This window comes from Hevea brasiliensis, chromosome 15, assembly GCF_030052815.1.
Source record: "Hevea brasiliensis isolate MT/VB/25A 57/8 chromosome 15, ASM3005281v1, whole genome shotgun sequence".
Lineage (NCBI taxonomy): Eukaryota > Viridiplantae > Streptophyta > Magnoliopsida > Malpighiales > Euphorbiaceae > Hevea > Hevea brasiliensis.
The window spans coordinates 20470613-20542701 of NC_079507.1; the positions used below are offsets into that span (position 1 = coordinate 20470613).

Here is a 72089-nt window from a genome sequence, read left to right on the forward strand (position 1 = left end):
GACAGAGGAGATGGATGGAGCTTCTGAAAGACTATGATTGCACCATCCAGTACCACCCTGGGAAGGCCAATGTAGTAGCAGATGCTTTGAGCAGAAAATCTTCTGGCAGTTTGGTGCACATTTCAGCAGAGAAAAGACCGTTGATTCGGGAAGTACATGAGTTAATGGATCAAGGTTTAATCCTAGATCTTTCAGATGAGGGGGTATTGTTGGCTCATTTTTCAGTGAGGCCAGACTTGCGAGACAGAGTTAGAGTTTCCCAGCACAGAGACCAACAATTGATGAAGATCATAGAAAGAGTCCAGCAAGGTGAAGGTGGTGAGTTTGGGTTTGCCAACGATGGCGCCCTTATGCAAGGTTCTAGGATATGTGTGCCCGACGTGGACAATATCAGAAATGAAATCATGCAAGAGGCACACTATACACTGTACAATGTCCACCTAGGCTCCACCAAGATGTACCATGATGTGAAGGATAGCTATTGGTGGAATGGCATGAAGAGAGACATAGCAGACTTCGTGTCCAAGTGCTTGACTTGTCAGAAGGTGAATTTTGAACACCAGAGACCGTCAGGGAAGCTGCAAGAGCTCCCTATCCCAGAATGGAAGTGGGAAATGATCACTATGGATTTTGTGACTGGGTTGCCTCGTACCACGCGAGGATATGACTCGATATGGGTAATTGTAGACTGTCTAACCAAATCAGCTCACTTCTTACCTGTGAAGACTACATATTCTGTGGCACAGTACGCTCGACTCTACATTCGAGAAATAGTCAGATTGCATGGAGTTCCGGCTTCCATAATATCTGACAGAGGGCCCTAGTTCACTTCTCGGTTTTGGAGAAAGTTACAGGAGGCACTGGCACACAGTTGAACTTTAGTATGGCTTTCCACCCTCAAACAGATGGGCAGTCCGAAAGGACAATCCAAACACTGGAAGACATGCTTCGCATGAGTGTTTTGGATTTTGGAGGTCAATGGGATAATCAGCTAGCTTTGGTGGAGTTTGCCTACAACAACAGTTACCATTCCAGCATAGGGATGGCACCCTATGAGGCACTATATGGAAGAAAGTGTAGGTCTCCTCTGTGTTGGACGGAAATGGGAGAAACGAAGGTGCATGATGTAGACCTAGTGCAGTACACTTCAGAGATAGTTCCTTTAATCAGGGAACGATTGAAAACAGCTTTCAGTAGGCAGAAGAGTTATGCAGACCCCAGAGGGAGGGATGTGGACTTTGCAGTAGGCGACTATGTATTCCTGAAGGTTTCTCCGATGAAGGGAGTGATGAGATTTGGAAAGAAGGGCAAGTTGGCACCTCGGTACATTGGACCTTTTGAGGTTACTGATAGAGTTGGAGCAGTTGCCTACCGGTTGGAGCTACCACCCAACCTTTCTCATGTTCATCCTGTGTTTCACATCTCCATGCTCAGGAAATACATTCCAGATCCTTCTCATGTACTACAGTCGGATGTAATAGAGCTAAAAGAGAACTTGACTTTTGAGGAGCAACCTGTAGCCATAGTGCACTACCAAGTGAGACAACTAAGATCAAAATAGATCCCTATTGTTAAGTTTTTGTGGAGGAGTCAGTCAGTGGAAGAGTGCACCTGGGAGTCAGAACGGGACATGCGTAGCAAGTACCCTTATCTGTTCAATGTGTAATCTTGTACTTTATTCTGCCTTGTGTAAAATTCGAGGACGAATTTTCTGTAAGGGGGGAAGAATGTAACACCCCAAAATTTTAAACTTTATTATTTTATGAGTATTATTGATATTTTAATTTTATTAAATTTTAAGAAATTATTTGAGATTTTTCGGATTTTAAAAATCAGGTTCGATTTTTCGAAAATATAAACTTTGATGATTTTTAAAAATTTATTTAAAGACCATGTGGCAAAACTAAAAGCATATTTGGAGTCTACGAATTTTTCTGAGTTTTTTGGAATTTTTTCTGAATTTTTGGACCTCGTTTTTGGTAACGAGGCAGTGTAAAAATTCAAAATTTTGTATTCCGAATCGAACCAGACTGGATCGGACCGGTCGAATCGGACTGGCTCCCTCCCCTTCTTCTTTTTCTCCCGCGCGCGTCCCCTCCTCCTTCTCTCTTTCTCTCGTTTTCTCTCTCCTCCCGCCCCAGCCCGCCGGCCAGCCACCTCCCCCGCCACATCAGCTCACCGGCGCCTCGCCCCACCTCTTTCCCCCGGCCGGCCGCCACCCCAAAAAGCCGAAAAACACGCGCGAATGCCCCTCCCTTACGCGCGCGACTTTTCGACTTCCCGGCCAAAATCCGGCCGATCCGGCCACCAATCGGACCGAGTCTTGTGTCTAAACTCATCTACTCGTCGAGAGCTTTTCATAGACACCAAGAACACTGAAATCCATTGAGCGGTTTGTCCAATTTTTGCCCGGGAAAGTTTAGCCCATTTTGACTTTCGGGCTAGATTTCTCGCAAACCATGAATCCCACGAGAAACTGAGAGTACAAAGCGCTCCACTCGTCGAGAGCTTCGCGGCGACATAAATTTCGAATTTTTCCGACATCGTTTTTTGGTGGGTCTCACGGAACTTCGCAGTGTCTTTCCGAGTATTAAATGAGCTTAGAAAATTCTGAAAAATTTATGTACTAACCCCCGTGTTATGGGCTTCGTGTAGGTATCCTCAATTCGCGGAAATTCGACAGTTGACCGGGTTTGTGAATTTCCTAGCATGCACTGCATCTGAAAAAGTCTCCGAATTGGACCGAGGTTTTGGGTACCCCCCCATTGTCAGATGTCCCGAGCGCGTCCCCGAAGTCGGAATCGGCAAAGGTAAACCCGAACCTTGCTTTTTCGTAATTTTCTAGTGCTTAAATAGGATTAAAAATTCATAAAATATTCGTGGTAGCTCAGAAAATTATGATTCATTTTGCAATAGCCTAGTAATATTGTTAAGGACAGCGGGGCAAAGTTTTAGAATTTTTAGAGCTTATTTGAATAGTTTTTGCAAAAATGATCAATTATAAGGACTAAATTGAAATTTTAAATATTGTGATGGATGACTGATTTTGTGACACCCCTTACCCAACTACAGTGTAGCCGAGCAAGTTATGCCACTCAGTGTGCCGGAGCACTCTATTTTATCTTAATTCATTTTTATCATAGTTTTGAAAATAATTTGTGAAATATAATTCATTTATTGAAATTGTAATTTATTTGAGGTTCCGAAAATTTTTAAAGAAAATCCGGCAGAGTACCGCCTAAAAATGGAGAAAACTGCTTCTTCTAACTGTGAAAACACTTCCTATATTCTTATTCATTCATCTCAACTCCATTTATCAAAATCTCAATATTTTTCAGTTCACATTCATTTCTCAATCATTCATTTCATGTGATAATCATATATATATCACAGATAAACATTCACTTTTTCATTTACAAACACAATTCTCATTATTTACATGAGCATCAAATTACATTTCATAAGTTCATTTACACATGAGAAAATAAGATCAATTACAAAATACCAAAATGACACCTAGTGTCCTACCAATGCAATCAGAGCTGTGAGGTGACACGGACACTATGCAGAGCTGCAGGATGGACTTACCCAATCTGTGGTCTACTGGCTCTCGATCAGTATTTTCAGTACCTACGCGTTGCAAAAGCGACGCGCTAAGCATAAAGCTTAGTGGTGCAAATAATAAAGTAGAAAGAAGTAATAAGCAAATAAAAATCATAATTTCTTAGCCATTGTGTTCATAAGAACTGAATAATTACCAACTTAATGTTTAGTCGAGGGCTAATTACGTTTTATGATATTAACTTCTTCATGCATTTTGTTAATTATTTTCTTCATGATCTTGAGTTTCTTTGTATTCTATCGTAATCATTCATGATATTTAATTTTCGTATTTTCTTTAACAATTTGTTCATTTACAGTTATACTTTTCCATGCCCAAGTAACCTATACAAATTGACCGGACTGGATAAACGGGTAAACTAGCACTGGGTACGTGTACCTCGCCGTCACACCATCGGTCACAATGTGTCTCCGGTGTAAAAGCAGAATCGCTAATAAGCCATATAAGTAATAAGGCATAAAGCCAAGTAAAACATCATAATCTGTATAGCCATAGGCTATCACATCACAGAATGGCAATGAAGCCATACATCATACACAGTACTGCTATCAGAACCCTATTGGCATGCCAACCTATCCAAACCAATCACATTAGGCCTACTAGAGCATTTGATACTTTTGAATTCTTCAATTTTTGAATTTCAAGTTTTTATGTCACTATTCACTTCAATAGTCAACAAAAAGTTGACTTTTGCATAGAACATAGGTGCATTGGTTTTAACACTCCCAATGTACCACATTTTGCATTTAAAACTTGTTGGTTTTGGTCACTTTCTCAAAGCTTAGGTCATTTTGGCAAAATTGCCAATTTTTGGTTTTGGTGTCACTATTCACCTCATTGGTCAACAAAAATGTTGACTTTTGGATAGAAAATAGGTGTATTGGTCTTAACACCTCAAACATACCACATTTTTTATTTCAAACTTGTTGGTATTGGTTGCCAATACCATTTTTAAGCTTAATGCTAATTGAGCAAAATTTTCGGTTTTCATGCTTCATCTTTACTGTTCCATTTGTTATTTTTACAGTGGGAATTTGAGGAAATGGTAAACATGAAAGTTGTTCCTTATTTTGTCTAGTTGAATTTCCTTTTTTGAATCACTCCATTTGGAGTTTTTTAGCTCAAGTTATGGCCAAAATAAGTTTACTGTTCATGTGCACTGTTCATGCTGAGATTTTGGGTCTGGCAGATTTTTTGTCCAAATTTGGTCAGTAATTTGATCAAGTTGAGTTCATAATTTGGTCTAACTTTCTTCATATGAAATGTTCTACTATGCCTTATATTTCCATCGGTTCAAGAATCGCCTAAATCCGAGTTTTCTAGAGAGAGTTATAGCCATCCAAACATTACTGCTCAAATGAAAATCTACAGAGTTGCAGGTTTAAATAGTAACTGTGACTGCCATTTGGGTTAGGTTCTGGTCATATTTTGGGGTAGGCTTCTTCATGAAAGTTGTTTGTCTATGTCTTAACTTATTGCTGTAAAAATTTCAGGTCAATTGACCAAATCTACAGTGAGTTATGGCCAAATGAACAGTTACTGTTCATTTGGCAAATTCTGCAGAATCGCAGGTATCCGGATTTGGGGCCAAGTTTTGGTCCTCTTGCTTTGGTCTTTTGGGCATGGTTTCTTCAGCAAAAATGTGCCATTATAAGCCTAGTTTCATGTCCAATTGGCCAAACACCAATTGGACTAACACAACCCAAGTTATGAGTGCAAAGGGACTGAATTTTTCCTATCTTTCTTAATCTAGGCGACTGCAATCCTCACTTTGCAATCTCATTTTTCTGTCCATTTGTTGGTCAAATTACCTAAAATGGTCACTAATTGACCATTAAAATGCTCTCTAATAATTTCCTAAGCCAAGTCACATTTTCACCTTTCCAAACCCTAATTCAAATTCATGGTTTATGCCATGTATCTTAGTAGCTACCAATGCATTGCTCATATGTTTATCACTTCAACATGGTTTCTATTCCACTCTAAGCTCATCAAAACACTTCCCCCTATTCCATTGCTAGGGCAGCCAAAATTCAAGATGTTATACACATAAGTTTTTGTTAATTTAAATCACAATCCTTACTAGTTTCAAGTCCCAAACCATGAAAATAATGAGTTTTTAAGATATAAATGCACTAACCTCAACTTGAAGAATCTCCAAGCTTGCCAACTTTAATTTCTCTTCTCCCTTTTGCTCCCAAACACCTTAGCAAGCTTCTAGAATAAATTTTTGTGTTGAGAACTTGAGGAAATATGGTGGGAGTTTAGGGCTTCATGAGCTTGCCAAGCTCATCAATGGAGGGAGGAAAGGAGAGGGTTATGTTTTCATGAAGGAGAAGAAGGGCTGCCCACGTTTTTTCTTTTCCTTTGGTCTTTATTTACCTCTTTTATTAGTTATTTAAATAGTAGTTTAAAGGTGGCTTTTTAATGACATCACCTTATGTCATAATTAAGCCTTTTTCTTCATTTTCTTTTCTTTCCTCCACTACTCATTTTCAATTTAATTTCTAGTAATATTTATTCATATTTTATGTCATATTAATTATTTACTCAACTGGACAAGTCGGCCAAAAATCACCTCTGAAGGCGAAATGACCAAAATGCCCTCCGTTTGGCTTAACGGGTCAAAATTGTCTATACCGATTGAAATATTTTTCTAGGTATTTTCTTGGTATTCTAATGCTATGGGAACCTCAGTAACCCTTCTCTGGAGTCCCAAAAATTATTTTACAATTTTTCCCCCGGGTCTAGGGCTCCTCATTGCGAGAACCGCAACTTCCCTCCGGTTACCCATCGCTTAGGCACCGGCTCGTTTAACTTGGTTGTATTTTATTTCTAAAATTTTTATTAAATTTTTCTTATTAATATTTGAGTTAATTATGGTTCCTGACTTTAGTTTAAATATTTTTTCGGACGTTCTAGCCGTCCAATCGACACGGCCATGAATAAAGATCATGCGGAGTTGCTACGGGGAGGGTGTTACAGATTTGATGGGCCCAGGAGGGGCTGTGTGATGTGATTGAGTTGCGGATATATGGGTTGTGAATATAGAAGTGTGTTTTGAGCCCTTTTGCAGGTTGGGTAGGTCCTAGGTATAGGGGAGACTCTGCCGGATTTTCGGCACGACTTAGGACGTATTTGGTCTTTTCTTGATTTGTATTGAGTCATTTGTATTAAATAATTGTAATGTAATTGTCAGGTGAGCCGGGACAGCCTTCTTTCTCCGCCCAGCCTCTCTAGTGACTGTTGTCAAGTCTGTGAGTAAAATATTAATTTTAATTGTAATTTCACTATTATTATATGTTCAAGCATGCCCATGCATCACTTATATGCATATATCTATGTAGATAAACTTTAGGCACGATTTATGTTGCATTCATAACTGTGAAAGTGCCATGTATGTTGTTGTGGTAATTTGGAGCAGTGTGCGTGCGTTGGTGTGCGTGTGATGTGGTGTGGACTATGGATAGGACGGGTAGACACAGCTTGAGATCTTCGCTGGGACCCGGTCCTTCAGGGTAGTCACGGCTTGAGTTCTTCGCTGGGACCCCGATTTGGTTTATTAAGCGAAAGTCCGGCTTGAGTTCTTCGCTGGCACCAGGTTGGATTTAAGAGAGCTGTATAGGGGATCAGCTCCCATATATTATGATTGATATTACTGGGTGTGTGAGTGCTCCAAATTACCTTTTTGCTATTATGATGTGAATTTATTGCTGATGCTGCATTTCACTCTACAGGGTGCATTAGTTTTAGATAGTTATAGAGATTATGGTTAAAATTGATATTTTACTCTCTGAGTTGAATGCTTACTCCTGTTCAATATTTTTCCAGGCCACAGGAGGATATTTTTGAGGTTAACCTGCTTTCATCCCTCGCAGGTTGTTTATCAATGTTTGTGTAATTTTATTAACTCCTAGAATTTCCACATGTATTAGAAGTATTTATTTGATTTTAGTCTGTATTATTATTATCATGTTGGACCTGTAAACATATAATGATATATATGTTTGATAGACTGGATGAGGAAGCTGAGCTCCCATATGTTTTTATGATGATATGAGTATGTGGAGGGTGAGCTGAGCTCCCCAATTGAGTATTTACTGTGTTTACAGGTCGGGTAAGTCAAAAACTCCCCGTTGGTAGGTCCATTTTATGGCCAGACTCTGTCCGGTTGATTTCTTGATATTGGGCCCAAATGGGCCTTAGAGTTGGGTTAGTGAATAGTTAGGCTTACTACCGGCCTCGACGGCTTTAGGCTGGCCCAGGTCCTAGTGCCGGTCCGGCCCATAGGTTGGGTCGTGACAATGTTGTTGAATTTTCTTATGATGAATTAATTAATGCTCTTAGAGTTGTGAATGATGAATTAGAGTTAAGTCATAAGAAAAATCAACTTTTTACAAGTGAACTAGTTAGCTTAAGGAAGGAAGTGAGACCTCATCTAAGGATTCTATATCTTTAGATAGTAATTTGCAAAAATCCTTAAATAAGCTCTCACTAGAAAATGAGAAGTTGAAAAATGAAATTCTTGAACTAAAGACTTCTCTTCCTAAAGTTGCTAATGGGAAGGAGAAACTTGATGCCACTTTGGACTCCTAAAGGTCCCCTAATATCAAGTATGGCCTTGGCTATAACAAATTTGCTCAATCAGCTCCTTCCAAGACCATATTTGTGAAAGCAACTAGTTCTAGTGAGCATAGTCTCCAAGAGTCTAGTCAAAAGGTGTATAATCCTAAGAGGCAAGAGGCAAAGACACCTAATGGCAATGCACCTAGGAACACTCCACATTAACATCATGTTCCTAGACAAAATGTTCATAGGGCATCTAAACTTAGGAAATTTACATCTAGACAAAACTTCTATAGGGGACATGCCACTAGGCCTCATAATCATCACACTCACAATGCCTCATGCTCACATACTCATGATGGACACAAAAAGAATGGTTACATGAGACCATATGCACATTCGTATGTATATAGACCAAGAACAGGAAAGTTCAATGGTCATTGTCAATATTGTGGCAAATTTAGTCACACTAACTATACGTGTACTATTAAAAAAGATCATCTTGGGTGACGATGATGGAACTACTAACCCCCAAGGGCTCATGTGCATTTGGGTACCTAAAGTGGGTTGAATTATTTTGCATACGTGTGCTTGAAATCCTCAGAGCTTAAAAGTAAATGGTATTTGGATAGTGGATGTTCATGAAGGAGCGGAAGCATGAAAAATATAAGTTTAGATTATTGAATTCAAAAATTTTTCATCTAGGGTCACATGCATCATGCAAGATTCATTTTTATCTATTTGATCTCAATGATAAATAGCATATTAAAACTCTTTTAATATGTTTTTGGATCTACATTTTCCATTTAAGATTTTAGAATTAACAGATTAATTCATTAGAACCCTATATTAGATCAAGAACAAGTGCACTAACCTTTTTGAAGCACTGCAATGTGTTTGGCACCTTTGGAATGCACCTAGGACACCAAATGTTATCCCTCTAGCTTGTCCACACCAAGATCACCAATGGCAGCCTCTTGAACAACTTCTCAAGCCTTTCCAATCAATTAAAAATTCAGGATTTGCCTTTTGAGAGATTACAAATGTATATAGGACACTAGAAATAATTTATAGTATTTTTAATTTAAGAGAATGTTGGCTGTTCTCTTTGAATTGATGAGAGATGAAGAGGAAGAGAAGAAGAGGCTCCTTTGGGTGGCAGAACCAAAGAAGAACAGCAGCCTTGTTATTTTACTCTTTCATAACAACACATTATATAGCTAGGTCGCCACTTAAAACCCTTGCCACATGTCACCTTTTGATTGGCTCTTAGTTTAATTAACCTAATCACATTGTGCCAAGTGTCAAACTAAGATTTAATCTTGTTTTTGACCATCTTACATGATTAAAAGACAATTGGCAAGCTTATGTGTAGTGCCATATGTCACCATCTCATGGTGCTATGAAATGACCAAAATATCCTTTGTGTCCTAATTTTGAGTTCTCAATCCAAAATAATTATTTCTCTTCTTCTAATAATTTATATCAAATATAAATTAATTAATTAATCTCTATTAATTAATTTCTCATAATTAAATTCATATTTAAACACTTTAAATATAAATTTAACTTATACTATACATCCAATAACCTAGATTTGGTTTCAAGTCATGCTAGGGACTTTGCAATCTAATTGCAAACCAAACATATTTAATTAATCAATTAAACTCTTTAATTAATTAATTAAATTATATTTAATTTGGTGATTATTTGTGTATGTGTGTGACTTATTAGGCTCATCACTAATTGGCAATGAGACATGATATCAACTCTTAATATCATCAGAACTCTTTCTTACCATAAATGATTTCTCTAAATCATTTTATGCAGCTCATAGACTATGGTTAACACCTAGCATAGCATGCCATAGCCACCCAATTAGTAATAAGTTTTACCTTAAATGAACCTATAATCATATGTTACCATGCACTAGAATCTCTCTGTTACAAAATCCCAATTCGAGCTAGAGTCATTGTTTATGTCAAACCCCATTTGCTATGAATATTATATTCTCTTTTAATTCCAGTTCTTGATTAAAAAGATTTTCTCATTAGAAACTCTTTTCTGATTAAATCTATCTGTCCTGACCAGGAACTTGAAACATCAAGAACAATTAAATGAACATAGGATTTTATCCCTATTTACTTAGGGTAACAGATTCCATCTTGATCAACACCTACCTCCATATATAACTAGTAGGAGCCAACACATGCCCATATACCCATACACAGTACAAGTATGAAAGCAATATCAAACTCAAACCACCTATATATAAGATAACTATGCTATCTTAGGTCTAAAGATTATATGCACTAATATGATTTGTGACAATGCATTGACAAGAGTAAACTCCATGTGCTTGTCATAAGTGTCACTGATTCGGCCTACTTATCATGTATAAGTGCCTATCATGTTTGTTATATGGCATAAGACTCACCATTCCATCTTATTTATATCTCATATAAATACATTGGGAACAAACATGAATATAATCTTTCTAGCTAAGTCATGTCCTGTGTGAAATATCCTCGATTGTGAACCAATTTATGATATTTTATACTAGAAATACTGTCACTCATATTCTTAACAACTTAAGAATAGAATTTCTAATAAAATATCAATAGACCTTTTCTATTACACATAAATATATTATGTAAACGGAAAAGTGAAAATGCCTTTTATTAATTAAAACATGTACAAGATACATACTAAATGATATGCTCTAGGGCATACTGCTAACAATCTCCCACCAGCACTAAAGCCATTCATTACAATATCTTAGAGCCATCTTCTCAAGATGTCAGTTTAGCTGAGTTTGTGACATAGGCTTAGTGAATGGATCAGCTGGATTTTCAGCTGATGCTATTTTCTGCATGGCTACATCACCTTGCCCAACTATTTCTCTGATAATGTGATAGCGCCTTTCTATGTGTTTGGATTTCTGGTGAGACCGGGGTTCCTTAATATCCAAGCAGCCTCTTTTTGCAGCATCTAATGCAGTAATATACTCAGCCTCTGTATTGAAATCTATAGTCGTACTCTGTTTGGAACTCTTCCAACTGACTGCACCTCCATTACAAATGAACACGTACCCAGAGGTAGACTTTCTATCATCGATATCTGATTGAAAATCAGAATTAATATAACCATCCAATTGCAAGTCATCATCTCCATATATCAAGAATAAATCCTTAGTTCTTCTCAAGTACTCAAGGCTATTCAGTGTTCCAAACCTGGATTGGATTGATACTTGTTAGTCAAATTAACAACATATGCGATATCCGGCCTAGTACACAATATTGCATACATCAAACTTCCAATAGCTGAAATATATGGAATCCTGCCATTTTATTTCTTTTTTCAGGTGTCTTGGGAGACATCTCTTTAGAAAGGTGGATACCATGTCTCACTGGTAACAAACTTTGATTGAATTGTGGAATTGATTTGAGTTATGTTGAACTGAGTAATTTTGGTGGTTGGGAGTTGGGGAAACAATTATTGGAAGTGTTTTTACAGGTTTTTGAAGAACTGTTTTCTCAAAATACAGACAGTACTCTGCCGAAATTTTTATAAAATTTACGAAAAAATAAAATGGGCAAAAATTTTAACTAGTTTTAAAACTTCAATTAAATGATTTTAATTCCTACCAAAACACTCACCACTTCCAAAAAGGTAATAAAATGGTTTTAAAATCCCTTGTAGTATACTTAATGAATTATCGGTAGGTGAAGTTTAGTAGTTCATTAGGCATTCTACGGGATCATGTTATGCCTTCAGAGGGGTAAGGTGTGACAGGGATGTCCTATAAACTCGGGTTAGTCTTACTGGTGTCAACAACATGTGCTAAGAAAGCCTCATAGCCTTTTCTCATTAATCTTCTAGCTGCTGTGGCTGATATAATGGTAGAAAGTCAACCCGTTCCTTCACCCATAACTGTAATCTCATCCCCATCAGTTGTCTGTAATGAAATCCTCTTCAACCAATAATCTACCATCACCTGATGATGTGAAAACCAATCCATTTCCAGTATCACATCAAACTCATAGAATGGCAGTTCAATCAAGTCGGTTGGAAACTCATAACCCTGTATCCTCAGAGGACAACCCTTATAGACCTTATTCACCATGACACTATGGCCTAAAGGGTTAGTAACTTGTATGTCCTCCTCTAACTCCTCTATCTGTACCCTTCTATCAACTGGCAGTGTAATAAACACGTATGAATGTGTCGAGCTAGGATCAATTAGTGCACATACTAACATATCATAAAGAGAAAATGTACCTCTAATGATATCTGCTAGATCTGGATCCTCCCGAGCCCTCATAGCATAAGCACGAGGTGCTACCCTGACCTCCTGCCTCTGAATTGTCACTGCAGTAGGCCTCAGTGATGGACCAGTTGTATCAGGCCTCGCAGGTCTTCTACCCCTCTATGCTACCGGGGTAGACCTCTCTATCTGGGGTGGAGCAATGGGAGCACTAGCACTCCTCTATGGACAATCCTTCAAGAAGTGATCCGTAGACCCACATCTGAAGCATCCCCCAGTAAATAATCTACACTCTCCTCGGTGGCTCCTTCCACAATGTGTACAAGCTGGTTTTGGGGCTAATCCCCGTGTAGCTACATCTGGAGAACTACCCACTGATATACTAGACTGTCCTCCTCTCCTCGGATCAAACTAAGATCTCCGCCTCTTACCTTGACCCTGAGTTTGACCCTGAGACTCCTTGGGCTACTTACTACCAGTGGCTGCTGAACCAGACTGACCAGATCGAGAAGCCCTCTTACGTTGCCTATCCCTCCAGGACTGCTCCTCATTTCTAACTCTTACCACATCCAGAGCTGATGCTACTAAGAGGGAGAAGTCTGTGAAGTGGTGAGATGTGACTATCAGTCTGATGTTGTCATTTAATCCATCCTCAAATCTCCTGCATTTATCAACCTCTGTGGGCATTATCTCCAATGCATACCCACTAAGTCTCATGAATTCCCGCTCATATTCGGAGACTGTAAGTGCCTCTGTCTCAGTGCTAGGAATTCTCTCTTTCTGGCCTCTAAATATACATGGCTGACATGTTTCTTTCTGAACTCGGCCAGGAAGAAATGCCAGGTAATCTGTGCAGGCTGTACTACCCTCAATACTGTCACCCACCACCGATATGCATCCTCCTAAAGTAGTGATAGAGTGCACTCCAACTGCTATAACACCCTCTCTGTCCTCTCCAGCCAATACTCTGCGATAGCTGGATCATGCTCCTTCTTACCCTTGAAGTCAACTGCCCCATATTTCCACAGTCTCTCTAATGGGGACCTCTGTACAGGTTGCGGCTGTATGGGTAGTGGTGGTTGTACAGGTGGCGGTGGCTATGGAGGTGGAGGTGGAGGTGGAGGTGGATGTAGCTGAGGTATGGCTCCGGAGACCTGATGGAGCAGCTGTGTCATCTGTTCCAGGAAGGCCTACTGTGCTCTACCTGCAGCACCCATGGATGAATTGGCTCTGATGCTTCACTCCCTATTAGGAGCAGGTGCTGGTGTGTGACTCTTTACCTCCTCCTCGATCGATCTAGGAGACCCGTGCTCTGAAGGATTAGATGCCATTGATCCTATAAAATAGATAAAGAATAGATCTACATTAGTGTCACCTCGACTCTATTTAAAGGCCTATGCATGTGATGCACTCTATTTCTTCCTATCTATCTAGGTTTAGGACCAACTAAACCTCTGCTTTGATACCACTAAATGTGACGCCCCTTACCCATCTACAATTCATTTCTTTTATTTTTCCTTAATTTTTTTTTTGTCTTTATTTCATCAATTTATGTCTCCTCACCCTAGTTTAAGTGTAGTTCCAGACATTCTGACTGTCTGAATAGACGTTAGTCGTCGGAACAGTAGAACGTACGAACTACCTACAGTGAGGGCGTTACATTTGTAGTTTGAATCTAACCTTATGGGCTCAGAGGGACCTTATTTTGGCATATTTTGAGGTGTTATATGAAAAATAAGTGCAATTGGGCCAAATTACATTAATGGTCACATGTTAAGTGTGTTTAGGCTCTTTATGTTGAGTTATGTGGAACCAAGTATTAGAGACTTAATTGGTGGGTTTAATTATATTATTTAAGGCCTATCTGAAATCCATATCTATGAACTGAAAGGTTCGAATGATCAACTCTGCAATCAGTTGGTAGAACCAATAGGTCTTCAAATCGTTCATTTGAAAAAATTAAAACCCTTCTTATTGTTATTTGATAAATAAAATAGAGATGTGTGAGTCCCCAAGGCCATGCAAGTGGTAGATCCATATAAGGAGAGTTATTTTTAATTTGTTGTCCTACTTTAACTAGGATTCTTAAGAGAGTTTTAAGTTAGAATGCAACTAAGACTTTTAAATCAAATCTAGAGTCATAGTTAACCTATTTTTCTCTATAGAAAAGGACCAAATTATGGATCTAGAGAGAATAAATTCTCTTATACTCATAGTAGCCAAATTTTCTCTTTGTGCATTCAAAGTTATTGATTGCTTGATCTAGTTGCTAGTGTGATTTCTTCTTCTTCCTTTTGGCTTATGGAGCGATTATACATCCTTTGGAGTGTGTGGCATCACCATTAACATTAGATTCAAGTTGTTCAAATTCCATTCATAAGGGGCAGCATACTTTTATCTTCTATTTTGTTACTTTGTTTATGTTTGATATTGATGAGCACTCCTAGGATGCCAAGAAACACAACATCTAAAGATTGGAACCAAGATCTTTAATCATCCAAACAAGGCAGAATTTCAGATTGAAAACCGAAGTGTCAATTCACAAATAGTAACAAGCTAAAGCATATTGATCATCAAAATAAGACTAGCAAGGGGTTCATGTTGCTAGAATCCAAGTTCTTTCAAGAAACATGGAAGAAACATAGAAGAAACTCAAGCTCCAGCAATGGAGTTCTCTCCCTAATGCTCACACTAAAACTAGAAACATAAAGGCTGCCTAATACAATCTGAATATCTTGGGTTATATATAGTATCTCTAAAACCCTAAAAGTGTGCCAAAACCCTAAAAGTGTGCCAACATGGTTAAAAAGACAAAAATACAAGGCCCCTCAATTAGATAGGGCGTCTCCATAGGGGGGGAGGGACCATTTGGGACCACTTGCTTTATGGCAGCCCTTTATGTAGTGAGGACCATAAGGTGGCAGCAACACTTTAGGTGGCAGCAGCCTTTTTTTAATGTAGTGGGGACCAATAAAAGGTGTCAGCACATGGAAAATCCAAATAAGCATAAGAAGCTCCTCCAATCCACTTGGCCGAATGGTCTTGTGCCAAGTCATGCTGATGTGGCGAAGTCACGCTGATGTGGCACCACTTGTAAAGTCTCCCATGCCAACTTGTGTGAGAACGATCCACCTAGATTCCAACAATATGCAAGAAAGTCCAACATGGCAATTTTGATCCCCCTTGTGCTCACAATGCTCCAACACCAATGCTTGCAGCTCTCTAGCTCTGGCTCTGGTGATGGGTCCTCTAAATAATGGCATAGGCACTGGTGCTTCTTCATCATCCCCTCCTCCTTTGAAAGAATTCATCCTTGAATTTGGTCCTACATCAATGCAAGGGGAAAAATCAGTAATGTTAAAAGAATTGCTAACACCATACTCACCAGGTAAATCAATCTTGTATGCATTATTGTTGATCCTTTCTAACACTTTGGATGGACCATCACACCTTGGCTGTAATTTCGACTTTCTTAGGTTTGGAAATCGCTCTTTCCTAAAATGCACCCAAACAAAGTCACCTGGTTCAAGCACAAGAGGCTTTCCGCCTTTATTAGCATGAGTAGCATATTGTGCATTTTTCTTTTCAATTTGTAACCTAGCTTGCTCATTCAATTTCCTAACCAAGTCTGCTTTCTTTTTACCATCAAGACTATTAATATGATCAATAGGTAAAGGCAACAAGTCTAATGGTGTCAATGGATTAAATCCATACACAATCTGAAATGGTGAAAATCTGGTAGAAGAATGCACTACTCTGTTATAAGCAAACTCAACAAAAGGAATGCAATCTTCCTAAGATTTCAAATTTTGTTTAACCATCACACGCAATAAAGTAGTTAAGTTTCTATTCACTACTGCTTGTCCATCGATGCAGGGATGACAAGTAGTTGAGAACAACAGTTTAGTACCTAACTTACCCCACAACACCCTCCAAAAGTGACTTAGGAACTTAACATCTCTATCACTCACTATAGTCCTAGGTATACCATGTAACCTGACTATCTGCTTAAAAACAAATTGGCTATGTATGTGGCATCATCTGTTTTGTGACATGGTATTAAGTGTGCCATCTTAGAAAATCTATCAACAACCACAAATATAGAATCATGACCTCTCCTAGACCTAGGCAAACCCAAAATAAAATCCATAGAAATATCAGTCCAAGGTTCCTTAAGAACAGGCAAGGGTGTGTAAAGACCATTTGGCATTACTCTAGACTTTGCTTTCTTACATTCAACACACCTAGAACACATTCGATCAACATCTTTCCTCATATGTGGCCAAAAAAAGTGTTCTTGCAATATGTTTAAAGTCTTACCAACACCAAAATGTCCCATCAAACCACCACTATGTGACTTCAAAACAAGCAAGTCTCGCATAGAGCATTTAGGCACACACAATTTATTCTCCTTAAACAAGTATCCATCATGCCTATAAAATTTCTGAAATGCAATTTTCTCACAAGCAGCATATACATTACAAAAATCTGCATCATCAATATACAATTCTTTCATGAACTCAAAACCAAGCAATTTAGCATCAAGTGTAGACAAAAGTACATATCTCCTAGAAAGTGCATCAGCTACAACATTCTCTTTTCCTTGCTTGTATTTAATCACATATGGAAATGACTCCAAAAATTCAATCCATTTAGCATGCCTTCTATTCAACTTATTTTGACTCTTAATATGCTTCAATGATTCATGATCTGAATGTATGACAAACTCTTTGGGCCACAAATAATGTTGCCAAGTTTCCAAGGCCCTAACTAATGCATACATCTCCTTATCATAAGTAGAGTAATTCAAGGCAGCTCCATGCAATTTCTCACTAAAATATGCAATTGGTCGTTTCTCTTACATAAGAACCGCACCAATTCCTATAGCACTTGCATCACATTCAATCCCAAAAGTCTTATCAAAATCTGGCAAACTCAACAAGGGTGCAGAACACAATCTATCTTTAAGTTCAGAAAATGCATGTTCATGTTTCTTTTTCCACTCAAATGCAACATTTTTTTTCACCAATTCATTCAAAGGAGCATCAATTGTACTAAAATTAGGCACAAATTGCCTATAGAAACTAGCCAATCCATGGAAACTCCTAACCTCAGACACATTCTTAGGAATTGGCCAATCTCTAATGGCTTTGATTTTCTCTTCATCAACCTGTACACCTTTACTACTTACAACAAAACCAAGAAAAACAACCTTATCCAAGAAAAATGAACACTTTTTCACATTCGCATACAATTTCTCATTTCTCAACACATCAAAAACAAGTCTCAAGTGATGCAAATGCTCGTCTATGTTACTGCTGTAAATCAAAATGTCATCAAAATACACAATAACAAATTTTCTAATGAAATTCCTCAACACATGATTCATCAAACGCATAAAAGTGCTAGGAGCATTTGTGAGCCCAAATGGCATCACCATCCATTCATACAACCCATATTTAGTTTTAAAAGCAGTTTTCCACTCATCACCAATTTTCTTTCTTATTTGGTGGTAACCACTTTTCAAATCTATCTTAGAAAACACACTTGCACCATGCAACTCATCAAGCATATCATTAAGGTGAGGGATGGGGTGTCTATACTTTACAGTGATTTTATTGATGGCCCTGCAATCCACACACATTCGATAACTCCCATCCTTCTTAGGCACTAGCAACACAGGTACAGCACATGGGCTCATGCTCTCCCTAATATAGCCCTTCTCCATAAGCTCCTCCACTTGCCTTTGTAACTCCTTTGTTTCTTTAGGATTTGTTCTGTATGCTGGTCTATTCGATATTTGTGCTTCAGGTACTAAGTCAATCTAGTGTTCAATCCCTCTGATAGGTGGCAATCCTGGTGGCAACTCATTCGGGAAGACATCTTCATATTTCTGTATAAGAGACAAAGCATCACTAGGCAAATGTGAATCAAGGTCAGTAACACATAAATTAACCTCCTTGTACATAAGTACACAAAGAGGTCTTCCTGAATGTAAAGCCTCTCTAACTTCTCTTTCCTTCACATACAAACTCATTCTTTTCTCTCCACTCTCCTTTTGCCCCGAGCTTTCCTTTTTCTCATTTGCTCTCATTTTCTTTTCTTTTGTTTCTCTTTTTCTCTCTTTTTCTTCTCTCTTCTCTTTCTTTTCACTCTCATCCAGCTTGGCCTCTCTAAGTTTTTCTTTCCAAGTTTCTTTCTTTTCTTCAATGGATCTAAGAATCCTCATTTGATCTTCATGCACTTGAGCTGGTGTCATAGGGAGCAATGAGTATGTTTGACCTTCCTTAGTGACCGTGTACCTGTTCTTCCTACCATCATGCACAACACTTCTGTCATACTGCCATGGACGGCCCAATAAAAGATGCGTAGCAACCATAGGCACAACATCACAAAGTACCTCATCATGATACTTGCCAATGGTGAATGGCACCACCACCTGTTTTGTAACCCTCAACTTCCCACAATCATTCAACCATTGTAAGCCATATGGTTTTGGATGTGTAGTAGTAAACAAACCCAACTTGTCCACCAAGAGTGAACTAGCCACATTACAACAGCTCTCACCATCTACAATCAAACTACACAACTTGTCATTCACCAAGCACCTAGTATGGAAGATGTTCTCCCTTTGCATTTCATCACCACACTCCATACTTACTTGTGCACTAAGTGTGCGCATGGTAACAAGGATATTGCCATCCATAGGTGGCTGATCTCCCTCATCATAGTAATCATCCTCATGCTCATCAACATTATGAGATTCTTCCTCCCTTTCCTCTTTACTTTCTAACTCTCCATTTTCCCTAACAACCATCACTCTTTTATTTGGACATTGTGAGGCATAATGTCCATTTCCCAAACACTTAAAACACTTCAATTCTCTAGTCCTAGTAGAAACTCCCTTGTTCTTCTCCTCTACTTTCTCCTTTCCTTTCCATTCTTCTTTCTTGAATTTGGGAACTTCTTTCTCCACCCTTGAAGGAGCAGACCAATTCGACTTCCAATTACTCCTAGGAGCCGAATGGTTGGCTGGTGCATATCTAGCCACATTCTTTCTTTTTAGTTGCTTCTCCACTTTAAGTGCCATTTGTAGCATATCCTCCACCTCCACACAAGGTTGCAGCTCCACAATATTAGTAATTTCAAGATTTAACCCATTCAAAAAGGGAACCATTGTAGCTTCCCGATCCTCCTCAACATTAGCTCTAATCAAAGCTATCTCCACGGCCTTGTAGTATTCTTTGACACTTTTAGTACCTTGAGTGAGTTTTTGTAACCTTTGAAGTAGCTCTTTGTGGTAGTAAGGTGGCATAAATCTGTTTCTCAAGATTCCCTTCATTTCGTCCCATGTCTCCACGGTTCGTTGCCCATTTCTCCTCCTCCTACTCAACAACTGATCCCACCATACAATTGCATACTCTTTGAATTCTACAGCTGCTAACTTCACTTTCTTCTCTTTAGAATAATGGTGGCACTCAAAAATCAACTCCACCTGTCTCTCCCACTCCAAATAAACATCTGGATTATCCTTCCCATGAAAAGGTGGAATTCGCATTTTTATACTAGCTAAATTCCCATCAATTCTCTCCTCATTCCCATCTGTATCCCAATGATCACCGAACCTTAAATTTCTGCCACCCCTTCTTCCCCTAGGCCCTCTACCCCTGGGTGGTCTATACCCTCTTCCACCATAATGGTAATTGCCATAACCATAAGCTTCATCATACTCATCATCATTCCATTCAGCTTCTTCATACCCTTCATTCTTATGTTTTGCCCAAAATCTACCTTTATTTTTATTCTGATTTCCCACATTTGCTCCCCCATCATTCCTCCTATTTCTATCTTCTCTGTCCCTTCTCATCTCTTCCATAAACCTGGTCATTTCATTTCTCATTCCCCTCAATACATCCAATTCATCTCTAAAGTCATTCATTTGCAAATTCATCCTTTCAAAGCTTTGTGCTACGGATTCTTTAAAAACTCGATCATCAGGAAACTCCCTTTTTTCTTCATTACCTCCACTACTACCACTTGTCTCTTGGAATTGAGACATGACTTGGCTGCAAGAAAATGAAGTTAGTAGAATTGGCTCACCCTCTCAAGTGTTTAGCTCAAGTGTTTTCGCACAAATTTCAGGCTCTTACCCTCTTTTGGCACTCACACACTCTTGCCTTTTACCACTCAAAAGTTTGCTTTCCTTGTTCCTTTGGGAACTAAAATTCACAAACAAGCACAAATACTTGCTAATTTTATAAAAAATAATCAATAAATGAAACTGGAAGAAACGAAATTGCAATAATCAGAGAGTGTGACACTAGAGCCAAAGAAATGGAAGACACCAAAAGTAGAAGCAAATGTAAACTAAATGGTATGGTTTTTGAAAACTGTATGAGGGACAACCCAATAGAATGATATCAAGCTCAAACTTCCAATTTCATAGCCAACTTTGCACAAATACCAACAGTTCACACAATTAACCAAAAATATACAACAATTTTGGTTCACCATACAAATGAATATATTTTGATCTGAAATTTGGTAGACATAGGCATCCCAATACTAACTAACTACTGGTAAAATTTCAGGAGTTTCTGGATGGGTTTACTAGGTGAACAAAATTTGATTAAGTCTGTCATAAAATTTTGGTTCGGTAGGCAAACACTGTCACAAAATCCCGAAAATTGACACAAAAGCTACTGAAATGGAGTATAATCAGCCTGTAAAGTTTCAGAGTTTTCTGGGTTGATTTGGTGTGTTAACTAAATTTGATCAAGTCTACCACAAAATTTGGTTCAATATACAAACAGTGGAATTTTCACATCAAATATGGCATGTGAGGTGTCTAGTAATACCCAAAGATGTTGGTAGATTTTTAGGCTCAAATTTAATGTTTAACTTCACAATTCATAATTTCATCACTTATGTCAGCTTGCCAATTTTTCAGCACAACACAACTCAGCTTACAATCCAATCTCCTTTTTTTTTTTTTCTTTTCTTTTATACTGATGCAAAGGATAAAAATTGCAGAATCAACTAATGATACCACTCAAGTACTTTGGCAATCCACATCAAGCTCTGCCCACTAGCACACAGGCACATCCCAAGCATTAATTACCCAATTTAACATACTCAGACTTGATATCATATAACTCAAGAAGCAAATAGCTAGTGTCAAAGATAGGTTTTAACTTGATTAACTCTAATCCTATAGACAAACTCAAGAAAAACAAGATGAACAAGAGATTTAATCTAAGATTAAGCAAAATCCTACACTAAAATTAATACTGCCAAGTTTCAGCCAGCAAGAGTTCAAACAAAAAAAAAAGAAGAAAAATCAGTACCCTAAAATGAAAATTTGATTTGGCTACAAAGAACAAGGTACCAAATGAAGAAACTAATAGATATCTAAAGGTCCTACAATGGCTGACTATTATAGTTAACCAAACAGAAAAGAAAAAGTAGTTTTAATGGATAAATACCTTGTTAGATGCCAAGGCTCTGATACCAAAATGATGAGCACTCCTAGGATGCCAAGAAATACAACATCTAAAGATTGGAACCAAGATCTTTAATCATCCAAACAAGGCAAAATTTCAGATTGAAAACCCAAGTGTCAATACACAAATAGTAACAAGCTAAAGCATATTGATCATCAAAATAAGACTAGCAAGGGGTTCATGTTGCTAGAATCCAAGTTCTTTCAAGAAACATGGAAGAAACATAGAAGAAACTCAAGCTCCAGTAATGGAGTTCTCTCCCTAATGCTCACACTAAAACTAGAAAAATGAAGGCTGCCTAATACAATCTGAATATCTTGGGTTATATATAATATCTCTAAAACCCTAAAAATGTGCCAACATGGCTAAAAATACAAAAATACAAGGCTCCTCAATTAGATGGGGCATCTCCATAAGAGGGGGAGGGGGGGGGGGGGGGGGGGGAGGACCATTTGGGACCACTTGCTTTATGGCAGCCCTTTATTTTGTGGGGACCATAAGGTGGCAGCAACACTTTAGGTGGTAGCAGCCTTTTTTTAATGTAGTGGGGACCAATAAAAGTTGTCAGCACATGGCAAATCCAAATAAGCATAAGAAGCTCCTCCAATCCACTTGGCCGAATGGTCTTGTGCCAAGTCATGCCGATGTGGCGAAGTCACGCTGATGTGGCACCACTTGTCAAGTCTCCCATGCCAACTTGTGTGAGAACGATCCACCTGGATTCCAACAATATGCAAGAAAGTCCAACATGGCAATTTTGATCCCCCTTGTGCTCACAATGCTCCAACACCAATGCTTGCAGCTCTCTAACTCTGGCTCTGGTGATGGGTCCTCTAAATAATGGCATAGGCACTGGTGCTTCTTCATTAGATATTCTTAGTTATACGTGAATAGTTTTGTAATTCAGTAGGGAGATAGTTGAAGCCATAGAACTTGTTAGCATGAGACTTTGATTTGAGTTTAATAAAATCTAGATTTGTTCTATATTGAGTATCACTTATCTTTTAGTTTATTTTGTGAATGTTGAATGTATGATTAGTTAGGGTAGTCAACTAATTAAATATACATGAAAACATATTGCTAAGTTAAGATAATTTGAGTATATAATAGCTTAAATAATCTGGCTACAAGTAACACATAGTTTTTTATTTCATTATAAAGATGAGTGTCTAGGTTAAATAAACCACGCTGAATGAGTTTATTACTTTAAATTAGGATGTCTTTCTAATGATTAATGCTACCATTAAACTTAAATGTTGAATGTATGGTTAGCTAGGATGGCCAACTAATTAACTATGTATGAAAACATATTGCTAAGTTAAGATAATTTGAGTACTTAATAGCTTGAATAATCTGACTACAAGTAGCACATAATAATATATTTCATTATAAAGATGAGTATTTAGGTTAAATAAATCATGCTGAACGAGTTTGTTACCTTGAATTGAGATGTCTCTCTAATGATTAATCCTACCATTAAACTTAATTATAAGCTGTTCTAGCCTTAGATTGAGTGCAATGGCGAGGGATTAATTGTAGAGTACTTTCTAGTTAATCTAATATGTAAGGAAAGATAAGAAAGTTATTAACTTCTATAACCAATTTACTCAATTGAATAAATTTGTATCTTTAGTCAATGATTAATACATGTTACATAGTGGATACACCCTCTCTACTAAATTTGTTGCAATCTGGTTGTGTTGAGTATTCATAAGTGTCATTAGTCTTACTTTATATTCTAACATTCTTAGTTTAGCACCAGTAGTTTAGCGAATACAAATCAAAACCCCTTTTTACTTTACTTTGCATATTCAGTTTGATAGATAAGGTGTTTATTTTATATGTTTTAAGTTTCTTTTATTTATTTGTGCATTTAAGATCTGTTTTCTTATTTGCATTTACTCATTTCTAGTGGGATCGACCTCTGCTTACCCCATATATAAATAGTTTAGGTAGAATAATTTTAATTGGTGTATTCAGCATGCATCAAGTGCCTACATTGCATATGTTCTTCTTCCATTTCCTATAAAAGTTAATTATACATGTATTAACATCTAACTGTACTATATAATGACAAATTAAAAGGTTTAAAGTATAAAATTTAGACAAAATTTTAATGTCCAAACTGCAACATGTTAGAGAACATTATTAAGTACTAAATACTTAGTAAAATTTACATAACATCTTATATTTAAATAAAATCTACAAATTTATGATATTTGAAAATCATATTAATTTAAAATTCTTTACTATTTTATCTATTAATATTTTCAATGCAATGAGATAATTTCATAATAATATAAATAGTTTTTATAATAGTCAAGCATTTAAATTCATACCTACTTTTTAAAATCATAACAAGTTGACCTTATTAAAGATGATCTTCTATTGCGAAGCTGCTGAAATGACGATTAGAGAATTCGTGCTTCTAGGGACAACTCATAATATATTTTGAACGGGAAAACAATCAGTCAAGCTAGATCTCTATGTATAAACATGCAAAAACTTGTACAATAATTTATGTACGTCTCGTCGTATTTTCATTAATGTAGAATTAGCCTAATAAATTGTCTTCTCATTGAAAATTTATTCTAAATTGCAGGTAGAAGCACACATTTCAGCATCTTCATATGGAGGATCTTCTTCAATAAGATATACTTGTTGTGATTTTAAATAGTAGGTATGAGTTTAAATCGTTTGATTATTGTGAAAACTATTTATATTATTATGAAATTATCTCATTGTACTAAAAATATTAATAGACAAAATAGTTCAGAATTTTAAATTAATATGTTTTCAAAATATCATAAATAGGTAGATTTAATTTAAATATAAGATGTTACGTAAATTTTACTAAGTATTTAGTATTTAATAATGTTTCTTAAAGTGTTAGCAGATTGGACATAATTTTTTTTCTAAATTTTATACTTTAAACCCTTTAATTTGTCTTTAAATAGTTCAAATAGGTGTTAATAAATGTAGTATTAATATACCTTTAAAAATTTGTTAGTTATTTTCAACATGTGAAAAACAAATTAAACAAAGGTGATGTACAATTCTTCTAACAGTAATTATATCTAAAAATAATAATAATAATAAATTATCATATTTAATTCCTATTAATGTTCTTTTAACTATTTAAACATTTATCAAAATAAAAATATTCCCATTACATATGTAATAATAATAATAATAATAATAATAATAATAATAATAATAATAATAATAATAATAATAATAATAATAATAATAATAATAATAATTATTATTATTATTATTATTATTATTATTATTATTATTATTATTATTATTATTTTAAAAGTTGAATTTTTAATCTAATATAATAATTAATTTTATATTAATGCAGTATTTTTCAATTTATGTAATTTAATTATTACTTCTAAAAATTTACACTCATTATTTATTATTTAAATCCTAAAAATTGTTAAAATTTTCTATTTTAAATATGCAATTAATCTAATACAAATTATAACATAGTTGATAAATATAATATTTAATAAAATAACATTAACTTATTTTAAGATTAAAAATAATAGCCGTGCAAATATTTTCGACCCTACCATGTATTAAATAAAATGTCATACTCTCACTTTTTCCACATAATTAAAACTTCTTTTTAAAAAATTAATTAGTACTTAAAATTTTTCAAAATAATCATAAAAATTATTTTATTTTTTTTAAATAACTTCAAAAAAAAAACTTATTTTTTTGACATTTACTCTTCAATAATTATAATATCCCTAATCTCTAGTATCTTGTACAACATACAAATTTATAACACTTAAATACATACTATATAACTTCCTAAAGAAATTAAAAAAAAAATTGTTCTACTAAAAAAAACATATAATCTGACAAAAAAATTAGGAAGTTATTTAACCTCCTAAATGCTTTACAATTATTCCACTAACTACAATCAATTTTTCATGGACCACAAATATAACAAAATTAAAAGTATAAAACAACTATGAATAAATTAAAAAATATACATTTACTAACTTTTTTTTTCTAATATAACTAATCAATACAATTGCAGTGTGCTTCAAAGATCTCTTTGTTCCAATACCTTTGCTTTCTTGTAATATCTTCACATTTACACATAAAAAAAATATAAATTTAATTTATTCAAAATTACATATTCCACAAACTTTTACTATTTTACAATAAAATGCTCAACAATAAAAAATACAGCATATTTAAGATTCATTTAAGCATTTTTATATTTTAAATAATCATGTCATAATCTAACTTTTTCAATAAAACTTCTTTTTTTTTTTTAAATAACACTTAAATTTAAACCTCAACTTTGCACTGCCAAGAGAGATGAGAGAGGCTCTTTTTTCTACAGAGAGAGAGAGAGAGAGAGAGAGGTAGGTAATTTGAGAGAATTTTCTCTCTTGCTGTACAGGGTTGATGGAAAATGGGATAAACGTTGCATATGGGAGACCGTTGGAGTATGTGGAATTTAAATTGAATTTTAATTGTTGGACGCCAATGAGCCGTCTTCTCTTGGTAGAGATTCGCTGACACTGACGCATGTAGGAATCTGTAAGGCTCATGATCTGTGAGATGCTATTATGATAGCGTCTAGATATTTGTTTTGCTACACCAAAGCTAGACGCTGTCATAATTTGAGTTGCTTCTTTTTTTATTAGTTTTTATTAGTTGCCTTTTTGTCATTTTCTTTTATAATTTTTACTTGCTAGACGCAAGTTAAACCAGCTTTTACCAGCCTCTTTCCTTCAACTCAGTAGAATTCACCTCCTACGGTAAATATTTATCATGTCACTCATTTGGGGTTCTGTATTCTTAAAAACCCCTTTTTTTTAAAAAAAAAAAAAAAGAAAAAACTACTTTTAACATTCTTTTACAAGGATAACAGTGTGTATATATATATATATATATATATATATATATATTCCATCAAACAAATCAATTTATAAAATTATCTATTTTATTAAATTATTTTTATGTTATTATCTTTTCAACAATATAGTATATTTTAATTTAGCATTAAAATTCAATAATAATTTTTTTTTTAAATCATATAAAAATATTAATTATAATAAAATATTGACTAAACCTAAATTTAATCCCGATGTTACAAGATTTACAAACCCTTGTCAGCCCTTAAACACCCAAATTTAACTAGCTATAACATTGCAAAAGCTAATTACTTTGTTATTCTAATTACTAATATTAAAACATGTTTCAAGCCTCATAGAAACCAAAGAGGTCGCTGTAGAAATTACCGCCATTAAATTCAATTGGAATACAAATCCAACAATTAGACAATTTGAATAATATATAAAAGAAATTCAATAATTTAAAACAAATTTTAATTTGTAATCTTTAATTCGTTATTGGCCAACCTCCGGAGATTACACAGCATACAGGGGGAGGACTCTCACAAGCCCTCCTCTATTCAATACTAGAACCGAAAAACAGCACCAAAACAAACATCGCAACGGAATTCATGCAGAACGTTTTCATGTTGATTCCTGATATAAGAAGCAAATCTACCAACTTCAAAAGTTATTTATTGATCTCCAAGCACCACGTTTATCGGGGTTTTTAAAATTTTTTTTTTTTTTAATAACATCAACACCACACCACACAAACATAGCATGAAATTCTAATTATTGTACTACATTGCACCACCTACTAAGAGCCCCCTGAAGTAGTCCTCTCCAAAGACGTCATTCCACAACTTTCCTAGTATAAGTTCTGCTAGGTTGAAATTGATGGGTTGGTCTGAGAAACATGTCACCAGATTCACCAGTCCACTGCACTCCAGCTTTCATAGGTGGTGGCTTAGGTTGTGCCCCAATCTGCCCGTGGGAACCAATCGTCATACTTGCAAACTTATCAGCTGCATCCGTAACCCCCCGTGCAGCTCTGGCCTTGTTAATCACAGCTGCCAATCAATGTTGCCTTTCAAGTTAATTTCAAATTTTGGAGCATACCACTACAAATTCGACTTTGGAAAAAAAAAATGCCGTTTACCAACATTAAAATATTATAGATTGCCATGGTTCTTATATAACTTAGCATGATTCACTAGCACTCGAGCAGAAGTCATATCATATTTCAATCAATTCAAAACATAATATGGAAGCCAAGAGCAGAAGTTTCAACGTATTTCAACCAATTCAAACTGTCTCTAGCGCAGAAGTACAACAGATTTCAAACATATCAAAGCATCATGTGGAGACCAAGAAACTTACTTGGGCTCTTCTTCCTTCCTGGTGGTCGATATTTCTGTTGTTTAGTAGTACTCTTAAATGCTTTATCATTTCCACTAGCGTCCTTCATAAAAAAGTCAACTCAGAATTACTAATACTGCAGTCATGCACAATATATTCAACTATGATTTTCCCACCAGTGACCTCTAATTTTGTCCCCACGTTAATTGTACAAATGCATTAGAGCCTCAAGAGAATAGGGAAATTTTCCAATTAGATTTTTTATCTGTATGTCCGCACTACTGGGTGCCATTAAATGCAACTGCTGTGACCAGGCTCTACTCTTGTAAGAAACATAAAATGATTGCATGAATAGGGGAATTATGGGATTTGATGCACACAAACATCCAAATAAGGAACAATCAGAAGAAGGTTTAACAAATTAAATACAAAAACAGCTACACCATGAAAAGATAGTTATATCAAATTATATGCAGGTGACTATTGACACATGTAGAAACTACTCAGCCAATTTTCTGCGCTACCCGAAAAGGGTGTACTACATACATTCTGAACTCCTCAGATTACCAACTTGCCCAACCTTCCTATAACATAGTTAAAGCATGTGTGATGTAAAAGTGGCCTAAAACCTAGTTCGAAGTATGTTGAGCATAATTCTCACTTTTCATTCAAAAAGAAAATAAATTAATAATTGATAGTCATAAACAATTCAATACAAATAAAATATTTTTTTTACCTGGTTAACCAGGTCCAGTTTACGCTGTACACCTGCAAGATTAGCATAATATAAGGATCTAAATACTACATTCCAAACCAACCTACATTTTAAAATGCATTTGACAACTAGTTCATAAACTAGCTTCCCATTCAATTTTTGGTGCACTAAATAACATTAGAACAAAACCATATGTATGCAAATGCATAAAACGAGATCCAAAAAAATAATTTTGATATATTTATAATAATGTCAGAGGCTCAGAGCATTGTTGACAACTCATATATAGAATATACACATTAGTACAAAAATGCAAAAAGAAATGCAAGTCATCATACATATCATAAATACATAAATGAAAAATTACTAGATTCAATATGCAAGACAACTTACAAGTTCAAAAGCCAATTATATCATACCAACCTGTGCTCAAGCAAGCATTGAACTTTGGAGATGGAAAACTTTGAGTGACCTTTAAATTAGACAATACCACTGGATGCGCATATTGCTGCTCCAAGGTGGCCTTTGTTCCAGCTGTGCAGCAGCACCACATCAAACAAATTAGGTTAGAATATGTTTTGTTCAAAAGAAGACTTTAGCAATTTATCTATGAGAAACATTCAATGCACAGGTAAGAAACAAACCAGATGAAGGAGTTCTAGAAACAGGTGCTCTGGAACGAAGGGTTGGTGGAACATAATAAAAGCAACTCTGCCACATCAAAAGATTACTTTAAAATTGGGTAATTAAAAATGATAACTAACAAACTTCAGAGCACTATATATTATCCGTAAAATGCCACCTGGAAAAAAGGATGTTTAAGTGCCTCTGTGGCTGTAGGCCTCTTGCATGGATCCCAAGAACAAAGCAACTGCATATTATAAAAAATAAAAAAATAAAAAAAAAAGGAGTTACCAAGAAAGGACAAGTCAGCAAGGAACCAGTAGAAGAACATTTTCCTACCCAATATACTAGCACGTAAAAATATAACGTCTACCTAGTCAGGTCTAGATGCAGATGTAAGAGAAAAAATTAACACCACCACAGAATTTAGAAACTGGCACCAACCTTGATAAGGTTGATTGCATCCTCACTTGCTGATGGTATGAGTGCAGAAAGGTGGACACCAACTGACTGAAATGTCAAATAAGACAAGTGTATTTTAAAACTACTATAGGTGTGTACACTAAATATAATTTACGTTCAACATGCCTAGCAGCAAGTAACAAGGACTAGAAAATTCCCAAGTATGCAACATAGAAACAATAATTTTATCAGTAATTTCCAGTTTTATGGAAGCAGTAGTGAACATGTAACCTCAGACACATGCAAAGGAAATAGACAACCTGTGGGAATTGAGAAATAGATAAATCCAACCTGTGGGAATTGATAGTTAATAGCACTTGCAAGATTAAGGCCATCAGCCCAGGAGTCCTCTGTTGGACTCCCTATTATATTGCATATTTTATAGATCTCATCTGCTTCACTGCACGTATAACAAATGAAAAATATTCAATCCCTAAAAACTGTGTTGGGCAATTATCAACTGTTTAGGTCATTACCAAATTTCAACCAGGATTCAGAAAACTACCTTGTACCAGGAAAAAGAGGACGAAGAGAAAATAGTTCAGCCATGATAGCACCCATTGCCCACATATCTGCAGGTGAAGAAAAATAAGTAATTATTTGAATTACATTTTTCCAGCTTAACACATAAACTCATTAAGAGCTGATACTGACCAACTTTGGAACCATATAGGTATGACTGAAGCAGCACCTCTGGGGCCCGATACCTGGCATGTCCACATAGAAGAGGTCAGCAAGCAGCAATAACATGTGGGTATCCACCCATCCAACAGCAGCATACTTCTCAAAAAAAGAGAGAAAAATGATAACATACCACCGTGTTGAGACATACTCCGTATAGGGTGGTTGTGAATTGATTTCTCGAGCAAGACCAAAATCAGCGATTTTAATTTGATGCTTCGTAACCAACAAGTTCTCTGCAAAGATATGCGCAGGTAATTAACTTCGGATTGCAGCACATGCCAACAGGGAAAGAATCGGAGCAGATGATACAAAGAATAAATAACAAATCCAATTGAAAATAAAGCATAATGCATTTAATCACCAATTTGTTACTAGAAAATATTCCCACTTGCTTAATGGCATTTAATAAAACAAGCAAACGAATATCATGACATAACCACCATAGCAAACAAACAGCTTCTTACACAAACAAAAAACAATTTGCTCAGAAAACAGTCACTTATCTGACTTTGGTTAAAAAAACTCAACTCATCCAGCCATAGATTTACTTCTTTCACAGGGCATTCAGTTAAAACAACCCTTAGCCTTATTCCAGTTGCAACACCTAGAGACCAGCAATTACCTGGCTTCAAGTCACGGTGAAAATATCCTCGCTGGTGCATGTAAGCAAGACCTTGAAACACTTGGAAACACCAATTCCTGACTTCAGCTTCTGATAATAGCTTTTCTCTGTCCTTAATAAGTTGATAAAGGTTGCATTCCTGTAAGGAAAAGATAATGTGTTTAGAAAAAAAAAAAATAATAACATAAAATACATGCTCAATTTATAAGCAAGGAATCAAAAATGAAAAAAGTTAAAAAAGCAATTACCATGTACTCAAAAACAAAGTACAATATGCCATTTTCCCGTATGACTTCCTTGAGTTTCACAATATTTGGATGATTCATTCTCCGCAATGACTGTGGCAAGGAAAAAGCCAGCCTTGGCAAGACATATATGGTGAAGTTCATGATATACAAAATATGCAATATTACCTTAACTTCTCTCAGATTAACACACTCTTCCCATGAATAATATTTTTTCTTCATCTTTTTAATCGCAACCTGTTCATGATTAAAGAAGCATTTGATTAGAAACAAGAAAATCCATGAACTTCATAGTTGCACTATACTACATAAAAGAAAAATGTAAAAACACTTACAACTTCACCAGATTGCTTATTAATCGCTCGCCACACGCTCCCAAATGTTCCATCACCAACTTCCTTGATTAACTTGTACCTATATAAGGAACCACAAAAGCTTATAAAGAAATAAAAAATTATTACAAAGATAACAAAGCAACTGTAATGTGAAAATCCAGCTAACCTCTCCATTCTCCTTGTGGAACACAAAGAAGCTCCTCCTTTATTCACGAAAAGTATTAAGTCTCAAAAACGCTATATGACATCTAAGCTAGATGAACCCTAGTAGAAAGTATACAAGCCTGCCTTGGTCCAGCTAACTCTCCAGTTAATTTTCTGTGAAGGTAATTGAGAGAACAAAACCAGAATGATTTTGATGGATGGGCTCATTCATTATCATTGCCACAACTTCAAGATAGACAGAAAGCATGGAGGACAGGATAAAACAAGGACGGCGAAACATATTGGTACCAAACACAGAAGTAGGAACCGACCAGAATGATTGCTGTAGCCAACAGGAAGGATCCCTATGCTCAAGACAGTCGCTAAAGGGTTTGACAACACGATAAAAAGCTACCTCATCTACACTATGTAGAAATTGTTCAGTGACCTTGTATCTTGACACTCAAAACCAGCACCCATTGCGAGCAATCATTTTCTAAGAACTACAGTCTGCAGAGATTTGAAGTAAGAAAGGGCTTATCTATAACTACCTAAGTAGCTTTCAATTGGTTCCTTGCAGACTTTAACCCTGCAATAATATCACAAAGTTTAGTGCAAAATTATACAAAAAAAGTGAAACAAGTGAAGTAAAAAAGATGATATATGGTATATATTCAGTACCCCAGAAGACGTGTTGCCAAGAGCTTTGACTGGATGTTGTATCAGTAATGCACTATAACACAATAATTTGTTAGAAATGTCACGGCATAAATTTGTCAAAAAAGAAAGGATAACTTGCTTACTTGAACAAGTGCACTAAAGATCCAACACCTATGTCAGAAAAATTTTGCATCACGCCTCCTGTTCTGTTCATTAAAGAGAAACTGACCACTAAGTGCAATTAACAAAGGAAACCAAAAGAAAGTCTCCAAGGACAAGAAACCGCCAGTCGAGCACTTCTTGAAATGAAAAAACTCGAAACTGGAAGCAATTTGACCAGAAGCACACTTTCTCCATGTCTTGTTGAAGGAAATGAAGCTGTCTATATCCAAATCCGGCAAAACCTATTATTTAAATTAAAACAGTGAGTGAGCTTCAGTAGTAAAACATCACCAGAAACTATTATAATCTAATAATATCACAAATCAGTCTACCCAAACTGATATCAGCCGCCAAGCAAAAACCATTGGAAAAACAAAATTAATATTGAAATAATTACAAGGAAAGGAGACAACAAACTCGGATTAAAAAACAAATATGCAACTTCTTAAATCCAATAGCATTATAACATATCTTTCCATCATCCCCATCCTACCATCAACCCACAGAAAAATTCATCATCTTTTTTGGACAGATAAGCAAAATGTAATAAATTGAAAAAGAAATTGCCTTGAGAAGTTGTTGGACAAACAGAATCACACATAGGCAAGGTATCATGAAATAAAGGTTATTCGAAATCAATAAATAGATCTGATAACAAGGGGAAAAATTACAAAATTTCAACCATCAAATTAACATGCACAGATCAGCATGAGAAATCCTACCGATAATAATAATAATAATAATAATAATAATAATAATAATAATAATAAAGAAGAAGCAAAAGAAGACGCAGTGACCATGAAAATCAGAATGTTTTAGACCCTAATAATTAATTTATAAAACATTTTATGTTTTTAAAACGATTGTCTAAAAACCCAATTAGGTAAAAATCAAATCCCAACTACTAAATTACTAATCAATCCCGTGCGAACTAAAAGTCATCAACTTTCAACTAATCACAGAAATCTGATTAAACAACCTAATTCAAACGGCAGTAAATCGTCCAATCAAGTCAAATCAAATCAACCCCTAATCCTAATACAAACGAAAACCACCCACCGCACATCAAAATCAAACCAATCGAACACCGTATGACAAGCAAGGGAGATCAGATCTGATCTGACAGAATTCAATCCAAATCGGGGGAAAAGAAAACAAGTAAGCACAGTAACATACATATATAGATGAATTAAAACAAATATAGAGAATTAGAGAGAGAAAGAAGACCTGAAAGCCAACCGGCATATGAACCGTCGCTGAGGACGGGAAGGAGAATCCAGAGCTTCTCTCTCTCGATTCAATCTCAGCTTTTTCTTCCTCAATTTCTTCTGAACTTTGCGAGAGACCTAATTGCGCCTGCAAATATATTTGTTTTTCTGTGTCTTCTAATTCTCGTGCGTACCAAGAAATCCCTATTTTCTATGTCAAAGGTGGGCCTCCTATTTATATTAATTAATAGGTCCCTCCTTCGGCTATCCTTTTTAAGTTACGCTTGGCTTGGTAAATTTCCACTCTGTAATTTCTCTGAGACCAACCAATCCAACACGTGGCCGTCCATGCACTTACTTCAACTTTTGTTTTTCCTTTTTGCTATTAGCAGTTGTTTATAGTTTTTCAATCACACACATTAAACGCAAATTGAAGTAATAATAACTTATAACTGTGGGGGTGGGGCGTGAGGCGAAATATCATCCATTAGAATTATATAAAATGTACCAGGTAATGTCCAGGAAAGATGGTGGAGTCACAATGGTCTCACTTAAGTACCACCTCCTTAGACAGCATTTCCTAGACATGCACTTCATACAATCCTAATAGAATCAAACCACTGGTAAGTACCGTCTTCCCATAACACTACCACGGTACTAAGGATTTATGTCACGAAGGCATAGATAGACAGGAGTCGCCACCCGGGTAATAACCGGGACATATTCAGTGTTTCTTCCGAGGGTCATGGATGGCAACTTACTCCTTGCAGAGTTTCCACAACCGTCATTACCATAGCCCAATGTCTAGGTTCGGGATAGTGGGTACGTAAGGGGAAGGTGTTAGGCACCCCTTACGCCTGGTCTAACCTCGTTAATTCGAGTGCCAGTACTCTATTAATGTTTATAAAAGTCTTGTTTATTATTCCTTTATTAAACTTTATCCTAAAAAATGCAATTCTAATCCTACACACGCAAGTAATTCACAAAAAGGGTTGTTGTTTACACACAATTTTCATGCACAAGTAATTCTTATCTATGGGGTTGCTAATTATTTAAATGATATTTACCAGATGACTAAAATTAATTTATTATTGAGAATTTAATTTACAAACAAATTCAATTGCAAATAACCCTACGTTTCTATTTAACCTAATTAATTAATTTTCACCAAGTTACCCTAAGGATAATTGAACTAAGTTAATTATGTACATGTGTAATTTATTCTAATATCACATAAGGCCCAAACAATCACAACCTAATAAAGATTTCTAACATGCAAATTTATTTTACAAATACCAAGTATTAAATTAAATTTATTTACGTGCCAATGTTAGTTTAATTTACAAACAAGATTAATTTTAATTTACAAAATATTTATTTAAATTAATTACATGCAAAAGTCAGTTAAATTAAAAATAAAGTTAATTTTAATTTACCAAATAAAAGTTCTATTATTACTACAATTTCATGACAATGGTTATTCGAGAAGTTTAGAACTACTTACCTGTTGGTAAATGCAGTTGCCATTGGGGCAAGCTACCCTTAAAAAAGGGTCTTCTCTTCTAGTATGGCAATGATATCCCTGGCTTACTCCCGTTTAGCTCCATATAAGCTCCACGCAAATGCCCTCTTTGGTACTTACCTTAGGGCTACTTACCAATTTTGTTTGTAATAAAAAATAAAGAAACTAAAGAAAATAAAAGAAATAAAGAAAATATTAATAATAATTTACATTGGATTCTAACTCTAGTCTCCTAAAGGGTTAAGATTCCTAATTAGTTACAACTACCTGATGGTCTAAGTCTTCTAACATGATCCAAACACTTTATAACACTTCTTGAATTAAAAGAATACAGAAAATAGATCAAATATCAATTAAAACCTAAGAAAATACAAGAACATGCACAAATATACAATTTTCAAATTCCGCAGATTAACAAGAGCAAGAAATTTGATTTTTTAAAAATAGTTAAACACGCCTAAAAATCATAAAAAAATTACAGAAGACAGCCTACATATCATACAATAACATAAAATTTATAAATCAAACAAAACCCTAGCCGAATGATCTACATAAATCGTAACTCCTCTAAGTGACAAAATCGTACTACTTTTTTATAAAATTCATAACTCATTAAACACAGAAGATATAAATGCAAAACCAATTGGAAAAGATTCATAAGATTCTGAAGTTAATTTTAGACACTAGATTTGCACAAAAATATTAAGGAACAAGGAGATAAGGGATCCACATGTAGTATATCCTTCATATCAGATTTTACAGGAACCCTAACTTCAAACAGCCATAACTTACAAAATATTAAAGCTTTTTTAGTGATTCTTGAGCCTAAAATTAATGGAATTTCGTATAGAATATGAATATAATTTTTACAAATTTTTTACAGATTCAGAAAATAAAGAAAAAATAATAAAAATACGAGACAGAAACTAAACATGTGCGAGTTGTGTATCCTCAAATTAAACATGATTACATGATCTATATGAACATATAAAATAAATTGAAGACAAAAAGCATAGAATTAAAATATTGTGTGGCATAGATCTTGAAAAGAAAACAATAAAAACTGACCTTCTAGAAATTTTGTATGAAAATCTTCTTGAAGAAAAGAAAAAAATAAGGAAGAACTCAAAGAGTTTTGAATATCTCTAAATTTCCTATAGCTCTGAATTTTTTCTTCCTCTTTCCTCCCATCCTCCCCTTCTTCTCTTCTCTAGTAGGGTATTTATAGGGTTTTAGGAGAGAGGTGTGATAGGATCTGGAGTCTTAGGATGATAAAGTTTAGATGACTTAAACAACTACAATTGCGTAATTCGAATAAGACTGGATATGGGTGAGGTGTTTCAACCAATAGGAAGACAGAAAAAATGGAAGGCACCAATAGGGAATGAGGAAGAGGTGTGGTAGGATTTGGAGTCTTAGGGTGATAAAGTTTAGATGACTTAAACAATCTGCGATTGCGAATTCGAATAAGACTGGGATATGGGTGAGGTGTTTCAACCAATAGGAAGACAGGAAAAAATGGAAGGCACCAATAGGGAGTGAGGAAGAGAGTGGGGTCAAGGAGGAGAGAGATATTTTGTTATTTTAATTTTTAGAAAATAATTAAATGGGTCCCATTTAAAATTCCTAACTAGGCTTTCTTAGGCCCATAGAGCCCAATTAAGCTTAATTAGATCCATTTAAGAACTATCCATATTAAATTTAAACAAAATAAAATTTTCTTTAAATTTAATTAAATTAATTTCCCCAAAATTTTATTATTATTTTTATTTTTTTCAAGATCATGCCACGGAATTAATAATTCAGCTCCATGCCTCTAATTACATCTTACAGTCATATAATTTTTCATCATCGGGTTTCCCACGGCCTCAATGCACATACTCATCACAAAATAAGGGTCTACAGTTTGCCCCCCACTTTGGCGAAAGTTGAAATCAATGCGAAAGCATTGCTCAAGTTTCGTCAAAGTGAAACTCAAATTTCTAATAACTATGAAACATTGGCTATGAGGATCAAGTATATCTTGCTCGGTCGACATACTCTATGTTATGAGACTAGCTACGGTCTCATAATAGTAATAATTGTGTCATGTGAAAAACGAGTGTATCTTGCTCTGTCGATACACTCTGCGTCATGAGACTAGCTACGGTCTCATAACAGTGATAACTGTGTCATGTAAAAATTGAGTGCATCTTGCTCTGTCGATACACTCTGTGTTATGAGACTAGCTACGGTCTCATAACAGTGATAACTTTGTAATGTGAAAATCGAATGCATCTTACTCTATCGATACACTCTGCATCATGAGACTAGCTACGGTCTCATGATAATGGAAACTCTGTGTTTTGAAATGTTGTGGATTCGTATTTAGGATCGTAGTCCTAAACTACCTACGTATCTCCCTCGCTATCCTGAGGAAGAATCAGACCCACTCGTAGTTCGACACTTGAAACTGTGGTGATGCATGTTCTTCTACGCCTTACACACCTACAGGTGACATGTTGATGCGTGTTCTTCTACGCCTTACACAACTATGCTATGTGCCCTAAACAACGTCTAAGGACTTACCAAAAAACATCTATCATGAAATGTTGTGGGTTCGTATTTAAGACCACGATCCTAAACTACCTACGTATCTCCCTTGCTATCCTGAGGAAGAATCAGACCCACTCGTAGTTCGACACTTGAAACTGTGGTGATGCATGTTCTTCTACGCCTTACACACCTACAGGTGACATGTTGATGCGTGTTCTTCTACGCCTTACACAACTATGCCATGTGCCCTAAACAACGTCTAAGGACTTACCAAAAAACATCTATCATGAAATGTTGTGGGTTCGTATTTAGGACCACGATCCTAAACTACCTACGTATCCCCCTCGCTATCCTGAGGAAGAATCAGACCCCCTCGTAGTTCGACACTTGAAACTGTGGTGATGCATGTTCTTCTACGCCTTACACACCCACAGGTGACATGTTGATGCATGTTCTTCTATGCCTTATACAACTATGTCATGCGCCCTAAACAACGTCTAAGGACTTACCAAAAAATATCTAATTCATGATTTGAAAAAAATTGGGATAACTGGGTCTCAAAATTCCCTCTGATTTTTGTGCTTCCTGTATGCTATTTCCTATCATGAGAATGCAAATTTTATTGGAGATTCTATAAAAAAACATACTCCTCTGAGGGATCTCTTTTGTAAAAACTTTCTTTTAGCCTCAAAATTTTTGAGAAAAACCATTCACTAAAAAGACTTTCTTAAGGTCACAATACAATTTCCCTCTGATTTTTCTTTTTCTTCTCTCCCCCTATGGTTTCTTCCTTGACTCATTTCTCTTCTATGAACTCCATTCTCCGTGCCCTAACTTTTGCCTGAAATGCCTTTTTGGGTTTTCATCTCAGCGGGCTTGCTCTAACTTTTGCCTAAGCGGCCCTTTCGGGTTTTCCACTTAGCGAGCTCTCTTTTTTCTTTTCTTTTTCTTGTTCTTTTTCTCTTTTTTTTTTCTTTGAAATTAGACAATCGCCAGGATATTCATATCAAACACCTATTCTATCATGCTCACAAGACAATAGGTTAAATCAAAACAATGCAGTTCAATTACTTAATCTTTTGATGTATCCCTCAAGACACAAACATTCACAATCATAATTAAATAAAACCTATTTCTGGTTAATGCAATAAAAACTTCTTTATTTATTCAGTTACACCATTACCCCCTCTTACATTTAGTTTTGCCAAATTTATAACCTTCCAAAGTTAGAAATAAGCTTTATAACCTGCTGAATGGCCTTTTCAGGTATTCCATCCAGTTCTTCTCTCATCTCTCCTTTTGCTTAGACTGTCTTTTGCAGGTTTTCAATCTAGCATTTTTTCTTTTCTTTTCTTTTTTTTTTTTTGACCCTTATTTTTGCCTAGACCATCTTTTGTAAGTTTTCAGCCTAGCGGGCCTATCTCACACAAAGTACCGTTTGAGCTTGTCTAAGTTGACTGGTTCTTGAAATTCATTCCCATCCAGTCCGATATTCTTATAGTAGCAAGATCTTTTGACTATGTGTGGACCATCCTAGCTTGGGTTAAGCTTTCCTCTTAAATCAAAAGGGATGGGCCGAGCTTATTTCAAAACCATGTCTCCCTCTTTGATCTTTCTTGGCTTCACCTTCTTATTAAAGGCTCTAACTATCTTCCTCTGATAAGCTTGCATATGATACAAGGCTCACATCCTCTTTTCATCAATCAAAGCTAATTCTTCATATCTCTTCTAAGCCCACTCATTTTTTTTAGGATCTTAGCTTCCAGCATCACTCTTAAGGATCTGAGCTCTCACTTAATGGATAGCATTGCTTTAGTCCCATACACTAAAGAGAATGGAGTTGCCCCCATGGATGTCCTTGCAGTACTACGATAACCTTAAAGAACATAAGGGAGTTTTTCAGGCCTACCCTTATATGTTTTGAACATTTTTTTCCAACTAGAACCTTTCCATTCATATGGGGACCACACATTCCTGCATGTACTTCTTTCATTATTTGCTCAGCCTATTTTTCTATCACACATAAGAGTTTGTAGAATTGCCCCCCAGCTAAAGTAAGTTGAGCAGCTAATTTATGAATTATTGCTCTATCTCTTTTGTAGGCTTATTGCGAGTATTCTCTCACTTCCAGAGACCTCCTTATGTCTTCATATTATTTTCCTTCTCCTTCTAGGTCCACAGGTGCCACTATTAATTCTTCATAGCATGAAATTTTACTCCTCATTAGGATAACTAGCCAAGTCAACTTTTGATCATTCTTTTCCTATGGGGACATTAGCTTGGCTTGGGAATTAGCCATCTAATTTTAAGCTCGAGGCATGTGCTTCTTGGTACTTTGTTAACAAGGCTATAAATTTATCTCTTTCTTCTTGGGTTAAATCTTCAGCTAACTTAATGTCTTTAGGATTATTTAGTGTACCCAAATTAATAGAGATCGATTTTGATGCATTAATAGAAACTGATTCTAAATGATTATGAATGCCATGCATATGCCCATTAGAATAAACATCAAACAAGTAAGCAGAAGGACTGGTCATGTTGTTGATCTTCGCCTTAAAATCAGCATCAAGTACATCAGAAATGGAAACATTTGTATCACTACTATGAGCATTACAAAAGACAAACTCAAACTTAGGAGTGTAACTTTAGGTGCTTAGCTTTCCATGCTGTCCTTAGATCAATGGTCTTGATTTTCTGCTTTAGCACTTTCACATGTAGTAACCCCTAATCATATGTCTAGATAATTGCCCCTCTCTTTCAAGAACTTAGGAGGTTTTGACTCTTTTTCCTCTTTAGTTGGCTCATAGCCCAAACCATACCTTGTGATCTATCCCTTCACTTCAAGAAAAGTCACCAGACCATCTATACTTTCTTCTAGGCCTGTGCTAAGAAAAAACTTCATCCCTTTCTTCATAGTAGCCACCTTTAGATCCATCTAGTTTTTATAGATCCCCACAACTTGAAAGTCAAACACTAGTGGAACTGAACCATCTAGTTGTAATGCAACTACCTCCTCATCAAAATTGATCAAAACGTCTAAAGGACCCTCATCATAGCTAGAATTATCACAAATGTCAACAACCATTATAGACTGAGGTTCATTGGGCTTTTGGATGGGTTGGATAGGTTCACTGGGCTTTTGGATGGGTTGGATAAGTTTATTGGGCTTTTGGATGGCTTGGATAAAGTCAATAATTCTGTTAGGGTTATTCGGGGTGATGGAGATCATGTAGAGACCTGGTGTAGATAGAAATTTTGGCTAGGCATGGGGCTTTTGGGTTGATTTTCTGGGTCAATTATCCTTTTGGCATCAATTAGGTCTTAGATATCATGCTTAAGTTGAAAGCATCAGTTAGTGTCATGACTGTGGGCTTGGTAGAACCGGTAACATTGGTTGATATCATAGCTAGGTGGGAGTGGATTTGGTAGTGGTCTGGGTGCTAAGAGCTATAGGAGGTCTTGAATTTTGAGACACTCCAAAACTTCGGATAAGGGTTGGCTGAATTGAAAAAATCTCCTTGGGGTGTGAGACACAATTTGAACCTCAATAACTTTAATGCTACTTAATTGGCCTACCTTGGAGCCTCTTTCTAAAGTTGATCACAATTGTCTCTTCTAGCTCAAACATCTTGGCGTTCAATATTTCATCAAGCACGGCCATAGTTTCTTCCATCTTAAGTAGTGCAGGTGAAATCCTTACCAGTCTCTTCCCTTCCCTAACCCAAGTGACCTGATTGGAAGTCTCTTTGGTGTGTTTTGAGGCTATGTTTGCTCAAAAAAATAAGATTTAAGGATTAACCTAAGCATGCTATGTACATGAATGCAATGCATGAATGGACCATTTTTTTCTTTTTTCTTTTTTTTTGCCTTTACTTTTATAAAACCAAAACCGAACCATACCAATAGAACCAAAATTGAACCAAAACCAGACCATATAAACTGAACTAAAATCGGACCAAAGACTGAATCAAAACCGAAAAAAAAAATCTCCAGAACTGAATCTTCGCCCCCTTATACCTTCAACTCTCACGTGCAGGGTAAGAAAAAAATTCTATCCTAGGCTATGGTACACTGGACACACCAACAGGGGGTGGTCTAGGACGATCCTTACCTCACAAACAAAGAATTTATGTCCTTAAAGTTTAACCATAAGTAAGCATCCTCTTGCTTAACATGGGTTTTGAAATGGACTTGGGCCTATACACACATTGGGTTTATGCATAGGCCTAGGTTCATCTCAACTACCACTAGAACTTATGGTTTGAACAGTAAGGATACAAATCCAGCACAACAAAAATCTACGGGGTACCTAGGGTTGAAATCTATGGCTCATGGGCTTCATTAGGTAGGAAAAGGATCACCCATGCGAGAGCTTGTCCATTAAGCACAACGGCCGGAGCTGTGGCTCTTTTATATACTCGAAGGTACAGGCATGGGGTGCTAGCATTCACCAATTCGTCATAGCTCGAGTAGAGCTATGGTTTCCTTGGCTAGTACTAACGGGGTTAAAAAGGGTAAGAGTGATCCGTGTGATAGTGTAGTGCAATGCAAAAAGTTTAACAGAGGAATAATATTAGACTAATAGAAACATGTTAGAGTAACTATCCATTAAGTCCCCAGTGGAGTCGCCAAACTGTGGGGGTGGGGCGTGAGGCGAAATATCATCCATTAGAATTATATAAAATGCACCAGGTAATGCCCAGGAAAGATGGTGGAGTCACAATGGTCTCACTTAAGTACCACCTCCTTAGACAGCATTTCCTAGACATGCACTTCATACAATCCTAATAGAATCAAACCACTGGTAAGTACCGTCTTCCCATAACACTACCACGGTACTAAGGATTTATGTCACGAAGGCATAGATAGACAGGAGTCGCCACCCGGGTAATAACCGGGACATATTCAGTGTTTCTTCCGAGGGTCATGGATGGCAACTTACTCCTTGCAGAGTTTCCACAACCGTCATTACCATAGCCCAATGTCTAGGTTCGGATAGTGGGTACGTAAGGGAAGGTGTTAGGCACCCTTACGCCTGGTCTAACCTCGTTAATTCGAGTGCCAGTCCTCTACTAATGTTTCTAGAAGTCTTGTTTATTATTCCTTTATTAAACTTTATCCTAAAAAATGCAATTCTAATCCTACACACGCAAGTAATTCACAAAAAGGGTTGTTGTTTACACACAATTTTCATGCACAAGTAATTCTTATCTATGGGGTTGCTAATTATTTAAATGATATTTACCAGATGACTAAAATTAATTTATTATTGAGAATTTAATTTACAAACAAATTCAATTGCAAATAACCCTACGTTTCTATTTAACCTAATTAATTAATTTTCACCAAGTTACCCTAAGGATAATTGAACTAAGTTAATTATGTACATGTGTAATTTATTCTAATATCACATAAGGCCCAAACAATCACAACCTAATAAAGATTTCTAACATGCAAATTTATTTTACAAATACCAAGTATTAAATTAAATTTATTTACGTGCCAATGTTAGTTTAATTTACAAACAAGATTAATTTTAATTTACAAAATATTTATTTAAATTAATTACATGCAAAAGTCAGTTAAATTAAAAATAAAGTTAATTTTAATTTACCAAATAAAAGTTCTATTATTACTACAATTTCATGCCAATGGTTATTCGAGAAGTTTAGAACTACTTACCTGTTGGTAAATGCAGTTGCCATTGGGGCAAGCTACCCTTAAAAAAGGGTCTTCTCTTCTAGTATGGCAATGATATCCCTGGCTTACTCCCGTTTAGCTCCATATAAGCTCCACGCAAATGCCCTCTTTGGTACTTACCTTAGGGCTACTTACCAATTTTGTTTGTAATAAAAAATAAAGAAACTAAAGAAAATAAAAGAAATAAAGAAAATATTAATAACAATTTACATTGGATTCTAACTCTAGTCTCCTAAAGGGTTAAGATTCCTAATTAGTTACAACTACCTGATGGTCTAAGTCTTCTAACATGATCCAAACACTTTATAACACTTCTTGAATTAAAAGAATACAGAAAATAGATCAAATATCAATTAAAACCTAAGAAAATACAAGAACATGCACAAATATACAATTTTCAAATTCTGGCAGATTAACAGTAGCAAGAAATTTGATTTTTTAAAAATAGTTAAACACGCCTAAAAATCATAAAAAAATTACAGAAGACAGCCTACATATCATACAATAACATAAAATTTATAAATCAAACAAAACCCTAGCCGAATGATCTACATAAATCGTAACTCTTCTAAGTGACAAAATCGTACTACTTTTTTATAAAATTCATAACTCATTAAACACAGAAGATATAAATGCAAAACCAATTGGAAAAGATTCATAAGATTCTGAAGTTAATTTTAGACACTAGATTTGCACAAAAATATTAAGGAACAAGGGAGATATGGGATCCACAAGTCGGATATCCTGCAAATCAGATTTTACAGGAACCCTAACTTCAAACAGCCATAACTTACAAAATATTAAAGCTTTTTTAGTGATTCTTGAGCCTAAAATTAATGGAATTTCGTATAGAATATGAATATAATTTTTACAAATTTTTTACAGATTCAGAAAATAAAGAAAAAATAATAAAAATACGAGAGACAGAAACTAAACATGTGCAGAGTTGTGTATCCCCTCAAATTAAACATGATTACATGATCTATATGAACATATAAAATAAATTGAAGACAAAAAGCATAGAATTAAAATATTGTGTGGCATAGATCTTGAAAAGAAAACAATAAAAACTGACCTTCTAGAAATCTTGTATGAAAATCTTCTTGAAGAAAAGAAAAAATAAGGAAGAACTCAAAGAGTCTTGAATATCTCTAAATTTCTTATAGCTCTGAATTTTCTCTTCCTCTTTCCTCCCATCATCCCCTTCTTCTCTTCTCTAGTAGGGTATTTATAGGGTTTTGGGAGAGAGGTGTGATAGGATCTGGAGTCTTAGGATGATAAAGTTTAGATGACTTAAACAACTACAATTGCAGAATTCGAATAAGACTGGGATATGGGTGAGGTGTTTCAACCAATAGGAAGACAGAAAAAAATGGAAGGCACCAATAGGGAATGAGGAAGAGGTGTGGTAGGATTTGGAGTCTTAGGGTGATAAAGTTTAGATGACTTAAACAACTGCGATTGCAGAATTCGAATAAGACTGGGATATGGGTGAGGTGTTTCAACCAATAGGAAGACAGGAAAAAATGGAAGGCACCAATAGGGAGTGAGGAAGAGAGTGGGGTCAAGGAGGAGAGAGATATTTTGTTATTTTAATTTTTAGAAAATAATTAAATGGGTCCCATTTAAAATTCCTAACTAGGCTTTCTTAGGCCCATAGAGCCCAATTAAGCTTAATTAGATCCATTTAAGAACTATACATATTAAATTTAAACAAAATAAAATTTTATTTAAATTTAATTAAATTAATTTCCCCAAAATTTTATTATTATTTTTATTTTTTTCAAGATCATGCCACGGAATTAATAATTCAGCTCCATGCCTCTAATTACATCTTACAGTCATATAATTTTTCATCATCGGGTTTCCCACGGCCTCAATGCACATACTCATCACAAAATAAGGGTCTACAATAACATATAATTATTTTATATATTTAATTTAATTATTTAAATTAAAATTTTAGTAATTTTATAAATAAAAAGTGTGGCAAAACTATGGCTTTTTTTTTAATCCTTACTTTCTCACATTTGCACATTCACAGCAGATATTTCATTCTGTCTTTTTTTTTTTCTTTCTTTTTTTTTTTTAACTTCTTACTCTAATTAACTGAACTCCTTTCTTATCTTTACATATTAACTAGCATGATGTTCACGATAATTTATAATTTTTATTTTTTAATTTAATTTTTTATTACATTCTAAATAAAATAAATTATTACTATTAAATTAATTTTCAACTAAAATTTCTTTCTTATTTAATTTAATTTGAAAAAATCTTTTATATGTTATAATAATAAATTTTTTAATTAATTTGCAACACTCATACCCAATTTATAGTGAAATCAAGTAAAAGAATGCCACATTCTGTACACAGAGCACCTAAATTTATTTTAGAACAATTTTCTTTCTTAATGTTTACTTTTTAATTTTGTTATCATAATGAAAAACTGTAAGAGTTTCCCTCAAATATATAATATGCACCTGTTAATAATAATATTTTCAATCTCTAAGTTCAACAATATTGACAATCAATTCTAATCATTTTTGTATTCAACATCATTCCTTCATCACATGCAAATATTAACATAACATATATTCAGACATCCTTTAGTTAAATATATAAGTTTATAAGCTAGTAATGCAATAAAATATATTTACACTTAAATTACAATTATCTAAAATAAATTTACATCATGTGTTTTTGGTACATGACAATTGGAATACAAAAATGAGTGACAAAATGTATCTAATGTTGGTAGTGCATCTACCACAAAGTACAAATATGAGGTGACTTTAGACTTTCCTGCAGATCTACTCTCTCCTCTTCTGTCTCTATATCTACTCCTTTCCTTTTGTACTTGCGCGAGGAAAAACCTACGCGCTAAACTTTATAGTTTAGTGGTGCACTCTTAATTTAAAAAAAATAAAATAAAAGCGAAAATAATGTTCAAAGTTTAACATGATTCTCATTATATTTATGTATATTTTCTTAATTAAATCATATTTTAAGATTTATTATGTGCCCACAGTAACCTATAACAAAACTATATGAACTAGATATGGGACTCCAGATATTGAACACTCGGTGTCTCTGGCTAGTTTAACAATGGGCACTCAGTGCCTCTATATAACTATCAACAGGTACCATAATAAAATTCGGCACTAAAAGCTATGGATAAAGAATCACTGACCGGGCACTTGGTGCCTCTAATAGTCATTGATCAATCTATTAACATAATTAATGCAGTACTACTGATGATGTTCCCTATTGGCATGCTAATCTATCCAAACCTATAATTCATTGTCTAGGTTTACCCAGGCTTAATAAGGTAATTACCATTTTTATTTTCATATGATGTAATCAATAATACTTGTATGCACATAAACTTTTGCTATTACCATATTTTCATATCGCATACATTTAAATTTCATACATTTATATAAAATTTACACATATGATGACTATTGTCAAATTCCAACAAAAATTAAACTTTATGCATTACTTTTCTCAAGCATTTTGACCTTGTAATTGCAGGAATTAAATTCAACTTTCTCAATGAGATTTTTAAATCTATGTCTTAACTTTAATATAGATTTTGAATCACTTAATTTAGATTCAAAGATCAAAAATTATGGTCAATTAATCAACAGCTATCCTTAAGTAAAATTTTAACTTTACTAGTTATAGGGCAGCTTCTGGATTGGAGTCCAGATTTGAACAGGTTGCAATCAGATTTTGCCAATTCGTTCTTCATGAAAGTTGTTCCCTTAGATCTTAACTTTCCAACAAAATAAGAATCAACTCATTTGGAGTTTCCTATGATAAGTTATACCTATTTTACGCTGGATAGTCTAGAATACCCTCCTACCAGATGTTAGTAGTATGCTCTAGAGCATATCATTTTGTATGTATCTTGTACATATTTTATTAATAAAAGGAAATTTTACTTTTCCATTTACATAATATATTTATGTGAAATTGAAAAGGTCCATTAATATTATGTTAGAAATTCTATTCTTAAGTTGTTAAAAATACGTGTGACAGTATTTCTAGAACAAAGTATCATAAATTGGTTCATAATCGAGGATACTTCACAAAGAACATAACTTATCTAGAAATATTGTAATCATGTTTGTTCCTAAGGTATTTATATGAGATATAAATAAGATGGAGTGGTGAGTCTCATGCCACATAATAAACATGATAGGCACTTATATATGATAAGTAAGCCGAACCAGTGACGCTTATGATAAGCACATGGAGTTTACTCTTGTCAATATATTGTCATATATCATATCAGTGTATATAATCTTTAGACTTGAGGTAACACAGTTATCTTGTATATAGGTGGTTTGAGTTTGATACTGCTTTCATACTTGTACTATGTATGGACATATGGGCATGTGTTGGCTCCTACTAATTATATATGGAGATAGATGTTGATCAAGATGGAATCCGTTACCCTAAGTAAATAGGGATGAGATCCTATGTTCATTTAATTATTCTTGATGATTTAAGTTCCTAGCCAGGACAGATAGATTAAGTTAGAAAAGAGTTTCTGATAAGAAAATCTAATTAATTAAGAATTGGAATTAAAAAAGAACATAATATTCATAGCGAATGGAGTTTGACATTAACCATGACTCCAGCCGGGATTGAAATTTTGTAACGGAGAGATTCTAGTGCATGATAACATATGATTAAAAGTTCATTTAAGGTATTCCTTATTACTAATTGGGTGGTCATGGCATGCTATGCTAGGTGTCAACCATGGTCTATGATGTACCTGAAATGTTTTGGAGAAAGCATTTAAGGTAAGAAAAAGTTCTAATGATATTATGGGATAATATCATTTATCATTGCCAATAAGTAATGAGCCTAGTAAGTCATATAACTACACAAGTTAATTACCAAGTAAAATGTGATTTAATTAATTAATTAAAGAGTTTAATTGATCAATTAAATAGGTTTGGTTTGCAATAAGATTGCAAGGTCCCTAGCATGACTTGAAACCAAATCTAGGTTAATGGATGTATAGTATAAATTAAATTTATATTTAAATTGTTTAAATATGAATTTAATTATAAGAAATTAATTAATGGAGATTAATTAATCAATTAATTTATATTTGATATAAATTAATTTGAAGAGGAGAAATTATTAATTTTGCGTTGAGAACTCAAATTAAAAATTTAAGAAGTAAAATTAAATCATATGGTGACATGAGGCACCATGAGATGTTAACACATGGCATCATATGATCTCGCCACTTGTCTTCCTATGATGAAAGACCACTTTTCATGATTTAAATGGAGCTTGACACTTGACTCCATAGGATTAAGTCAACCAAAAAGTAAGATGTGATCTTATGGTGACATGTGGCAAGTGTAACACTCATCACCCGTCTACAGTGTAGCCAAGCAAGGTGTGCTACATTCGGTGCCCGAGCACCCTATCCTGTCTTATCGTTTACAATATTAATTTAATGTCCATTTAATTTTATTATCTCACTTGTAGAATTTTTTTTTTATCCCATTTCATTCTTATGGAGACCTAGACAGAGTCCCCTCTATTCTATTAGTGCATGGTGGGTTTTATGTTACCTGTTAAAATAATTCATATCCATTTCATCTATTCATTCATCATATCATTTCTCATGCTCATATCAATTTTAAGAAAATAAATTACATTTCATTCATATAAAGTTTACATATACAATAATTTACAATTCATATACAATCCAAAATTATTTACATCATTTAATTACATACAATACCAAAATACAAAATCTAATATGTACATAAGTCCTATCAAAATAATTGATGAGGTGACAACCCACACTGTAGCAAATCTAGTCCAAGTCCGGTCTAGGCCCTACTGCTACTGCTGCTCTCCAGTACCTACGCGTGGTAAGAACCAACGCGCTAAGCATAACGCTTAGTGGTGCATAAATAAAGAAAAATAACTAAACAATTTAAAATAATTATTTCACGTATAACCTTATAAATAATTATCAATTTTCATGTATTTAAAATCTTTTACATGTTTTCTAGAACTTTGGAAGTAAATAAGCTAATAGGGATCTTTTCTGTGCATATACCTTATATTCAGTCTTATAAAATTTATATTAATGATTTTCTCATGTATTTATTTATATTTGAGGCTTATTACTTTTATCTGTGCCCAAGTAATCTATGACAGATTATAAAGACTAGATACACGGGAGTATACTAGTTAGACATCCTTATGTCTACCCAGTATACAACGGTCATATCGAGCACAAGGCCAGCGGGTAGGCATAAGCCAGTAATAATGAAAATTGACACTATGGCCATTGGGCAAGCATAAAGCTAGTAGAACAATCATCTTAGACATATGTTGTCTATCAATGATTATTCCTGTGGGCAGTACTGCAATATGTAGTCCCTAATTGGTATACCAATCGATCCAAGCTATATAAATAAGTCTAGATATACTTTGGGCAAAATAATGTTATTTCATACCTATAGTTTCATTAATTCATGTCATTTTTATGCTTAACAAAGTATTCTATTTATTTCATATCATATGCTAAGTTATTTTATGAACCTTTCTCAAGGTCTAGAATTTGGCATTTTCTAGAGTCTTTCTTTGTCTAATTAATTGGTCATGTTATAGTTATTTTTAGGCCGAAGGTTCTCCATAGAAGTTGTTACCCTATGTCTTATAGTCACTCAGAAATTTTTATTACAATCTTTCAAGTTTTGTAGAATTAATTATGGCCAAATCACTGGCCTGGACTCATGTACCCTGTTCTACCAGGATTCATGTCCAGGTCAGAAACTTTGACTCCTATTTTAGGGTTCTTATATTCATAATTTGAGGACTAAGTCTAAAACAAAGTTGGAGCCCTATTTCTTAGGGTTCCATATTAGTATGGCTTATCCTAATTAGAGCTTTCTAGTGGGAGATATGACTAAATGAGTGTTCTGGGGTCAAATGATCACTTAGGTAATTTCCAGAATTTATATACTAACTTAACCTAATAAATTGGCCTAGTTCCCTTAGTGTCTGTGTTTCGCTGGTTTTACAATCCCGCAAGTGCACGGATCACTAACAAGTAATAAAGTAATAAGTAAAGTATCATTCCCACGAGGACTTTGATTAGTAAGTACCAATCTATACAGTAATTTTGACTGTCTAGGCTATCGAATACTTAGGGAATGATGTTTGTTAACCTTAAACACTAGAATGGTAAACTTAAAATGAAATGATTTATTTGAAACAATTCTGGAATTAAAATTTCACACTTGAATCTTACTAGGGATGTTATCTCGTTTATTTACTGAATTGAGGATCGTTTTCTTTGATTGAAATCAGTCCTAAGTTATCCTAAATCCTCTCTCAAGGCACCTAGGGTGTATTCTAATTAACTCAAACCCAACTTTCATGGTGATCAAATTAATTAAAATCCTTTAAGATCTTTGACCAATTTGGAAGTTCCACAAAGGTATCAGCCTATGTCTAGGTCAAAATTCCTAAGTTCAAGATCTTGATTTTCTAATATTAATCTTCACCTTTTAGTCCTTCAATTAACATCTACAATCATGGCTAAATGGGTACCAGCACATAGCATGCATTAAGATCACAAGAAATTAAATCAAGGAATGAATCTCAAATCCAATAAATAAAACTTAGTGTTCATCCATAATAATAATTACAAGCATTACTCTCTCAAATCTAGAATAAGAAAACTACTCACTCATGGTGAGTTCAGCAAACATCATGATAACAGGTAAAAACAGTAAAAAGAAAATCATGTAGAAGAAATAAAACAATAAAAATCTGTCTAGGGAGATGAAATGAAGGAACCGAAGAGAGTTTGCAGCTTTGATCTTATGGAGCTTCAGCTGGAAAACTCTTTTTGGTACTAATGTTTCTCTCCTCGAGACTGTAACACTCTCATTTTCATAGTCCGTATATCCTACTGTTCCGACAGCTAATGTCTGCCCCGGAAAGTCAGAATGTCTGGAACTACACTGTAATGACAGTGAGGAAGCATAAAATAATGAAATATGTGATGAGAAAAATTAAGAAAAAATAAAAGAGATAAAATGTGACTAAGTTAAACGAGTTGAACCCGTAGCGATGGGTGACTGCACCGGGAAGTTACGGCGAGGACCGTCGGCAAGTTACGGCGAGGACCGTTGACTAGCCCTGGACAACGGGGAACTCGAAGAAATATTTTCGGCACATAATTAAAGGTCTATTGAGGTGTAATTGACATTGGAAATGTCAAAGAAAATTTAGTGAGTCAATATAAACGAAAAACAAAAATTAAAGAAATCGACGGTACAAAAATTAAAGAAATCGACGGTACAAGGAGTAAATTAGTAGTAATGAAAAATCTGAAATATAACTTGAAGAGGGGCATTTTGGTCATTTGACACCTCGAGTTAACTTTTGACCTAAATATCCATGAAAAATAAATAGTATTAAATTTTGAAAATGCCATGAAAATAAGAAAAATTACACATAATATAAATAGTGAAAAATGAGGGCATAATTGTAATTAGGAAAAACTAGGATTATATTATAATGTTAATTATACTTAGTGGGGGAATTAGTGGACATATTTAAGGCCATTAGTGGACAAAGAGGGCAGCACTAACATCTTCTTCTTCATTTTTCATCTTAGCTGAATTCCATTTCTCCCAAATTCTCCCATTGTCCTCCATGGCCATCCCACATGCAAGCTTCCTCTCCTCCATGATTAAGCCATGATTCCTATAAGTGTCTTCATTAAAAGTGGTGTATACATCTTGGGCAGAATATTGGGAGCAAAAAGAAGGAAGTTTGGTGAGGTTTTAGTCAAGCTCAAAAAATGTTAGTGCTTATTTTTCCTCCCTTACTTAATTAAACTTTGAGTTGATGTTGTGATGATTTAAATAGTGGAGAAATTGAAAGAATTGGATGAGTATTTGTGGGGATTTAAATTCAGCAGCCAAGGAAGTTCATGGGAAATTGGTTAATTCTACTTGTAATTGATGGTTAGATATGTTGATTTAAGTAAATAAATGAATTAGAGCTTATGGGCATGTATATGTTTGAAACGATAATTGAATTAGGGGTTTGAATAAGTGTTAGAGACTTTGGACAATTGAGCTTAAATGTGGTATCCTTGAGGTACTTAAGGGATTGGTAATTCATGAATTTTATTGTTGAATTATGGTATTGATAGATTAGTGGGAGTGTATTGTAAGTTGTTAGTGGAAATTTTAAGTATTAACTAATTGTTTGCAAGTATATATTGTTGGCCTTGACTTTGTGAATTAGGGTTCTGTATTGATTAATGAGGACTTGAGTAAACTGTTGGGAATTTACCAACTTAAGACTTGATGAATGAGATTAGAAGTGTTATGAATATGGTATTGTAGTTTGGGAGAAGGAGGATTAAACATTGAAAGTACAATTTGTGTGCAGGTTGTGTGATTGATGAAGGCAATGTATAAATTAGGTTATAAGTGTAAAGTTGTGACTCCAATTGGTATGAGGCCAATTGAAAGTGAAACTAGACATAAAATAGGCCAACTTTCATGTAAAAGTGTTGTCCAAATTTTGCCTAGAAGTGACCTAAAAGAATGACCAAATTCGAAATTGCATGACATGAAAACCCAGAATTTTGACCATATGAACAATAGTCAGTATTTTGGCCATAACTCACTCAAAACAGGTCCAAATGACCAGAAATTTATACCATGTAAAGCTTAGACATAGAGCTACAACTCTTAGGAAGACACCAAAGCCCATAAATGACTAGAACCAAGTCAAAATGCTTGCACAAGTTGGGTTACAAAAACTGGCCGAATTGACTTTGACCTAAAAATGACTTAAACTTTGCAATATAAGTGCAACTTGACCAGCAATAGTAAAATGACCATAACTTGGTCCATATAACTCCAAATGCCCTGAACCAGTGCCAAATTTTCACTAAGACATAGGTCTACAATAATGGTATTTTGATCAAAACCCAGAAACTTAGGAAACTAGGTCAATTAACTTGATTAAGTTGGCATACCAAATCTGGAAATGGTTCAAATGACTATTAACTCTAGCAAAGTGTTTTAAGTATAACTCCCACTAGAAGTCTTCGAACAAAATGAGCCATACCATTCTGGAAAGCTAAGAAATAGACCTTCAACTTTGTTTTAGACAAATCCCTCACTTTATGAATGTAAGAAGCTCAAATATTAGGTCAAAGCTACTGCCCTAGTTGAACATCCTGTCACTACAAGACCATTGAGTCCAGTCCAATAACTTGACCATAAGTAACTCTATAAGACTTGAAAAATTACAATAAAAAATTGTTAGTGACCATAAGACACAGGGTAACATATCCTATGAAGAGTAATAGACCTAAATATGGCAGCAACCTACTCAAATAAAATTGGCAAAGTGTAATACTAAAACTGCCTAGTAAGGTAACCAAAATTCAGAATTGACCTAGTTATGGTCAATTGACCATAACTTGAGTTATACAAATCCAAATGACATGATTCAAAAAGGAAATTAAAGAAGACACAATGAGAAACAATTTAATGAAAAGAAATTTGTTAAATTTACACTGTAGATTGGTCCAATAAACAATAAACATTGGCGATGAAATCTGAATAATTACAATAAAATGCAATAAGTTTTAAAATGAAATTGGTAATATATACCAACACTTAGAGACTATATAATGTGACAAATTGGGAACATTAAAATTGAATCACTTAGAGTGCATCAAAGGTCAACATTATAGGTTGACTAATGAAATGAATTGAAGGGAATAGTACCAAGAAAATTTAGATATTGGATTTTATTGTTAGAAACTATTTAACTGAGTACTGAAACACTTTAAATTGTGTGTTTCAGTTGAAAAGGATATTGAAAAGTATAAGGAACATTGAGTCAAGGCCAAGAGGCGACTCATCAAAGGTTTGTGCACAATTAGTTTTTAATTGATTTTGTTCTGAATATTTCATATGATTAAATGAAGCTATTTTCCTTATGTATTATGTTTATCAAGTATTGAATTTAATTCAATGATTATTGAAATTGTTATAGTATTTATGAATTTAGCTTTGTGAAATGGTATTTCAATAAGTATTAAGCATTGTTGTGGATTGAATAAATTATGTTTTGGAAATTTTTGATAGAATATGTTTTGAATTGTGATGGGCAATTTGCATGGAAAAATACAAACTTATGTTTTGAATTGTGATGAGCATAAAAAATTATTGGATATTGGAATTCACTTTGAATTGAATTGTGTTGTGATTTATGCTCACAAAAAGGACAAGGAGATTTATGATATTGTTTTGTATCTTACTATAAATGCTTGACTAGGTTATTACCCGTCTCTCTCATTTGTTGAGAAGACAATGGAGTTAGCTTTGTTTTGATCACCATAATACGTGCACAGGCTTAGATTCTCCTCTTATTAAAGGTTAGATCTAAGTTTTTATTTGTTATGGCCCTTTCGGAAGTTTCATTATTGTGATGTGTACTGTTTACGATGATTCGACCTCCCCGACCATAGGGAGTTAGAATCCGATTCGACCTTCCAGACCATAGGGAGTTAGAATCACCCTGAAGATGGCCCTTGCGGATTAGTCTTGCATAGTTAGTGAGATAAAGAATGGTTTTTGAATAGTAAAGAATTGTGATTTCAATTATGATCTATGTATAATTGATTTTATTGGAATTAATCTTTATTTTCATGATTGCTAGAATTACTTTAAATGTCCAGTTGTGATTTGATAAATTGAATTTCTTGCTCAAAGTCATTTTAACTAATGATTTATATTATTGGCAACGAAGATTTTGACTTTTGGAATTTTGTTGAATTTCGAGACTTTCAAATTAATTGTTATAATTTTGTCAATATATATTATACTATGTTTTAAATTATAGTTGTGTACCACTGAGTTCACCACTCAGCGATAGCTTTGTATACTGTCGTAGGTGAAAAAAGCATAGAGCAGTTGAGTAAGCTTCTTTGAAGACACATTTAGATCAGCTCCGGGTATATCATAGGTATATCCATGTGCATAGGTTTTGATGTATGCATGTAATAATATGTATGTAAATTATTTGAGTAGTTGTATAAAGACTCTTGTAAAATATTTTGGTATGTAATTAAATGTAAATTATTGTAATGTAAATTTGAGATTTTATTTACTTGTATAGTTTTATAATATTAATTTTTGAGTCTTGTAATCAATGAAATGTTTCTTTTATGATGAGGTTGGTTTGAAAATGAAATGATTTGAATATTGAGATTGAATTATGAGATGAAATGAAGTTTATTTGAGTTTTATTTAAGAAAACATATTGAGAGTGTTTTCCTTTTCAGGTTTGAAGAACTGTTTTATCAAAATACAGCCGGCACTCTGCTGAAATTTTGAAAAAAATAAATTTTATAACACTAGATTTTAATCGATGATTTAAATTTTACGAAAGTTGAGTTAAAATCCCTTGTAGTATATTTAATAGGTTACCGATAGGGGAAGTACGGTAATTCATTAGGTGTACTACAGGATCATGTTACATCTTATAGAGGAATAGGGTGTGACAAAGACGGCTAGAGAGAGTGCAGAGTGGGAATTTCTCTCCTTCAAAACTCCTCAAAAGTGTTGTCAAAAGATAAAAGAGAGCCTCCCCTTTTTCTGATGTTTTCTCTTCTATTTATAATGGTTGCTCTAGGGTTAGGTCATTTTGAGTCCAAAAGGCTTTAGGAGTCTCATTTGAATTAGAAAATAAGAGCGGGAATTCGAGTTATAAAACTGGCTGCCGCATAGTACACAGCCCGTTTGTCACTACACGGCCCCGGGCTATGTAACTTATTAGAGTGGAACTACGGAGTCTTGCATTGGCACAGAGAGTTACACAGGTCTGGGCCAACTATACGGGCATGGTTACACAGGCCGCGTACTTTTGTTCCCATAAGGTTCTTCAAGCTTATACCCGGTAGAGACTTACACGGGTCCCTACAGATTACACGGGTCTAGGGCTTGGCTTACACGAACCGTGTACTTTGTGTCAGGAGCAATGCTCAGTCTCTTGACCTCTCTAAGCTTCCTTTTGCACTCCTATACTGTAGAGCTTCACCCAAATACCTGAAATAATGCAGAAAACATGGAATTAAGGGCTTGACAATAGAAATTACAAAAACTAATGAAATCAACTACTATGCATGAAAATACTTGCCTAAATGCTATGAGATAGTATACAAATATGCTTAAAAATATCTATACAATTCAAGTGTATTAGTCTGGATTTTGGTCAAAAGACAAATTTTGTAAATCTATGTCTTAAGAAATTTTGCCACTGGTTTCATTAAATTTGGGTTTTTGTAGATCAAGTTATGGCCATCTTGCCAAAACTGGTCAGGTGAGCTTTAGTCCAGGAAATTATGGGTAGAATGGTGCAGGTCAGTTTGGTATCCTAACTTGAGTCAAAAATTTCATTTGGTTAGATACATTTCTGGGCTTGGTGTTCTCAATGAAAGTTGTAGTCCTATGTTTAATCTTTTCAATGGTATAAAATTCAGGTCATTTGGACTTGTCTAGAGGGAGTTATTGCCAAATAAACATGTATCATTTCTTCATTTTTCTGGGTTTAGTGTTTGAATACCTGGATTGAGATAGTAAATTGACCAAGATTTTGATAGAATTTGAGTAGGGTTTCTTCATAAAAAATGGAATATTTTGAGTCTAGTTTCATCTCTAATTGGCCTCATACCAATTGGAGTCACACAATTACAGTTATGACTCAAATAGTACAATGGACTCATAGGTCTGAATTCCTGCATAAGAGAAGGACTCCCAATATTCATTCCTCCTTACTCCCAACCATAATTTATCATTCATAACACTTCAAATGATCAACAAACAGTCTCAACAAGATCAATCTCAAGCCATAACACCAAGGTACCAAAATTAATTCAAACCCTAACTCAAAATTTCTCAAATCATGCAAACCTTATACCAATCATCATATATATCTTGTCGTCCATCTATTCTAAGTTAGAAATTGGATTTTATTATAATTAATTCCATTATCCATCACTACCCTAGGCTGGCCAAATTTTGGCCATGTAATATACTCAACAATCCTTTTTAATTTCTTTCAATTTTTACTTCCTTATGCATGCTTAACATAGTTTAAGAGGAAAGAAAGAGTTACATAGCACTAACCTTTTGTATCTCAATTTAAGCTCCCCAAAACTTTAATCTTTCTTCTTTTTGTTGTTCCAATAGCTTTTCCAAGACTAGAAATCAAGTTTTTGTGAAGGAAGTATGAAGATTTATGGAGGAAATGGTGGGAAAATAAAGCTTGAAAGAACAAGCTATGGAGGTTTCTTTGAGGAAGGTGCTTTGGCCACCATGAAATGAGGAAGAAGAAGATATGTTTTAATTTTATTTTTAATTCCTTTAAATGCCTTCTTGTCTCCTCTTGTGTGTTTGTTAAATTTCCATTGGTTACAATTTTTAATGATGTCATTATGACATCATAAATATATGTTAACTATTTTTATTTCTTTTCTTTTCTTGTCCTATTTTCCATTTCTATTATATTTTTCATAGTTAAATTTTATTTTTGGCATTTTTAATCTCTTTTATTTTAATTGACATTTAGATCAAAATTCAACTATGGGGTTGAAATGACCAAAATGCCCTTCATTAAGCTCACTGGGTTATTTTTTATCTGTACCGATTAACTAATTTTCTTTGACCTTTTTAATGTTATTTAATCTTCATAAATTCTTTAATTTAGTCCCAAAAATTATTTCCTAGGGTTCTTCGCAGGTCTGAGGTCGGCAACTGACTTTGCAGTCGCTTCCCTGTACGGTCACCCATCACTATGATTCCTGCTCGTTTAACCGAGTTGCACTTTGCTTGTTTTTTTTTTTTAGCTTGACTTTTCTTAGTCTTTATTTAGTCAATTTATGCCTCCTTACTCTAGTTGGAGTGTAGTTCCAATCATCATGGTTGTTCAGACAGACATTAGTTACTAGAGCAGTAGAATGTACGGACTAAATAAAGTGAGGGCATTACAGCAAGGGTAAGTGAGGTTTGACTTTACTATAAAAGAGAAAAGGAAAAAAGAGAATGTATCTTTCTTCTTCCCTCCCCATTTTGGACGGCAACATGGTGTTCCTCTCCTCTCTTCTTTTTCTCATTTTGATTCAAAGAGAAATCACATGTTTTCTTTGAATTAAAAGTGTTAGAAATTGTTTCTAGTCCACTAAACACCCATTAACCTTTACTAAATCACTAAACCCCATCTTCAAGTGGTTGAATTGGCTTGGGAAGTCAATTTGGGGCTACCATACTTGATCCTTGGTGTGCTTGTGGTGGATAAGCTAGCGGGACTACAATTGGAGTCCTAGAGGCATCAAAAGCAAAAGGGATTCATCAATTGTGCATCAAGAGGTTAGTAACCAAAAACCCTAAATGGCAAATGAAAGTTTAAAGCATGCTAAAATGTGTTTTAGTATGCAATTGGACATTGAAAAATTGATTAGGACCATAATACACTTGTATAATGCATGAAACACTAGAATGGTTTTTGAAATTTCAATGCTTTAAATGCCCTAAATCCATGCTTCCACTCCTTCACCAGGTTCCAAATTCTGTGCCCTATCTTCTAGCCAATTTTAAGGTCACTTACACATAATTTTGGGCAGCATTCCTTTATGATAAGGCACATGTAACACCCCAAATTTTTAAATTTTATTATTTTATGAGTATTTTTGGTATTTTAATTTTATTTAAATTTTAGGAATTTTTTTGAGATTTTTCAGATTTTAAAAAAATCGGGTTCGATTTTCCGAAAATATAAACTTTGATGATTTTTAAAAATTAATTTAAAGACCACGTGGCAAAACTAAAAATATGTTTAGAGTCTACGAATTTTTTTGAGTTTTCTAGAATTTTTTCAGAATTTTTGGACCTCATTTTTGGTCCCGAGGCAGAGTAAAAAATTCAAAAATTTGTATCATGAATCGAACCGGCCGAATCGAACCGAATCGGATCGGACCGGTCGAATCGGTCCGGCCTTTTCTTTTTCTTCTTCCCTTCCCCGCGCGCGTTCGACCTCCTCCCCTTCTCTCTCTCTTTTCTCTCTCCTCCCTCCTCCCCCTGCCGCGCCGCTACCTCCCCTGCCCTCCCCCACGGCTGGCCGCCGCCTGGAACGTCGGAAAACGGCTCCAGAAACGACGCACAGCGCGCGCGCGACTCCTCGACTTCCTGGCCGAAATCCGGCCGATCCGGCCACCAATCGGACCGGGTCTTGTGTCTAAAATCATCTACTCGTCGAGAGCTTTCCATAGACACCAAGAATACCGAAATCCATCGAGCGGTTTGTCCAATTTTTGCCCAGGAAGTTTTAGCCCATTTTGACTTTCGGGCTAGATTTCTCGCAAACCGTGAATCCCACGAGAAAACCGAGAGTACCAGAGCGCTCCACTCGTCGAGAGCTTCGCGGCGACATAAATTTCGAATTTTTCCTACACCGTTTTTTGATGGGTCCCACGGAACTTCGCAGTGTCTTTCCAAGCATTAAATGAGCTTAGAAAATTCTGAAAAATTTATGTACTAACCCCTGTGTTGTGGGCTTCATGTAGGTATCCTCAATTCGTAGAAATTCGACAGTTGATCGGGTCTGCAAATTTCGGGCCAGACAGACCCGTTATCGGAAAAGTCTCCGAATTGGACCGAGGTTTTGGCTACCCCCCCATTGTCAGACGTCCCGAGCGTGTTCCCGAAGTCGGAATCGGCAAAGGTAAACCCGAACCTTGCTTTTTCATAATTTTCTAGTGCTTAAATAGGATTAAAAAATTCATAAAATATTCGTGGTAGCTCAGAAAATTATGATTCTTTTTGCAATAGCCTAGTAATATTGCTAAGGACCGCGGGGCAAAGTTTTAGAATTTTTAGAGCTTGTTTGGGTAGTTTTTGCAAAAATGATCAATTATAAGGACTAAATTGAAATTTTACATATTGTGATGGATGACTGATTTGATGGGCCCAGGAGGGGCTGTGTGATGTGATTGAGTTGTGAATATATGGATTGTGAATATAGAAGTGTGTTTTGAGCCATTTTGCAGGTTGGGTAGGTCCTAGGTATAGGGGAGACTCTGCCGGATTTTCAGCACGACTTAAGACATATTTGGTCTTTTCTTGATTGTATTGAGTCATGTGTATTAAATAATTATAATGTAATTGTCAGGTGAGCCGGGACAACCTTCTTCCTCCGCCCAGCCGCCACAGTAACCGTTGTCAAGTCTGTGAGTAAAATATTAATTTTAATTATAATTTCACTATTATTATATGTTCAAGCATGCCCATGCATCACTTATATGCATATATCTATGTAGATAAACTTTAGGCACGATTTATGTTGCATTCATAACTGTGAAAGTGCCATGTATATTGTTGTGGTAATTTGGAGCAGTGTGCGTGCGTTGGCGTGCGTGTGATGTGGTGTGGACTATGGATAGGACGGGTAGTCACGGCTTGAGATCTTCGCTGGGACCCGATCCTTCGGGGGGTAGTCACGGCTTGAGATCTTCGCTGGGACCCGATCCTTCAGGGGGTAGTCACGGCTTGAGTTCTTCGCTGGGACCCCCGATTTGGTTTATTAAGCAAAAGTCCGGCTTGAGTTCTTCGCTGACACCAGGTTGGATTTAAGAGAGCTGTATAGGGGATCAGCTTCCATATATTATGATGGATATCACTGGGTGTGTGAGTGCTCCAAATTACCTTTATGATGTTATGATGTGAAAATGTTGTTGATGTTGCATTTCACTCTACAGGGTGCATTAGTTTTAGATAGTTATAGAGATTATGGTTAAAATTGATATTTTACTCTCTGAGTCGAACGCTCACTCCTGTTCAATATTTTTTCAGGCCACAGGAGGATATTTTTGAGATTAACCTGCTTTCTTCCTCGCAGGTCGATTATTAACGTTTGTATAAACTTGTTAAATCTTAGAATTTTCGCATGTGTTAGAAATGTTTATTTGATATGGGTCTGTAAACTAAATTATTATTTTGGACCTGTAAACTTAATATGCTATGTATGTTTGATGGATTGGATGAGGGAGCTGAGCTCCCATTTATTTTTATGCTGATGAGTATGTGGAGGGTGAGCTGAGCTCCCCAATTGAGTATTTATTGTGTTTACAGGTCGGGTGAGTCAAAAACTCCCCGTTGGTAGGTCCATTTTATGGCCGGACTCTGTCCGGTTGATTTCTTGAAATTGGGCCCAAATGGGCCTTAGAGTTTGGTTAATGAATAGTTAGGCTTATTACGGGCCTCGGGGGCTTTAGGCTGGCCCAGGTCCTAGTGCCGGTCCGGCCCATAGGTTGAGTCGTGACAGCACAAGAATATGACCATGTGGAAAGGAACAATGCAAAGCAATGCCCAATCCCATAAGACACCAACTTTCCATACACCTCCTTAGGGATGCACCATGGAGGATGATATTGGCTCAGTTAGACATTATGGAAGTTACCATTACTGCTAGGTTTTATCAAATGGATGCCAAGATTGTTCACTTTGACAAAGAGCATGTGGAAAACTTCAAAAAACTTAGAGGACCAATTGATGAGATCAAGAAAAATCTCTGCAAAATCAGGTTGTAACTTTCTTACTTGTAATTTTTTTCCTTTCTTTTTGTTCATTCATTTTTTTTTATCTATTATTGTTTTTTGGTTGGATTCTTCTTGTGTTGTGATGTTAAAGATACCATCACATTTAAGTGAGGGTTGTTTGTTTTTGTTCATTTAAGTGTGATGTTGTTTATTTTTATTTTTCTTGAAAGTGTCTATTTTATGAAAGAAAAAAACAATTGCATGCTTTTTAACTTAGATTGAGGTTGGATTATGTTAATAATTTGTAACTTTCTTGATTAGGAATATTTTAAGTTTGATGAGGATCTCAATGGACTTGCAAAAGAACCCCCAAAATATTTGAATCAATTCCCTATAACCCTCATAATTAGATTCTTCTACTTGAAATCACTTAACCCAAAACCAACCTTGTGGTACAGAACAAAGTGAATAATTTAAATAGGAAAACAAAATTAATGGACCAATATTCAAGTAATTTCAAAGTTTTTTATTGGCTCAATTAAACAAAATATTAATGAATTCATATTTTAATTCTTAAAAATTAGTTTTTATTAATATAACAAAATTAAAAAATTAGTTGCCTATATTTTCAAATTTTCCTTTGGGTAATAAAAAAATATTTTAAAAACACAGAAAGTGTGAGTTAAATAAATAAAATACTTAGGTCTAAAAGTTGCATCCATTTAACATTGAACTCAAAGATTGAAACAATGTCAAAACTCCTCAACAATTTTATTTTTAATTTAGAGTACTTAAAATATGTGTATGCTCTTAATTGTCTCTTATGTCTAGCTAAAAACAAAAAAAAAACCTTAACAAAATTTAAAAAGGTTATTTTTTTATTATTCCAACTAAATAAATAATTTAATGAGCCATTATTCTTATAATTTGAAACTTAACCCACTTAAAAAAAAAATTAATAAGTGTATATTCTAATAAAATGAAACTTTTTTATTAGCTCAACTTAGATTTAAAATTTGTTGCTGAATTTTTTTTAATTTAAGAATTTAAAAAAAATTAAATTGTGAGCGAGGTACATAAAATACATAAGTCTAGTTGTTGTATTCCGTCATTCGTCTCATATATCTAAATGTTACAATCGTCATTGATTAATATTTTTTTCCATGGCCCAAAAAAGTAAAAAAATTAATGGACCAATATTCTAGTAATTTCAAAGTTTTTTATCTGCTCAATTAAACAAAAAATTAATGAATTCATATTTTAATTCTTAAAAATTAATTTTTATTAGCCTAACAAAATTGAAAAATTAGTTGCTCATTTTTTTAAATTTTCCTTTGGGTAATAAAAAAAATATTTAAAAAACACTGAAATTGTGAGTTAAATAAATAAAGCACCTAGGTCTAAAAGTTATATATGTTTAACATTGAACTCAAAGATTGAAATAAAGCCGAAACTCCTCAACAATTTTATTTTTAATTTAGAGTACTTTAAATGTGGGTATGCTCTTAATTGTCTCTTATGTCTAGGTAAAAAAAAAAAAAAAAACTTAACAAAATTTTAAAAGGTTATTTTTTTATTATTCTAATTAAATAAAAAATTTAATGAGCTATTATTCTTATAATTTAAAACTTAACCCACTTAAAAAAAAATTAATGAGCCTATATTCTAATAAAATGAAACTTTTTTATTAGCTCAACTTAGATTAAAAATTGGTTGCTGAATTTTTTTTAATTTAAGAATTTAAAAAAAATTAAATTATGAGCGAGGTACATAAAATACCTAAGTCTAGTTGTTATATCCGTCATTCGTCTCATATATCTAAATGTTATAATCGTCATTGATTAATATTTTTTTCCATGGCCCAAAAAAGCAAAAACATTAATGGACCAATACTCTAGTAATTTCAAAGTTTTTTACAGGCTCAATTAAATAAAAAATTAATGAATTCATATTTTAATTCTTAAAAATTAGTTTTCATTAACCTAACAAAATTGAAAAATTACTTGCCCATATTTTTAAATTTTCCTTTGGGTAAAAAAAAAATTAAAAAAACACAGAAATTGTGAGTTAAATAAATAAAACACCTAGGTCTAAAAGTTGCATCCGTTTAATAATGAACTCAAAGATTGAAACAAAATCGAAACTCCTTAACAATTTTATTTTTAATTTAGAGTACTTTAAATGTGGGTATGCTCTTAATTGTCTCTTATGTCTAGCTAAAAAAAACCTTAACAAAATTTAAAAAGGTTATTTTTTAATTATTTCAATTAAATAAAAAATTTAATGAGCCATTATTCTTATAATTTGAAACATAACCCACTTAAAAAAAAAATTTAATCAGCCTATATTCTAATAAAATGAAACTTTTTTATTAGCTCAACTTAGATTAAAAATTGGTTGATGAATTTTTTTTTTAATTTAAGAATTTAAAAAAAATTAAATTGTGAGCGAGCTGCATAAATACCTAAGTCTAGTTGTTACATCCGTCATTCATCTCATATATCTAAATGTTATAATTGTCATTGATTAATATTTTTTTCCATGGCCCAAAAAAGCAAAAAAAATTAATGGACCAATACTCTAGTAATTTCAAAGTTTTTTACCGACTCAATTAAACAAAAAATTAATAAATTCATATTTTAATTCTTAAAAATTAGTTTTTATTAACCTAACAAAATTGAAAAATTACTTGCCCATATTTTAAAATTTTCCTTTGGGTAATAAAAAAATATTTAAAAAATACACAAATTGTGAGTTAAATAAATAAAACACCTAAGTCTAAAAGTTGCATTCGTTTAACATTGAACTCAAAGATTGAAACAAAGTTGAAACTCCTCAATAATTTTATTTCTAATTTAAAGTACTTTAAATGAGGGTATGCTCTTAAATGTCTCTTATGTCTAGCTAAACAAAAAACCTTAAAAAAATTTTAAAAAAAGTTTATTTTTTTATTATCCAATTAAATAAAAAATTTAATGAGCCATTATTCTTATAATTTGAAACTTAACCCACTTAAAAAAAATTATATTATAATAAAATGAAACTTTTTTATTAGCTCAACTTAGATTAATTTAGAGTACTTTAATTTTATTTTATTTTCATTTGGTCCTCATTTGCTTGTGATGGTGACAAGGGCACCAAGGCATGTGTGCGGCCATCTTTCTTCAAATTGTAGTGATTCTTCCTCCCATCATGAATCACATACCTATCATACTGCCATGGCCTAGCTAGCAAGATATGTGTAGCTATAATGGGCACTACATCACATAAGACCTCATCATTGTAGCTCCCTATAGTGAAAGGTACCACTACTTGCTTAGTTACCTTCACTTTGTTGCAATCATTTAGCCAAAGTAACCCATAAAGTTTAGGATGCTTAAGGGTAGGCAATCCTAATTTACCCGCAAGTAAGGAACTAGCCACATTGCAACAACTACCCCCATCTATAATCATGCTACACAATTTCTCCTTCACCACACACCTAGTATGAAAGATGTTTTCCCTTTGCAACTCATCACTATCCACAATAGGTTGAAACAAAGTCGAAACTCCTCAACAATCTTATTTTTAATTTAGAGTACTTTAAATGTGGGTATGCTCTTTATTGTCTCTTATGTCTAGCGATAAAAAAACCTTAACAAAATTTAAAAAGGTTATTTTTTTATTATTTTAATTAAATAAAAAATTTAATGAGCCATTATTCTTATAATTTGAAACTTAACCCACCTAAAAAAAAATTTAAAGAGCCTACATTCTAATAAAATGAAACTTTTTTATTAGCTCAACTTAGATTAAAAATTGGTTGCTGAATTTTTTTTTAATTTAAGAATTTAAAAAAAATTAAATTGTGAGCGAGGTATATAGAATACCTAAGTCTAGTTGTTATATCCGTCATTCGTCTCATATATCTAAATATTATAATCGTCATTGCTTAATATTTTTTTCCATGGCCCAAAAAGCAAAAAAAATTAATGGACCAATACGCTCGTAATTTCAATGTTTTTTACAGGCTCAATTAAAGAAAAAATTAATGAATTCATTTTTTAATTCTTAAAAATTAGTTTTTATTAACCTAACAAAATTGAAAAATTAGTTGCCCATATTTTTAAATTTTCCTTTGTGTAATAAAAAAATATTTAAAAAACATAGAAATTGTGAGTTAAATAAATAAAACACCTAGGTCTAAAAGTTGCATCCGTTTAATAATGAACTCAAAAATTGAAACAAAGTCGAAACTCTTCAACAATTTTATTTTTAATTTAGAGTACTTTAAATATTGGTATGCTCTTAATTGTCTCTTATGTCTAGCAAAAAAAAAACCTTAACAGAATTTAAAAATGTTATTTTTTTAATATTCGAATTAAATAAAAAATTTAATGAGCCATTATTCTTATAATTTGAAACTTAACCCACCTAAAAAAAAATTTAATGTGCCTATATTCTAATAAAATGAAACCTTTTTATTTGCTCAGCTTACATTAAAAATTGGTTGCTGATTTTTTTTTTTAATTTAAGAATTTAAGAAAATTAAATTGTGAGCGAGGTACATAAAATACCTAAGTCTAGTTGTTATATCCGTCATTCGTCTCATATATCTAAATGTTATAATTTTCATTGATTAATTTTTTTTTCACGGCCCAAAAAAGAAAAAAAAATTAATTGACCAATACTCTAGTAATTTCAAAGTTTTTTACCGGCTCATTAAAAAAAAATTAATGAATTCATTTTTTAATTCTTAAAAATTAGCTTTTATTAACCTAACAAAATTAAAAAATTAGTTGCCCATAATTTTTAAATTTTCCTTTGGGTAATAAAAAAATATTTAAAAAACACACAAATTGTGAGTTAAATAAATAAAACACCTAGGTCTAAAAGTTGTGTCCGTTTAACATTGAACTCAAAGATTGAAAAAAACTCGAAACTCCTTAACAATTTTATTTTTAATTTAGAGTACTTTAAATATGGGTATGCTCTTAATTGTCTCTTATGTCTAGGTAAAAAAAAAAAACCTTAACAAAATTTAAAAAGGTTATTTTTTCATTATTCCAGTTAAATAAAAAATTTAATGAGCCATTATTCTTATAATTTGAACCTTAACCCACGTAAAAAAAAGTTTAATGATCCTATATTTTAATAAAATGAAACTTTTTTATTAACTCAACTTAGATTAAAAATTGGTTGCTGAATTTTTTTTTTTTTAATTTAAGACTTTAAAAAAAATTAAATTGTGAGTGAGGTACATAAAATAACTAGATATAGTAGTTATATCTATCATTCGTCTCATATATCTAATTGTTATAATCGTCGTTGATTAATATTTTTTTCCATGGCCCAAAAAAGCAAAAAATTAATGGACCAATATTCTACTAATTTCAAAGTTTTTTTATCGGCTCAATTAAACAAAAAATTGATGAATTGATTTTTTAATTCTTAAAAATTAGTTTTTATTAACTTAACAAAATTGAAATTTTTTTTGCCCATATTTTTAAAATTTCCTTTGGGTAATAAAAGAAATATTTAAAAAATACATAAATTGTGAGTTCAATAAATAAAACACCTAGGCCCAAAAGTTGCATCCGTGTAACATTAAACTCAAAGATTGAAACAAAGCCAAAACTCCTCCACAATTGTATTTTTAATTTAGAGTACTTTAATTGTGGGTATGCTCTTAATTGTCGGTTATGTCTAGCAAAAAAAAAAAAAACTTAACAAATTTTTAAAAGGCTATTTTTTTATTATTTCAATTAAATAAAAAATTTAATGAGCCATTATTCTTATAATTTAAAACTTAACCCACTTAAAAAAAATTTAATGAGCCTATATTCTAATAAAATGAAACTTTTTTATTAGCTCAACTTAGATTACAAAATGGTTGCTGAATTTTTTTTTAATTTAAGAATTTAAAAAAAAATAAATTGTGAGCGAGGTACCTAAAATACCTAAGTCAGGTTGTTATATCCGTGATTCGTCTCATATATCTAAAAATTATAATCGTCATTCATTCATATTTTTTTCCATGCCCCAAAAAAGCAAAAAAAATTAATGGACCAATACTCTAGTAATTTCAATGTTTTTTACAGGCTCAATTAAACAAAAAATTAATGAATTCATATTTTAATTCTTAAAAATTAGTTTTTATTAACCTAACAAAATTGAAAAATTAGTTGCCCATATTTTTAAAATTTCCTTTGGGTAATAAAAGAAATATCTAAAAAACACACAAATTATGAGTGAAAAAAATAAAACACCTAGGCCTAAAAGTTGCATCCGTGTAACATTGAACTCAAAGATTGAAACAAAGCCGAAGCTCCTCAACAATTGTATTTTTAATTTAGAGTACTTTAAATATAGGTATGCTCTTAATTGTCTCTTATGTCTAGCAAAAAAAAAAAAACTTAACAAATTTTTAAAAGGTTATTTTTTTATTATTCCAATTAAATAAAAAATTTAATGAGCCATTATTCTTATAATTTGAAACTTAACCCACTTAAAAAAAAAATTTAATAAGCCTATATTCTGATAAAATGAAACTTTTTTATTAGCTCAACTTAGATTAAAAATTAGTTGCCGAATTTTTTTTTAATTAAAGAATTTAAAAAAAAATAAATTGTGAGCGAGGTACATACAATACCTAAGTCTAGTTGTTATATCCGTCATTCGTCTCATATATCTAAATATTATAATCGTCATTGATTGATATTTTTTTCCATGGCCCAAAAAGCAAAAAAAATTAATGGACCAATACACTAGTAATTTCAATGTTTTTTATAGGCTCAATTAAAGAAAAAAATTAATGAATTCTTTTTTTAATTCTTAAAAATTAGTTTTTATTAACCTAACGAAATTGAAAAATTACTTGCTCATATTTTTAAATTTTCCTTTGTGTGATAAAAAAATATTTAAAAAACACAGAAATTATGAGTTAAATAAATAAAACACCTAGGTCTAAAAGTTGCATCCGTTTAACATTGAACTCAAAAATTGAAACAAAGTCGAAACTCCTCAATAATTTTATTTTTAATTTAGAGTACTTTAAATGTGGGTATGCTCTTAATTGTCTCTAATGTCTAGCAAAAAAAAAAAAAACCATAACAAAATTTAAAAAGGTTATTTTTTTAATATTCGAATTAAATAAAAAAATTAATGAGCCATTAATCTTGTAATTTGAAACTTAACCCACCTAAAAAAAAATTTAATGAGCCTATATTCTAATAAAATGAAACTTTTTTATTAACTCAACTTAGATTAAAAATTGGTTGCTTAATTTTTTTTTAATTTAAGAATTTTAAAAAAAATTAAATTGTGAGCGAGGTATATAGAATACCTAAGTCTAGTTGTTATATCCGTCATTTGTCTCATATATCTAAATATTATAATCGTCATTGATTAATATTTTTTCCATGGCCCAAAAAAGTAAAAAAAATTAATGGACCAATACTCTAGTAATTTCAAAGTTTTTTACTAGCTCAATTAATCAAAAAATTAATGAATTCATATTTTAATTTTAAAAATTAGTTTTTATTAACCTAACAAAATTGAAAAATTAGTTGCCCATATTTTTAAAATTTCCTTTGGGTAATAAAAGAAATATTTAAAAAACACACAAATTATGAGTTAAATAAATAAAATACCTAGGTCTAAAAGTTGCATCCGTGTAACATTGAACTCAAAGATTGAAACAAAGCCGAAACTCCTCAACAATTGTATTTTTAATTTAGAGTACTTTAAATGTGGTTATGCTCTTAATTGTCTCTTATGTCTAGTTAAAAAAAAAAACTTAATAAATTTTTAAAAGGTTATTTTTTTATTATTCCAATTAAATAAAAAATTTAATGAGCCATTATTCTTATAATTTTAAACTTAACCCACTTAAAAAAAAATTAATGAGCCTATATTCTGATAAAATGAAACTTTTTTATTAACTCAACTTAGATTAAAAATTAGTTGCTGAATTTTTTTTTAATTTAAGAATTTAAAAAAAATTAAATTGTGAGCGAGGTACGTAAAATACCTAAGTCTAGTTGTTATATCCGTCATTCGTCTCATATATCTAAATATTATAATTATCATTGATTAATATTTTTTTCCATGGCCCAAAAAGCAAAAAAAATTAATGGATCAATACGCTAGTAATTTCAACGTTTTTTACAGGCACAATTAAACAAAAATTTAATGAATTCATTTTTTAATTCTTAAAAATTAGTTTTTATTAACCTAACAAAATTGAAAATTACTTGCCCATATTTTTAAATTTTCCTTTGTGTAATAAAAAAATATTTAAAAAACACAGAAATTATGAGTTAAATAAATAAAACACCTAGGTCTAAAAATTGCATCCGTTTAACATTAAACTCAAAAATTGAAACAAAGTCGAAACTCCTCAATAATTTTATTTTTAATTTAGAGTACTTTAAATGTTAGTATACTCTTAATTGTCTCTTATGTCTAGCAAAAAAAAAAAAAAAACCTTAACAAAATTTAAAAAGGTTATTTTTTTAATATTCGAATTAAATAAAAAATTTACTGAGCCATTATTCTTATAATTTGAAACTTAACCCACATAAAAAAAAAATTTAATGAGCCTATATTCTGATAAAATGAAACTTTTTTATTAGCTCAACTTAGATTAAAAATTAGTTGCTGAATTTTTTTTTAATTTAAGAATTTAAAAAAAATTAAATTATGAGCGAGGTAGATAAAATACCTAAGTCTAGTTGTTATATCCGATATTCGTCTCATATATCTAAATATTATAATCGTCATCGATTAATATTTTTTTCCATGGCCCAAAAAAGTAAAAAAAAATAATGGACCAATACTCTAGTAATTTCAAAGTTTTTTACTGGCTCAATTAAACAAAAAATTAATGAATTCATATTTTAATTTTAAAAATTAGTTTTTATTAACCTAACAAAATTGAAAAATTAGTTGCCCATACTTTTAAAATTTCCTTTGGGTAATAAAAGAAATATTTAAAAAACACACAAATTATGAGTTAAATAAATAAAACACCTAGGTCTAAAAGTTGCGTTCGTGTAACATTGAACTCAAAGATTGAAACAAAGCCGAAACTCCTCAACAATTGTATTTTTAATTTAGAGGACTTTAAATGTGGTTATGCTCAAAATTGTCACTTATGTCTAGCAAAAAAAAAAAACTTAATAAATTTTTAAAAGGTTATTTTTTTATTATTCCAATTAAAAAAAAATTTAATGAGCTATTATTCTTATAATTTTTAAACTTAACCCACTTAAAAAAAAATTTAATTGTCACGACCCAACCTATGGGCCGGACCGGCACTAGGACCTGGGCCAGCCTAAAGCCCCCGAGGCCCGTAGTAAGCCTAACTGTTCATTAACCCAACTCTAAGGCCCATTTGGGCCCAATTTCAAGAAAACAAACGGACAGAGTCCGGCCATAAAATGGACTTTCCAACGGGGAGTTTTTGACTCACCCGACCTGTAAACACAATATATAGTCATTTGGGGAGCTCAGCTCACCCTCCACATACTCATCAACATAAAAATAAATGGGAGCTCAGCTCCCTCATCCAATCCATCAAACATGCATAGCATATTAAGTTTACAGGTCCCAAAATAATAATTTAGTTTACAGACCCAAATCAAATAAACATTTCTAACACATGCGGAAATTCTAA

At 33.7% G+C, this 72089-nt stretch overlaps 1 protein-coding gene across 2 annotated transcripts; it reads right to left on the reverse strand.

Moving 5' to 3' along the window:
- Window positions 1-27497: 27497 nt before the first annotated feature.
- LOC110653627 (cyclin-dependent kinase F-4) lies at window positions 27498-34294 on the reverse strand. 2 transcript variants are annotated; one of them, XM_021809348.2, is made up of 19 exons: window positions 34066-34294; window positions 32820-33080; window positions 32698-32749; window positions 32039-32605; window positions 31873-31951; window positions 31706-31774; window positions 31541-31630; window positions 31293-31431; window positions 30801-30903; window positions 30641-30693; window positions 30492-30558; window positions 30278-30386; window positions 29969-30034; window positions 29703-29771; window positions 29545-29611; window positions 29324-29434; window positions 28922-28953; window positions 28207-28288; window positions 27498-27896 (listed from the first exon to the last, which is right to left on the reverse strand). In XM_021809348.2, exons 4-19 carry the CDS (start codon window positions 32044-32046, stop codon window positions 27679-27681), a joined length of 1362 nt encoding a protein of 453 aa, XP_021665040.2. In that variant the 5' UTR covers window positions 32047-32605; window positions 32698-32749; window positions 32820-33080; window positions 34066-34294; the 3' UTR covers window positions 27498-27678. The 2 variants fall into 2 exon arrangements, with proteins under 2 accessions (XP_021665040.2, XP_057991898.1); XM_058135915.1 differs by having other exon boundaries at window positions 32698-33080.
- Window positions 34295-72089: the final 37795 nt, after the last annotated feature.

Excerpts from the sequence above, each read along its gene's own strand:
- LOC110653627 (XM_021809348.2), bottom strand. Across the intron at positions 30,387-30,491 it reads CCTCTTTTTCCTGGTACAAG|TGAAGCAGATGAGATCTATA; the intron begins GTAGTTTTCTGA and ends TTATACGTGCAG. Across the intron at positions 27,897-28,206 it reads AGGAAGGAAGAAGAGCCCAA|CTGTGATTAACAAGGCCAGA; the intron begins GTAAGTTTCTTG and ends ATTGATTGGCAG.